Source organism: Caloenas nicobarica, chromosome 29 (genome assembly GCF_036013445.1).
Source record: "Caloenas nicobarica isolate bCalNic1 chromosome 29, bCalNic1.hap1, whole genome shotgun sequence".
Taxonomy (NCBI): domain Eukaryota; kingdom Metazoa; phylum Chordata; class Aves; order Columbiformes; family Columbidae; genus Caloenas; species Caloenas nicobarica.
This window is the reverse complement of record NC_088273.1, coordinates 3,498,413-3,568,956: the sequence shown is the minus strand read 5'-3', so window position 1 is coordinate 3,568,956 and position 70,544 is coordinate 3,498,413. Positions and strand designations below refer to the sequence as shown.

Genomic DNA, 70,544 nt, shown 5'->3' with positions numbered 1-70,544 from the left:
TGCCTACAGTAGTCTCTATGTCCTTAGACTGAGCCAAAGTCGCATGGATGCTGAGCCACATAGCTCTGTTTTTCCTTCACTACATTGGTGCCACCTGCATCAGACAGAAAGTAAAAGGGCAAGCAGAAAGTAAAAGGGCAAACAGAATCTCTGGGCAAAGCAGAAGCTTCTCTGGGTCACCGTCATACTGGCTGGGGGCTAAAAAAGGCAAAGTGACATCACTGTAGGCAGAATGCCAATGTGTGCAGGAGTGATGGGACAGATGGAGACCAGAGACCGGTTTAGCTGTCAAGGCCTCCTCCCTGTAGTACAAGGTGAGGAGGGTCCTCCTCCAAAACTGTGGGGTTTAAAAGCAACAGCATGAGCAAACAATTGACAAGAAGATGCAAAAAGCAAAGAGTTCTTGTTGATTTATCCATGGTGCTTGACTACATTGTAGATGGATTCTGATAAGCTGTCAATTAGAACACACCAGTTCGCTTGCTGTGCAGCAACTCTGAGTGTTTTCCAGACACATCCCAATGATTTTTGCAGCGAGTCCACATACCCTGGACACCAATGCCAGTACTAGTCACGCCGCTCCCTTCAGTTTGGCCTGTTTAACCAGAACTCCCTTTTGCCATGTTACCTCTATTCCTGTGAGTCAAGGGCGCACTCACAGTGTACAAAGGACTCAACTGTTACATATTTTTACTTAACAGGTAGTTAGGCCCAGTTGCCCAAACGTCAGAAGGCCAGAGGCTTTATTTCAGTTTTGGAAGAAACGCACTGCATATTTACAGGATGCGCTGACACAGCGGTATCAGCACAAAGGTTTGACAGGTCAGCAGCCTGTGTGCCAGCACGGGAGGATGACTCCGGAAGATCCGCCTTTTCTCCTGGAAGCAACAACTGTAGCAGTTCATACTCCTGCCGTGTTGTGGTTTGACCCGAGCTGGCAATACAACCACACAGCCACTCACTCACCCCTTCCCCACCCCGAACAGGGGAGAGAATCCAAAGGGAAGGGAGAAACTTGGACTGAGATAAACACAGTTCAATAAAATAACAAAATACTAACACGCTACTAGTAAATACATATATAAAATAGAAATAAAAGATACTCAAGGCAATTCCTCACCAACTCCATCCACAACTGAGCAGCCAGTCCCAGCGAGCTACACCTGGTCCCGCAGCCAATCCCAGAGACAGAAAAGAGAGGAAAAAGGCAGAAAAGCCCAGAGGCCTCTGCAAAACGGCAAAAGGCCGAGGTAAACGTCCCGACTGAAACTTCCCCGGCTGCACCCAGACACAGAGAGAGAGAGATAGCAGAAGAGGAGAGCGAGAAACCGCAAGGCCCCACTCTTAAATCTGGAGCATGATGCTAATGGGACGGAATATTCTCATTGATCATTCTGGATGTCAGTCAAGCTCTGCCCCATCTCTGCCCCCACTTCCTTGACACCTGTTGGCAGAGCTCAGAGTGTCCTTGGCTCTCAGATCAGAGCAATTAAAAATATTAACACTGTGCTGAGCTGTTATCTGCTTGTTCTCAAACTAAGTCCAAATAACGAGTGTGTGAGCCATGGAAAAGAAAGGTTTCTAACTGCCCCAAGAAAATTGACCCATTTTCAGTCAAACCAGCACAACCTCTTTGCAGGAAGCTGGATCAACTCCTCTGCAGACTGAGTATCTGTTAAACGCTGTGGGCTGAGCATCTCTTAGTGTGGGTGGAACACAGCAAACGAAGGCAAGGCCGAGGGCTCTCTTGGGGCAGTGTCCACTCACACATAGAACGCTAAGAGCAGAACTCTCATTCTGTCTACACTGTGACTGTCAACACCCAGTCCGTTTGCCTTGCAGTTTCTGTACCATCCATGCAACCAGTGGATTCCAGGCTGGCTTGACACATCCTGCAGGAAATGCTTTTATTAAGTATGATCGATCATGCCCTAAACCCCTCCGCTGAACCAATGAACTTCCTTAGCCCACAGTGGGAGCCCAGACGCCTTATTCAGGTGTGTGAAACTATTTGTAGCTGCGATGATTTCTACCACGAATGTCAGCAAGGAAGCCCATGTCTGACACTGTACTTGGTAGAGAATAGCAGGAGACTGTCATCCTAAGGGTATGTGTTCTCTCGTTAGAGTGATACCATAAATCGGCTAATTGAAGAAACTTCTAAAACCAAATCAATTTACGATTTTAGAAGCAAGCATCCTTTATTGACGCATCGGCTCCATGTTTTTGCCTAGTGGGGGCCCCCAACAATTCCCAGACACAGGTTATATCCACACAGATCATCCATATTCATTAGACTTCTTGGAAATTCTTTGCATATGCATTCCATTTCTTGGAAATCCTTAGCAAATGTAAATGTGCTTTGCACATGTGCAGTTCAATGTATTGGTCTTTCAAGGGTCCTGGGATGAAGTAAGAAGTCTTTCTCAAACTGTCCACTGCTTGAGCCCGGGTTCTGGGCAGGCACAGTCCCTTTGTTATTTGGCTCGAAACCGCAGAGGTTGTAGTAACCGGTCTCAAGCTGGTCTCAAGCTGGTCTTACCACCTTATCTTCTAGGAGCAAGCGCATTGTCTCCTAACCTTCGCCTGCTTATCTTAACAAATATCATTCTTGTTACTTAATGCTTAACAAGTGCCTAAACACTTAACATCTGTGAACCATATTCTTATTAACTTAGTAAACACCTAAAATCTATGACCCTTATTTGTATAGACTTATTTTATTAGTAATTGCTGATTTTTTAGGCATCAGCGTCAGGATTAGAGTTAGAGCTAGGGGCACATTGGATTAGGGTTAGAATTAGGGTTAGAGACACTAGCGTTAGGGTTATGGGTAAGGGCTGATAGGGTCAGGATTAGGTGTAGGGCTGGATTTGACTTAGTCACTTAGGGTTTGGGGATGAGGTTTTGTATTAGGGGTAGGGTTAGGTTTGGGGATTAGGGGTTTGAATTAGGGTATAGGTTTAGGAATTAGGGTTAAGGTTTAGGCATTAGGAGTTAGTGTTAGGGATAGGGTTGGGGTTAGGGTTGAGGCTGGAGTTTGGGTTGGGGTTGGGCTTAGGTTTAAGGTTAGGTTTAGGGGTTGGGGTTATGATTAGGATTAGGATTAGGGTTAGAGTTGGGGTTAGGGTTGACTTTAGGGTTAGGGTTAGGGTTAGGATTAGGTCAAGGGATCAGGAGCACAAGTAGTGGTCTCCTCTGTCCCCACATTTTCAGGGTATGATGAGGAAAGATGCAGGAAAACCCACCAACACCTGGCTGAGGGACTGGTGTCACTGGCAGAACTTTGGGTTTTTACATCATGGGTCGGCTTACCTGACACCCGGCCTGCTAACGACAACTGTGATGCTCCTGTCTCAAAACGGGAAAAGGATCCTGGGGCAGGAGTTAGCAGGACTCGTTGAGAGGGCTTTAAAACAGATTTGAAGGGGGATGGGGAGGAAACCAGGTGTGGCAGAGGCAAACCCAAGGGTGGCGTGGCAGCATTTGAGGGAAGTGCTGGTGAGGCCCCTGGTTCTGCTGTCCCAGTGGAGGTAGGGGATGGAGAGACATGTGGTAGGAGAAACACAAGGGTTATCGATGTGTTAGAAACCATGGAAGTAGTTAAGGAAGGCCACAAAGGAACTAGGGCTTCTCACCACAGAATCGTAGAACCATAGAATGTCCTAAGCTGGAAGGGACCCACAGGATCGAGTCCAACTCCTGTCCCTGCACAGACAACCCCACAGGTCACACCATGTGTCTGAGGACGTTCTCCAGTCTCTTCTTGAACACTGTCAGGCTTGGGGCCGTGACAACTTCCTTGGAGAGCCTGTTCCAGTGTCCAGCACCCTCTGGGTGAAGAACCTTTTCCTCATGTCCAACCTACACCTCCCTGAAGCTGTATTTGTGTGACCAACAAAGCCCTTCCCTGGAGAGGCCCGATCCCTCCTCTGGCCTCTCTGGGTACAGTTTGTCACTTGGTTACATGGTCAGTTTATCCTCAAGCCACTGAAAGCATCTGGAAGCAGTGAGACAGCAGACACCTTACACAAAGTCCATCCTCTCTGCTGCCCGCCCTGGAAATCCCTAGAAATCTCTACAGACCCACAAAAGGAGCAGCTTTGCTGCTGCTCAGATCAGCCAGCCAGGTGAACACGGGGCTCGGGGACACACCACAGGGCAACAGGGAGGTCCCGAGGGGACATGAGGGCAAAGGGGGGCCTGGGGGCACCCCGAGAGCACCCAGGTGCCCAGAGCTGAGCTGGCCTGTGCCTCCCCAGGCGCAGGGTCACAGCGGGGCCCTTTGTGACCTCACGTGGTGACACCCACCGCCCTGCATGTGCTCAGCGCAGCCGTGGGCCCCAGCCCGCACTGTCCGGCAGGACGGCGACTGGACAGGGCGCGAGCACGGAGCTGGCGAGAGCCCCCGAGCACAGCCCACGTCTGTCAGAGAATCCGAGGATCACTGTGTCTGGAAGAGACGCCTAATTCATTGAGTCCAACCATACACGAACTCTAGCTGCCCTCAGCAGACTCCCCTCTGCCCCAGGCAGACTCTGGCTGAGGAGTCCCTGAGCGCAGCCCACATCTTTCCCCGCTGCCCCGGGCAGACCCGCGGCACCGAGGGATTTTGCCGAAGCTTCCCCATTCCCCACACCTACCACTTCCCCTCATCCAGCAGGATGGCGGAGAGATCCCCCAGGCGCCGCAGGGTGACCTGGCAGGACAGTCCCCCCGACATCCCCAGGGAGGCCTGGGAGGAGAGACCCCCCAGCCCGCCCAGGGTGGCCTTGGAGGAGAGACCCCCCAGGCGCCGCAGGGTGACCTGGCAGGACAGTCCCCCCGACATCCCCAGGGAGGCCTGGGAGGAGAGACCCCCCAGCCCCGCCATGGAGGCCTTGGAGGAGAGACCCCCCAGGCGCCGCAGGGTGACCTGGCAGGACAGTCCCGCCAACCCCGCCATGGAGGCCTGGGAGGAGAGACCCCCCAGCCCCCCCATGGAGGCCTGGGAAGAGACACCCCCCAGCCCCACCAGGGTGGCCTTGGAGGAGAGACCCCCCAGCCGCCCCAGGGTGGCCTGGGAAGAGGTTGGGGCTCCCCAGGAGGTCAGCCCTCCAGCAGAGCCCTCTGAGATGTCCCTGATCCGGCACCTGGAGATCGGTGAGTGAGGGGCCCTGACTGTCTGGGCAGGGTGGGGGCCAGCGAGCTCTCTCTGCTCGACACCAGGATCACGTTTCCCCACACGCTGGCAGGGGTCCCACGGGTGGTGGGCACGATGCTGCCTGAAGTCCAGGGCTGCTCCGAGCTGGGAGCCGGCCCCAGCACAGCCTCTGCGGGCAGAGGGGACCCAGCTCCTGCTCCAGGGCACGGGCAGCGAGAGGCAGCTGGGCGGGCAGGAGGCAGCTGTGGGACCGGGACCTTTCCTGCCCGTCTGAAGCGAGTTCCTCACCTGCTGCACCGGGGGCTTTCCCCGTCCTGCCTGGGGTCTGCCGGGCACCCTCCAGCCCTGACACGCACGGGGAGACTGTGCCAGGGCAGCGGACACGGGGCTGGATGGGGGGCAGAGCTCCTTCCTCTGCTCTGTCCTGCCTGCAAACCCTCTCTGCAGCCCTCCCTGATCTCCTCCTTTATTAGATGCCACGTGGTTACCGGTGTATGAGTTTGAAAAGGGACACGTGGACTTCATCGTGGCCTTTGTCAGAAACCCAGAAAAGGTAACCGCAGCAATTTCACAGGCGGCTGTGCCAGCGTCTGCTGACAGGGGCTGTGCTGCAGGGCTGCTGGAGGGTGCTGGCTGGGCAGAGCTGCTGCTCCCAGGTCTCCACATGGCACTGCACCCCTAGTGCTGTGGTGCCTATTGGTCCTGTGTCCCCATCTCACACTCCCGGTTTGCCTCTCTGCTCCCCGGCTCTAGGAGGAGAACAAGAAGATGCAATTTCTTCAGAGCATCTGCGACCTGTGTGCCACCAGCAGGGGCCCTGGCTTGTCCCTGGGCCTAGATCTCTTCTGCCAGATATACCAGCTGGCAGACAATATCAAGGTGAGGGGATACCTGCCGGCTCTGGGGAAGGGATCGAGGCCCCTGGCATTGACACCCAGTGAGGACATTGTTGGGCAGGGCCGGGGGCTGGTGGCACTGGGTGCTGGCAGCTGCCAGGTCCCATCCCGGCTGTGCTCTGCAGGTGCTGCTGGAAGAGGAGCCCAGGGATCAACTGCACACGGCGCTGCGGCAGATCGGCATGCATGCCATTGCCGAATTGAGGTACCTGCCCGTCTCTCCTGGGGACCTCTGCCCCCGAGCCCCGTGTCCACCTGCACGAGGCCTCCAGGCGCCGCTCCCAGCACCAGTGTCTGACTGGCCCATCTCTCTTTGCAGCTCAGTGGAGATGGTGCTGGAGGGCAAGGAGACAAGCCTCCTCGAAGCCTGCTTCTCCAGCGTCTTCTTGCTTCCTCCAGAAGAAGAAATGCAGGGCCTGGGCTGTGACCTCTACCATGTGGTAAGTGCTGGGGGAGCTACAGGAGCCCCCAGTCCCCCTGGGCTGCTCTCCAGCCACCCTGCTCTGTGATATGACCAGACATCCGAGGCAGGGCAGGGTCTCAGCTCTGCTGTCCCACCCGCATCCCTTCATCCCCTGCCTGTGGGCCTGGTCATGTCCAGTGCCGCAGGTTGCTCTGCCTGCAGCAGATTATTTGCCCCTGGGTCTCTCCCAGGCATGGTGAATCAGCACGGGATTCATCTCTCAGTGCTGGGAGTTCAGATCAGTCTCCTGGGGGTGAGAAAGATGGCAGGAAACAATGCCACAGCTCCTTGTCTTCCTTGCAGACCATGCAAACCATGGACAACATGCTAAATAGGCTGGTGCTCCGGTGTTGTGTCTCCAGAGTCAGCGAGCTGCTGCACAATATCTTCCAGGTCTGGGATGTGCAAAGAGTGGGTTTCACAAGGGCTGTTCCTCACCCTGGGGGACAGGGTGTCCACTCTGGAGTGGACAGTCCCACCCGTGCCGTGCAGAGAGAGCGCACTGCCGGGAGGGCGCCCACCTCCCCGGGGAACCAGGGGCTGCCCACCAGGCTCTTCCGCAGCACAGTGGCCGCAGAGGGTGGCATCTGCCTTCCTGCCTGGCCACAGGGCTGGCCTGGGACATTTGTCCCAAGCCTGCCAGGGGCCCAAGGGCAGGAACCCCACTACAGGCTTTGCTCAAGACCAGGGGAAGCCTTAATGGACTGGGCCAGTCCAGCCCAGGACTTGAGCTTCTGCTGGAGTGGTGGCTGCTCCCAGGGCTCACCAGCACCTTCTCTCTCCCCAGATGCTCATGACCTTCACCAACTCCAGCAGAGCATGTGTGCAGGAGAGGGCTCTGGGCAGGATGGCGATGCTGGGCCATTTACTGTCCAACTTACTGAAGGTAAGGACCAGGCACACCCCTCTCTGCCAGGACCCAGCTCTGCCCAAATCCTGTGTCGGCCAGGACTGCCCAAGGAGCCCGGGGGGGAGCCCAGGTCTGGCAGCTCTGCCCGCGTGGGGCTGTTCTGGGAGATGGGGCCCGCAGGGCCCTGCAGAGCTCTGACCTGCCTGCATCCAGCCCTGAGCACACTCTTGGGTTCAGGGCTTTATCCCCAGGTGCCCTCAGCCCTTCTGTTCTTCCTCCTCCCTTGCCCAGGCTGATCCCAATGAGGACAGACACGCCTCCTACGCATTGATCCAGATCCCAATCCTCGGACAGCTGCTGGGACAGCTCGTCCTGCTCGTGTCATCCAAAGAAGAAGAGATCAGATATTTGGCTTTGGATGCTCTTTGTTCCCTCTTCAAAGTCAAGTATCAGCAACACTGTAAGAGAAGCTGTGGTGGGATGGATCCCCCTGCACACCAACATCACCCAATACCTCTTCTAATCTTCCTGGGCACTGGGATGAGTGGTTCTCCTGCTTGCTGGAGACACCATCATGTCACCAGCCCTGCCCCTGCTCCTGACCCCCGCACTCTGTCCCAGGCTGTTGATGGTCCCGTGTAGCTGAGCTGCTCCTCAGGAGCATCTTCCCATCTCTCCCGAGGGGCCCGTATCCCTGCCGCACAGCACTCCAGCAGTGCGAGCCGTCCCCCACGTCACCATTATTCCAGCCATGGCGGACTGAACTGTGGGACTGCATGCAGAGCTCTAGGGCCTTGGAGTTTCCAGGGCCAGGAGCATTCGCACACGTACACTGGAGGAGGGTCAGCCTTTCCGTGGCACCGCTCTCCACCACCTCCTCCCCTGACTGTGGGTCATAACCTCCCTCCTCAGCCATTCCAAGTTCAAAGCTCTGTCCGGTATTGGGGAAGCTGCTGTGTCTTACCCACTCTTCTGTGTTTGCCCCAATCTTTAGGTGCGACAGTGCCAGAGGAGAACGCACAGCTCCATGGGGATTGGGAAGCCAAGGCCACCTCCTTGCGCTCTTCGCCCAGCACCACTCACGTTACCAAGGTAACGAGCTCCCCCCTTGCTGGCACTCTTGGCTGTGGCATCAGCAGGGGACGTGTGTGAGCAAAGGCCTCCACAATCAGCAGGGCTGGCGTGGCCTCCCTGTCCCTGCTGAGAGGGTTCCTGCTGTCCCCGAGCAGGGACGATGCGAGAGCTGCTCTCCAGTGTCCAGCAGCAGCACCAGTCCTGCTGGCCACCAGCAAGCCCTGGCTGGCGGCAGGGCCAGCACCCTGTGCCCGTGACCCCAACCCTCCTCCCTCACCCCGGGGCCTCTCTTCCCATCCTCCCTGTGGAGTCACTGCCACCCCTGCTGCCAGCTTTGCTGCAGGCACGGCCGCCAGCACTGCCGGGCGTCTCTGCAGGGCTGCTGGCACTGCCCGGCTCATCAGCAGCATCAGGACACTTGGCGTGACATGGCTTCGCTGCCTCCCTTCCTCCCTTAGCTCTTTGAAGATTACCTCCAGCCCTCTGAGAGGACAGACATGGTTCTGCTCTTCATCGAGGCAATGACCGACTCCAGCACCTTTGACAAGGAGATGGCCAGAAACCCGCTGGACGTGGTCACAGGAAACCCTAAACTCTGGTTGGTGGATGTAAGTGGCCTGTGGCTGGATTGCCCTGCCCTTTGGCCCTGTCAAGCCTTGTTCCTCCCTGCATCCCTCTCTTCCTCCCAACCCCTGGTGTCTCAGGCACCTGAAGCCACCTGAAGGCGGCAGAGAGGGATGCAAAGGGCAGCTGAGGAAAAGGCTGCACTCCAGTGGGTGCACCATCCTCACCTGTGTCCCCTCCAGGTGCCAAAGATCACCACCTGCATCCACAAAAACCTGGAGTGCATCAACATGACACCAGCCCGGCAGAAGGTGCAGTCCCTGCTTCTGCTGATGGCCAACAGGAGCCCTGGGGAGGTGGTCTCAACGCTGCTGACAATCGCACCACCAGGAGACAGGTACTGGCCCCAAAAGCCATGAGGGCTTGTTCCCTGTGGGGAGAGGGGCCCGGAGACACTCTGGCTGCCAGAGCCAAGGAATCCTGCAGGACACCCCCGAGGAGCAGGACCCTCCATCCCACCATGCTTTCCAGCCCTGGGGCTCAGCCAGGCCCGCAGCAGCCACAGCTGAGCAAGCCAGCCCAGAGCCCCCCACCACGCTCCTGCCAGCCCCACGGGAGCACCAGCTCAGCCCTCTGCTGCTGCCCAGGGCATCCCAACCGTCCTGCAGCGCTGAGCCCGGCCACGCTGCTGTGGCCGAGGCTGCCCTGCTGACAGAGCGCTCTGGCTTGCAGCACTGCCCTGCCACTGTGGGAGGTGATGCTCTCCATGCCCCAGACTGTGCAGAACGTTTTGAAGGAGCTGCTCATCCAACTCCGCGACCTGAAGGGCAGGCTCTTCTGCACGCACCTGGAGGACGACTGCCTCATTCGCTTGGCTGTGAGTTACCAGAAAAAGCCCCCGGTGCCCTTGGCCTGGGCTGCCCTGGGAACCAGGAGCTGCACGGTGCCAGGAGCCCCAGCAGCTCTGCCACTCGCTCACTGCTGCCTTGCTTTCAGATGCTGGCCAGCAGTGATCTGGCAGATGGGGAGTTCGCTCCGACCTACACAGCCTTTAGGTTCCTGAAGGAAGAAAGGCCGGCCATGCTCTCCCTGGTGCTCAGGGGCATCATGACACTGTCGGAGAGAGACGAGATGGTGAGTAGGGCGGCAGCCGGGGCCAGGGCAGTGGGTTCGGGCTTGGCCTTGGCTGGCAGTCAGGTGCTGGGGTGGCTGCTCCTAAGGTCCTCCCTGCCATGGTGGGGCCTGCTGGCTGCCTGGGGAGCTTTCCAGGCATGGACCTGGTCCCAAAAGGGCAACTCTCTTCTTCATACAGGCAAGAAAAATGAAGGTCATGCTGCCAGACCTGATGCAGGTCCTGCAGTATGGAAATAAGGCCATCAAGATGAAGGCGCTGGTGATCTTCAGAACCGTGATGCCTCGGCTGAAGAGGAAGGAGGCCAGCCCCATCGCTGTGCCACTGGCAAAATTTCTCCTGCCCTTCTTTGATGACGTAAGGCTGATCTATAAGCCTGAGCCCCGTGCATGGGCACTGGACAATGACAGCTGCCCTTCTGCCCAGCCACTCAGAGCAGGGGCTTCTCTCCTTTCTCCCCGGGGCTCTTGTGGGATGGTTTCTGTGTTCTGCAGCCCAGCCCATGTTCTCCCTGCCAGCTGCTCCCACAGCTCTTCCCCACCGTGGCTGCTGAGGCTGGTGGGAGATGCTGGGACGGCACTTTGAGGCACAGGCACTGCCTGAGCAAGTCTCTTGAGTGGCCCTTCACGCACCCAGGGCCGCAGATCTGGCCCACAGCTCCAGTGTGCAGAATGCCGCCCTGTGTATCTCCCCTCACATCAGCCATGCAGGAGCTTCTGCTCACCGTGGGCAGAGCTGCTGGTGCTCCCGTCCTACTGTGCTTCTCCCTCCCAGGAGATGAGCCAGCTGAGAGAGAGCTCCATCGGTCTCTTCAGAGACCTGATGAAGATGGTGGTGCGGAACAACAGGAGAGAGATGAGGAACATTGTGCAACTTGGCCTGCTCTCTCTCTTCTTCCACATGAGTGACCAAATGCAGAGCGTGGCCAAGGTACAGATTTCAAAGCTGAGCAGTGATGCAGGGAAGAGACCCCTGGACGTTTGGGCCAGGGCATGTCCCAGCTCCCTAAGGGCAGAATCACCCCAGGAACAAAGCCCAGAGGAGGGGGACGCCAGGTCTCCTGCCCCAGACCGTGGTGCCATCTCCCAGCTTCTGCTGTTCCGCAGGCTGCCGGGGAAGCCCTCTTTGGCGCAGCAGAGCTGCTCAGGTGGAAACAGCTCAAACACCTGGTGCAGACAGAGCAGACATGGCGGATTGGAGAGAGCTTGGTGAGGACAACCCCCAAGGGGCAGGGCCCAGGCTGGACGAAGGCTGCCGCACATGTCTGGGCTGTGGGCTCTGCAGATGTGCCTCGCCTGCCCTGCTGCAGCCCTGAGCTGCATCCTTGTTCCCTGTCCTCCAGAACAGAGCCCCCAAGGGCTCTTCTCTCTGCCCCACAGCCAGCGGGAGGGAGGGCTCTCAGCAGCCCTGGGACCCCTCGGCCTGTGTCTCTCTCAGCCTCAGCCCCACAGGGCTCCTGGCTGGGACACGGGAATGGCCGCGGAGCGGGGAAGGGGAAGGTGGGTTGCTTGCAGGAGGGACTGGTCCAGCCAGCTGGGGAGGGACAGCGACATGCTCATCCCCTCGTGCTCTCTCCAGCTGGAGCACGACAGGAGCAGGGCTCAAGAATACTTGTATCAGAGCCTGCCGTACCTGAGGGATGCTCAGGCCAGCTTGCGAGAGACGGCCGTGAGGTTCATCGGTGAGTCACAGCCCCCGGGGTCCCTCTTTCGGCAGCCTGGCCCCAGTCCCCGCCGCTGCCCTGGCACAAGGAGCAGCCCTGTGGCTGCCAGAGCCCCGGCTGCCCCGTGCAGGGCCTTGGCCTCCCCTCCCAGCCCTGCCCACGCAGGTGGCCTTGGTGGCCGCCTTGCTCGGTCCCACCACCTCGGCTCCTGGTCTCCCCTGGGGTTGGCTCTGATGAGGGGAGGAACAGGGGTCTGACAGAACTCTGTGCCCAGGGCTGGCTGCGCGGCCCCTGAGGGACCCGAGCAAGGAGGAGCTGGCTGAGATCTGCAGCGGTGAGCAGGGAGTGTGGTCAGGAGGGGATGCCTGGGGGTCTCTGCAGACGTGGGAGGTCATCTGGGCTCTGCTGCTTTCTGTTGCAGCCATTCAGCCCTTGGAGGAGGACAGTGAACCCTCCATCTGCTCCCTGGCAGCTCAGACCATCCTCATCCTGAGCAAAGCAAGGGAGCAGCCAAGATCGCGGTGGACCCTGCGAGCCCTGTGCTGCTGGCCCCACTAAGCCCGGCGGAGGTGCAGCTCTTCTCGGGAGAAGGGCTGGATTTAATAAAGCTGGAGGAGAATGCCTAAGCCCTGGTGTCCTTCAGATGCGCAGCACCCTGAGCGTGCTGAGCAGACGGTGCCGTTCCTGGCCTCTCCCGCTGCCGCAGGACGTCTGTCCCTCAGCACAGCCTGGTTCCAGGCGTAGTTACGGTGCCGGCGGGCGGGCGCTCGCTGGCCCCCAGGCCCTGCCCTGTGGTGCGCAGGCAGGGGAGGCGGATGGCCGTGCGGGTACGGCAGGCACGGGGGCAGCACAGACACGCAGGTTTAGAGTGGGGCTGGTCCCAGCGCCTCAGGAGCTGTTTCCCACCGTTTTGCCCTCAGCTCCCGCCATCCCCCGAGGCTTTCCACAGCGCCGTCTCAGCGAGCGAGACCCCCTGCTCCGGGCTGCCGGGCCTCGTCTCTCACGCTGCCCTCCCCTCATCGCCAGCAGCTGCCGCCCGGCGCTTTCGCCCTTTCCTGGAGACGCTTTCCCTGAGCCAGGGCAGGGGTGGGTTCATAGAATCACAGAACCATTTGGGTTGGAGGGACCTTCCCAGCTCCCCCAGTGCCACCCCTGCCATGAGCAGGGACATCTGCACCAGCTCAGGTTGCTCAGAGCCCCGACCAGCCTGGCCTGGGATGTCTCCAGGGATGGGGCATCCACCACCTCTCTGGGCAACCTGGGCCAGGCTCTCACCACCCTCAGGGGCAGCAATTCCTTCCTCATGTCTGGCCTCAATCTCCTCTCTTTTAATTTAAACCATCACCCCTTGTCCTGTCTCAATGGGCCCAGCTAAAAAGTCTCTCCCCATCTTTCTTATTGGCCCCTTTTAAGTACCGAAAGGCCACAATAAGGTCTCCCCAGAGCTTCTCTTCGCCAGCTGAACACCCCAGCTCTCTCAGCCTGTTCCCCCAGCAGAGCTGTTCCAGCCTCGGGTCATTTCGGTGGCTCCTCTGGCCCCTCTCTGGCAGGTCCATGTCTGTCCTGTTCTTAGGGCTCCAGAGCTTGACATGGGACTCCAGGTGGGGTCTCACCAGAGAGGAGACCTGCTGGCCACGCTCCCTTTGATGCAGCCCAACATACAGTTGGCCTTCTGGACTGCAAGTGTGCATTGCCAGCCCACGGCCCGTCTTTCATCCCCCAGCACCCCCAAGTCCTTCTCCGTGCGGCTGCTCTCAATCCCTCCATCCCCAGCCTGGACTGGTACCCGGGCTTGCCCCGACCCAGGTGCAGGACCTCGCGCTTGGCCTTGTAGAACCTCATGAGGTTTGCATGGAACCACTTCTCGAGCTTGTCCAGGTCCCTCTGGATGGATCCCGGCCCTCAGACGTGTCACCTGCAGCGCTCAGCTTGGTGTCATCCGCAAACTCGCTGCGGGTGCGCTCGATCCCACCGTCTGTGTTGCTGATGAAGGTTTAACCAGTACTGGCCCCCGTACGGACCCCTGAGGGACACCACTTGTCACCGGCTGGTCAATTTGGGATGCCCTGACTCTGTGCCCCCCCAGCCCCAGGGGGTGTGGCTGAAGAACCAGTGGCCATCGGGGAGGACCCCTGGCTCCTGGCCCGGCACAGCCAGGGGGTGCTGACCCCCAGATCCGCAAACCAGGGACGGGGGCACCTACGGCTGCTGGGCAGTCACTGAGCTGGGGGGGCGCTGACCGAGTGCTGGCTGGAGATCCGGGGTGCAGGGGGGTCCCCAATACCTGAGGGAGGTACCTGATGTCTGGGGGGCACCCTGGGCTCTGGGGGAACCCTGGGATCTGGGGGGGCAGTGGCAGTCCCCCAGCATGTGCCTCTCCCTGCACAGTGCCCCAGCAAATGTGATAGTGAAGCAGGACAGGGCAGGGGGGGTGCGATTTCTGGGAACTTTGGGGGCTTTGGGAAGGGTTAATTGGAGGGCTTAATTGGTGGGGTAGTTTGGGGTGTGTTTAATTAGGGGCTGTGCTTTTCGGGGGGTCATATGTCTAGCTTTGGGGTGTGTGTTTAATTTTGGGGGGTGGACTTAATATTGGAGGGAGTTTAATTTGGGGGTTGTTTAATACTGGGGGTGTCTAATTCTGCAGATGTGTGTTTAATTGAAGGGGCTGTGTATAATTGGGGTTGTTTAATTTGGGGGTGTAAGTTTAATTAGGGAGCTGTATTTAATTGGAGGGGCTGTGTTTTATTGGGCGGTGTTAAATAATGGGGTGGTTTATCAGGGGCATTAATGCCGCGGCTCCATTTTGGGGGTGCAGCACTCCCTGAGATGCCCTCCCCGCCCAGGGCCAGAGGTGCACGGGGTCGGGGGGTGACGGTGGCACCGGCCGCGCCAGCAGCAGGAGGTCGGGGAGCGGGAGGCCGGGGCTGGGGGCTGCGGTGGCCACTGTCACCTGGTTGGCGGCCTCCCCGCCCTGGGTCACCTGTGGGGACAGGGACGTGGTGAGGGGGGGATGGCGTGGGGGGCAGGGGGATGTGGTGAAGGGGAGACATGGAGGGGGGGCCGTGGGAGGTCGCGGTTGTGGGGACAGGCTGGGGGGGACAGGGCCAGACATGAGGGGACATGGAGGGAGGGGACAGGGGCAGCGGTGAGGGGACACAGGCAGGGGAGGCAGGGACATGGCTGAGGGGACACAGGTTGGGGGACGGGGCCAGAAATGAGGGGACACGGCCCCGTGGCTGAGGGGACACAGGTTGGGGGACAGGGCCAGAACTGAGGACACACAGTCCCGTTGCTGAGGGGACAAGTGGGGAACACAGCCCCGTGGCTGAGGGGACACAGTTTGGGGAACAGGGCCAGAACTGAGGGGACACAGGTTGAGGGACACGGCCCCGTTGCTGAGGGGACAAGTGGGGGACAGGGCCCCAAGGTTGAGGGGACACAGGTTGGGGGACACAGTCCCGTGGCTGACACAGGTTGAGGGACACATCCCTGTGGCTGAGGGGACACAGGTTGGGGGACAGGGCCAGAAATGAGGGTTCACGGCCCCGTTGCTGAGGGGACAAGTGGGGGACGTGGCCCTGAAGTTGAGGGGACACAGGTTGGAGGACGCGGCCCCGTGGCTGAGAGGACACACGTTGGGGGACACGGCCCCGTGACTGAGGGGACACAGGTTGGAGGACAGGGCCAGAACTGAGGGGACACAGTCCCAAGGCTGAGGGGACAAGTGGGGGACACGGCCCCGTGGCTGAGGGGACACGTTTGGGGACACAGCCCTGTTGCTGAGGGGACACAGGTTGGGGGACACAGCCCCATATCTGAGGGGACAAGTGGGGGACACAGCCCCATATCTGAGGGGACAAGTGGGGGACACAGCCCCGTGGCTGAGGGGACACGTTTGGGGACACAGTCCTGTTGCTGAGGAGACAAGTGGGGGACACAGCCCCATGGCTGAGGGGACAAGTGACGGACACAGCCCCGAGGTTGAGGGGACACAGGTTGGGGGACAGGGCCAGAACTGAGGGGACATCCTCCCGTTTATGTGGGGACAAGTGGGGGACACGGCCCCGGGGCTCAGGGGACCCCGCCGTCCCCCGGGGCCGCCCCTCACGCCCCTCAGCCGCGGGCAGTCGCTCTCCACGAGCGGGCAGGCCCGGCGCTGCCCGGACTCCCCGGGGCAGGGAGCGCGACAGCCGGCCCGGCCGGGGGGCGGCCCGGGAGGACACGGCCCGCCCGGGATGGCGCCCGGGGGCGCCGGGCCCTGTCCGGAGCCCGGGACGGCCCTGCCGGGGACGTTCGCGGATCATGAGGGGCCGGGTCCCTCCCTCAGCGGCCCGGCGGCGCTGCCGTGAGCCCGGGCGGGGACGGGCCTGAGGGGGCGGGTTCTGTGCAATGACGGGCCGGGAACAGCGGCGAGGAGCCGGTTCGGCTGCTGGCGGCTCGTTAATAGTCACGGGGGGCCGTGCCCGGGCATCTCATTAACAGTCCCGAGGCGGGGGCAGTCACAGAATCACAGAATCACAGAATGTCAGGGATTGGAAGGGACCTCAAAAGCTCATCCAGTCCAATCCCCCTGCCAGAGCAGGAACACCAGGTGAGGTTACACAGGAAGGCGTCCAGGCAGGTTGGAATGTCTGCAGAGAAGACGACTCCACAACCTCCCTGGGCAGCCTGGTCCAGTGTTCCGTCACCCTCACTGAGAAGAAGTTTCTTCTCCAATTTAAGTGGAACCTCTTGTGTTCCAGCTTGGACCCATTACCCTTGTCTTACTGTTGGTTGTCACCGAGAAGAGCCTGGCTCCATCCTCGTGACACCCACCCTTTATATATTTATAAACATTAATGAGGTCACCCCTCAGTCTCCTCTTCTCCAAGCTAAAGAGCCCCAGCTCCTCAGCCTTTCCTCATAAGGGAGATGCTCCACTCCCTTCATCATCTTCATTGCCCTGCGCTGGACTCTCTCCAGCAGTTCCCTGTCCTTCTGGAACTGAGGGGCCCAGAACTGGACACAATATTCCAGATGAGGTCTCACCAGGGCAGAGTAGAGGGGAAGGGGGACCTCTCTGACCTACTGACCACCCCCCTTCTAATACACCCCAGGATGCCATTGGCCTTCTTGGCCACAAGGGCCCAGTGCTGGCTCATGGTCACCCTGCTGTCCCCAGGACCCCCAGGTCCCTTTCCCCTACACTGCTCTCCAACAGGTCATTCCCCAACCTATACTGGAACCTGGGGTTGTTCCTGCCCAGATGTGAGACTCTACATTTTCCCTTGTTATATTTCATTAAATTTTTCCCCGCCCAACTCTCTAGCCTGTCCAGATCTCGCTGGATGGCAGCACAGCCCTCTGGCGTGTCAGCCACTCCTCCCAGCTTGGTGTCATCAGCAAACTTGCTGATAGTACACTCAATTCCCTCATCCAAGTCGTTGATGAATGTATTGAATAATACCGGTCCCAGTACTGATCCTTGAGGCACTCCACTAGATACAGGCCTCCAACCAGACTCCGCCCCATTGACCACGACTCTCTGGCTTCTTTCCTTCAGCCAGTTTGCAGTCCACCTCACTACCCGATCATCCAGTCCACACTTCCTCAGTTTTGCTGTGAGGATGCTGTGGGAGACGGTGTCAAATGCTCTACTGAAATCAAGGTAGACCACATCCACTGCTCTGCCATCATCTATCCACCTTGTTACGTCTTCATAAAAGGCTATGAGGCTGGTCAAGCACGACTTCCCCTTGGGGAAGCCATGTTGACTGCCCCTGGTGACCCTCTTATCCTTGATATGTCCTAAGATGGCACCAAGGATAAGGTGTTCTGTCACTTTCCCAGGGATGGAGGTGAGGCTGACCGGTCTAGAGTTGCCCGGGTCCTCCTTCTTGCCCTTTTTGAAGACCGGAGTGACATTTGCTTTCCTCCAGTTGTCAGGCACCTCTCCCGTTTCCCAAGACTTGGCAAAGATGATGGAGAGTGGTCCAGCAATGACTTCAGCCAGCTCCCTCAGCACCCGCGGGTGCATCCCCTCTGGACCCATGGACTTATGGATGTCCAGATTGCTTAACTGGTCCCTAACCCAGTCCTCATCAACCAAGGCAAACTCCTCCATTGCCCTGCCTTCCTCTCGGGCCTCAGGGGTACGGGGCTCCTCAGGACAGCCTCCGTCAGAGTAGACAGAGACAAAGAAGGCACTCAGTAATTCTGCCTTCTCTCTCTTCTGTCACCAGGGCACCCACCCCATTCATCAGTGGGCCTACATTGCCTCTGGTGTTAGTTTTATCTGCCATGCATTTGAAGAAGCTCTTTCTGTTGTCCTTGACCCCTCTCGCCAGGTTTAACTCTAAGGAGGCCTTAGCTTTCCTAGTTGCCTCCCTACATCCTTTAACAACAGCCTTATATTCTTCCCAAGTGGCCAGCCCCTCCTTCCATGATTTGTAAACTCTCCTCTTCCACTTGAGTTTGCCCAGCAGTTCCCTGTTTAACCATGCAGGTCCCCTGGCACCCCTCCTTGACTTCCTACGTGTCGGGATGCACTGATCTTCAGCTTGATAGAAGCAGTCCCTGAATGCTAACCGACTATCTTGGGCCATTGCTCCTCTCTGGAGCAGAGGGCAGAGCTCTGAATGACAAAGGATGTCAGGATGTGCTCCAGAAAGAGATGATGAGCGCCAGTGCCATCACCTGATTCCAGATAAATAATTGTACCTCAAGAAAATGACTAAAAAAGACCCAAAATGAAACCCACAAACAGCATCTGCCACCAAGAGTGTTTCGGTGACTCTGAACTGCTGCAGAACTGCAAGGCTGATGGCCTTACCACAACTGTCACAGGGCCCCAGTTCACAGCAGTTTCAAAGGCCTTTGGAAAGACTCCAATGCACGTTACCTGCTCTGCAGAGGAGCTGCTGCTGACCTGTTGCCAGCGCTGAAAGCAGAGCCCTCTGGCTCTGCAGCCCACCCCTTCCCACCTCGTGTGCGGCAGTGACCGGCTTTCATCCGCTACTCTAACGGCTGCCTTTGCCGAGCTCCTTTTCTGTTTCCCTTCCTACTGCATCAGTCAGGGTGGGCTTGTTGTAATTCTAGGCTGAGCCCAACACCTGAGACTGCACTGCCACCCCTACTTACCTGTGCCAGGATATGGTAAAGAAATAAGATTTAGCAAATAGGAACTCTCCCCATAGCACGTATGTGGGCAGCCTATAATGGTGTAATAGCTCAGAAGGTATAGACCAGGCTCGACTTTTATCCCGGGATCTGGACAAATGGGAGAACTGGGCAATCACCAACCACATGAAGTTCAATAAGAGCAAGTGCCGGATTTTGTGCTTGGGAAAGAGCAACCCTGGCTGTACAGAGAGACTGGGTGACGAGGTGCTGGAGAGCAGCTCTGCAGAGAGACACCTGGGGGTTCTGGTCGATGGCAAGTTGAACATGAACAAACAGCGTCCCTGGAGCCAAGAGGGACCCGTGTCCTGGTGCATCCAGCACAGCACGGCCAGCCGGGCAGGGAGGGGATTGTCCCGCTCTGCTCTGCACTGGGGCGGCCTCACCTGGAGCATTCACTGTGTGCAGGGCTGGGGACACAGGAGAAAAGGAGATAAAGCTACTGGGCAGTGTCCAGAAGAGGCTGCGAAGTTGGTGAGGGGTTTGGAGGGGAAGCCGTATCAGGAGCAGCTGAAGTCCCTGGGTTTGTTCAGCCTGGAGAAGAGGAGACTGAGGGCAGAGCTCATGGTGGCTTAAGTTTCCTCAGCAGGGGAACAGGAGGGGCAGGGCTGAGCTCTTCTCTTTAGTGACCAATGACAGAACCCCAGGAATGCAAGGAAGATGTGCCAGGGGAGGGTCAGGTTGGACATGAGGAAAAGTTCTTTACCCAGATGGTGCTGGAGCACTGGAACAGGCTCCCCAGGGAGGTGGCACGGGCCCAACCTGACAGAGGCTTTGAGAGGATTAAAAGAGCAACGGGAACAGGCAGAGACAGCGGAGCGGGGTGGCTTTCCTGGTCTAGATTTGGAAAAATAAAAAAAAGATGAAAAAAACCCCCACACCACGAAAATGTGCACTGTTCCGAACCCCCTGTTACTAAAGATTCTCCAGCACCGTTCAAGTCCGTGTTATCTGATGAGTCGGGTGAGGATGAGGGTCCGCAGCATTTTCTTGAAAATTTAAAAAGAAAAGAAAAGGAGTATGTGTACGTGTTGCCTCGAGATCAGATAAAAACCATGAAAGACTCAAGCAAAATTAGACCTATGCAATGTAACAGCTATAGATCATTTCGGACAGAACGATGGGGATTCGTTGAAAGGGGCAGGTATCCCCCAACTCTTGGAAGAGACACTAATTGGCACACCACAATTACAGGCACGATTAGTTTCTGAAATCCCGAGGCAGTCAGCAGACCTTGCATATCAAGCTATGATAAAGGTGCCTGAAACCGACAAAGCAGCCAAATCATTTACGACTATTAAACAGGGTCCCAATGAGAACTACATGCAATTTATTGACCATCTTCAAGAGGCCATCAATAAGCAGGTTGAAAACTTAGAAGCTAAGGAAGCACTGATGTTGAAATTAGCAGTAGAGAATGCTAATGTTTACTGTCAACGTGTTATCTGTGAGTTTTACAGTAAGTATTATGTGCTTCTGTGCATTGCCTCTGTGAAAATCAAGCAGCTTGTCAGGAATGTGAGTTAATTGTTTTACTGGTTGTTGTTACAGTTGGTTTTTTGTGGTATTGATTGTGTAAGTGTGCCGTAAATCCTTCTCCCCACTTTTCCCACTCGCGCTGCAAGCAGCCCTGTGCTTTCTCCCCCTTCTCATGGTTTTTTACTTACGAGATGGGGTCAGAAATGACTGTTTTCAGCCATGTTCCTAAGAAATCGGCATTGGGAGGTGTTTTAGAACATAGGAAAGCACTTGGAAATATGAGGAAAGAGGATCTTGTGAAATATTGAAATCAGTGGTGGCTGCTATAGAAGTTAAATGATTGGGAAAACTGGCCGGAGAATAGAACTTCTAAGTACCTTTAAGTATAACACAGCAATCATAGATGTCTTCCTTGTTCGCTTGTTTTCTTTGTGGGTATCTGTTTAAGCATGTTGCAGTTTTAGTAGGTCTTTGTCTGTTGTATGGTATGGTGAGTTCGCAGACTGTTAAATAATGCGAATCCATGGACTCAAAATGTGCGTTTTGTGATAATATAGAAGATCATGAGTAATTTAGTTCTTTACTGCATGAATGTGATCATAAAATTTTGTGTGTAATAGCTGTTACTTTTCTTTCTACCATGCTGGCTTTATACCAGCATTCGGACTTGCACAACTCTGCGATAGGCTGTGTCTCATCACGGTGTACCAAATTTGGCTGTTTTGTATGCACACCAAGTAAAGAATCCTGGGTTTGGGATAACAGTTGTAGCACGCCAGATGAGACACTGATAAAAGCCTTGCCCAGCCCAGCTTGCTAGAGCAGTGTGGGGGCAGGTGCCACCTGGGCTCCAGCGCACTGAGCTGTTTTGTCAGGGAGACCCAGCGGCGCCTCTACCTGGCTGAGCAGTAAGCGGTCCACAGGTGCAATGCTAAAATTGAGATATTGTCTTGAATTAGTGCAACTGTGATCCGTCTGCAAATTGGAACTTGGTATTTGGTTTTCCTATCTGAGCTCAGTATTTTAGTTTATATATTTATATTTGGTACCAAAAGAATTTTCTTAGGGGAGGTAATTACAACGTGGGAACCGGTTCTGCTACTAAAATGTCACTTTTCTCCCCCTTAGGATGCATCCTTACACATTAGAGTAACTTCTGGGGAAATATTCTGATAAAAGAAAACTTGAAACTATATTGTACTTGAATGTGACTTGAATGTGGAATTCTGGGTTTTAGTGCTGTATTGAAATGGATGTTGTTCTGCAGAATTTTGGAAAAAGTGAGATGAAGTACGGTACTGTAAGTCCATTTGCTCTTATTGTTATCTAATAATTTTGAGACCAGAAAAGAATTTAAATTGTTAAACTCTGATTCGCATTGAAAAAAAAAACCCACAAAAAACCAAACCAACCAACCAAACAAAAACAAAAATCCCAACCTAAATGCTATGATGTGAACTTGGTTGTATTTAAAAGTTGCTAGAATATGAACTGATTTGGATCTAGGAAAACGGAATAATAGATTGATGTTTAATATGCTGGTTTTTGACATCTGTAAATTGTAAAAGGTAAATGGAGCTAAGGAATGTAGCTATTGCTGAGCTAACTGGAATTGCATATAAAGTGTATGATGTTTGGAATGAAATGGGAAAACAAAAAAGCAAAATATCCCAGGGCTGTGCTGTACAGCGTGAATATAAATTTCAGGCCTGTGTCAAGCTACAAGATAAACTCAGCTCATTGTAACCCAGCAGTCCGGCAACTCCTCCTTAGCACCAGCGATTCCGCCACCTGCGTGGCCTTGGCTATGTCTAAACTGCAGCAAGAAGAGAAAGAAAAAAAAAAAGGAAAAACCTGTTTGCCCGCTGCTAAGCGGAGAAAGGGGGCTTTATTTCCCTCCCTCTGTCTTTTTTCCCTGGAGTGTTGTCATCCATCCTTGTTGTGGCACTGCGTGGCTTCTCGGCTCTGAATCAGAGGTCGTCAGTGCTGTTTCTTTTTGCTTCCGTCTCGTCTCTTAGGTTCTGGCACATCTGGGGAAAGAGCCCATCACTTTACCTCCTTGCTGAAGTCGGTCTTTTCACACCGCTCAGCTTTGGGGGGTGTATGGGAATGTAGCGGGAGATTTGGTGAGGAGGTTAGTTAAATGTAAATACGCTCAAGTGACTTGCACCTGTCTGTAGAAAAAGCACATACATCACGCTAATTGTTTTACTGACCTTGTGTGCTCGATGAGCAGAACCTCTGTGTTAGATAACACAGGCCTGTGAGAAACTCCAGGCACCTTATCACTATGTCCGAGATTCTTGCTTTGTTGTGAGAAAGAGCGGGAGGCTGCACCAGCCTGAAGCCTTGAAATCCAGGCGAGCTCAGCAGGCGCAGTGATCTTCCAGCAGGGCTGAACTGACCAGCGCCTGCGTCCCCCTTGTGTCACCTCTGCCTGGGAGCTCAGGTGCGACTTTGGAGATCCCCCGGTAGAGAGGTAACTAAAATAAAACTTGCTCTTTGCAATGCATTCGTGGCCTCTGGCTCTTCTTGCGACGTGCCTGCGCATGTGTACACAGGGGGCCAGAGTGCTGAGTGCGTCTCTGGCTCAGACTGGTACTAATTTGGGCGTGGAGTGGAGCCAGGCTGGTCTGATGTGGAGTTTGGGCTGATTTGTTTTCATGCTGGGCTGGAGATCTTGCCATCTCAGATGGCGGCGAGAGGGAGGCTTTCTTCCCCCCTGCCCACCCTCCAGCAATGTTACTGCTGGAGAACTGTAATCCTGCATGAAGGAGTCTGAGGGTGAAATTTAAAGGCATCGCCAGTGGATCCATATTTCTAATGAAGCTGGGAAATTAAACCAAAGAGGGGTTTTTTTAAATGGACTTATTCTGTGGTAACTAGTTGTAAGAGATTTCTTAGTAAATTCACCGTGCTAGTTTTTGAGGTCATGGGAAAGAAAGAAAGGCCATTTTTTGAAACCAATGGAATGCCAAATTTCGAACAAAGTTTTAATAACTGAATTCTCGTATTTGCCAGAAAGGCCTATACCTCTCTCAGGTCAAGATTTGTTAAGTAAATCGTAAGCTCAAATAATGTTTGCTGAGAATTCTGTTTAGTTGCATGTCCTCCAAGAAGCTGCTTGGATGGTGCAGATCTGCTTGCTACAAGTGAGAAATCTCCACGGAAATTTCGAATGCTGTATTTCCATTAGTATTGGCAGCCAATGTTTCAGTAAAGCCAACACTACGTTGATAGAACTGAAACAGGACTTCGATGCGGTAAGGGAAAATGATATCCAGTAAATATGACAGCCAAAATGGAGTTTGAGACTTTGATGAATGAATTGATGACAACCTTACAGGCTGACTGCATTCGATGGGACTTGCAGATTTGTCTATTTATAGCTACAACACAGAAACAACTTGTGGCTATTGTGGGACAGTATGACGAGAATGCTAACAGACTGATATACAGATTGTTACTCTGATCAAGAAATGCAGGGAATGAATTTAAGTCTTAATAGGCCATGATCCTTTTGTCATATATGTGCCATTTGTGAAATCTAATTTTGATTTTTTTTTATTTGCAATCTATGTCCTTGTAAATTGCACTAGCTGATTTTCTTAACAGTATAGCTTTTGGCATGCCTGAATGTAAACTGCTGCAGAACCTGCAAGTCTTTCACATCAGGTCACAGACTATACTTGTGTTTGGTCTGATCCCATATGCTTGCACAGTTTTTGTTGATGGTTCAGGGAAGTCTCATAAAGCTGTAGTGGTCTCACGTGAAGATAACAATTGGCATCATTCTGTAAAAATTATTGAAGGTTCAACACAATTAGTAGAACTTGGCACAGCTTTATGTCACTTAAAGCTTTTTAAGGAGGAACCTCTAAATTTGATTTGTGATTCTGAGTACGTAGTCAAGGTCCAACGCACGCATCTGATTCTGAATTTTTTTTTTTTAAACAAAAAGGGGGAGAAGTAGGGGAAACACCACAAAACTGGTTGTCAAAAGCGTTGTATGTGATGAATCACTTATATCTAAGTGGTGCAGCCCAAATTCCCCCTGTGATGAAACACCTTACAAGTATGACCCAAAAACATGCTAAATCAGAAAGAACCTACATTAGTTACGTTCAAATCACTAGTTAATGGTCAATGGAAAAGGCCACATCAATTGGTAACCTGGGGGAGAGACTATGCTTGTGTCTTTACAGATCAAGGGCTGCAATGGTTGCCAGCGTGAAATGTGAAACCTGTGTTATCTTCCTGACAATGACTGCTGCAGCTGCTGCGTTTTGGATGCCTGCACAGACAAAGACTAACATGTGGATTACTTTAGCCAACACGACTGGCCAGGACTCTATACGCCTAGCTACGGCATCTCTGGAAAGCCCATTCCACACATGCTTGGTTGGCATCCCCCTTGACAACTACAGCAGCATCACACGACTGTTTCAAAATAGTGGTCGGTGCAGAGGCATCGCAACGAACTGTAATAATACCAACATGGCACTTTGGATTAATTGCCTCCCGGAAGCAGATATTGAACCACAGGATTTGGAATTGCTGGGATCTATGCCCAGGGACGCTTGTATCCAGCTGCTTTGTGAGCAGTGTCAGAACAATATATAAGAGCATGAATGGATAAAACTGCAAAATGTTCGTGCTACCCTTGGTGACTATAGAAATGAAACTCAATGGTGTGATGCCTCGCGGAGGAATCCAAGGGGTGCCGTTGATAATATGGGACAGCGACCCCGAAAACTCCCGTATAGTGCATTCTTGATCTGTGGAGACAGAGCCTGGCCAGGAATTCCTTCTAACGCTGTTGGATGACTGTGTAGTTTGAGACAATTAACTCTCTTAACACCCAATGTATCTATAACGATAGATCACAGAAGAGTAAGACAGGAAAAATGCTTTTTGCATATATATGAGTCAAAATGTGATGGTAGTGTAGATTTTTGGGGATCGGGGTTAAGAGTTTTAGGATCTCTTGTACCTGGTGTTGGCACAGCTCAAGCTTTAAATACTTTAGAAAAAAGATGGGAGTAAAGGATTATCCGGAGGTATCAAGGTGTACCCGTGAGAGAGAAGGGAGTAGAAGAGTAACATTGATGATAGCAAAATCAGCCAATGAGATGTTACTGCCGTAACTTGTAACCAATAGTGAAGAGACATATGAATTGGTAAAACTGTATAAAAATACACTTGTGGCAATAAATGGCATCTACTACTTTCATCCTGGAAGAACTTGGTTTATGTCGTTTCTCCGTCTCAACCGCGACACCATTCTGTAATTCCCCCCTTCTGTCTTTAGCCCATTGTGCTGGTTGAAATGGTATGAAATGGCAGAACCCCAACCGCATCCTGGGATGCCCACTCACCGGCCCCGTCTCTCAGGAGCCCCTTGGAATCCTCCAGCAACCCCCAGGAAACACTCTTGCCCATCAGCGAGCTGCCCGACCCCCTGCCCATCCTACACGCTGTTAGAGCTGCCAGGAGCACGGAGTTCCAACCCTGCCCAGCCCTGGAATGCCAGTGCCGAGGGGAGGGCAGAATAACAAGTGGAGAAACACTTCAAAATTCCACGTCGACACTAATCAATCTGACACAAACGAACCTCTGACACGGATTAGCCAGATCAAGAACAGGAACGTTCATGGGGTGAGGAATCGGATTTGCAAATCCTCTACACCGATCTGAACTGACACATCGTTTTTTATTTTTTTGCCTTTGTTTCTTCTCTGGTTTCAACCGAGGCTTTCTGGTTTTGCCATCTTCCCGTGAACCTGCACTCGATAAATGCAGGTGTACATCGGGTTTCCCCAGTTGCTCTTCACAAAAAATTTGACATAGGAAAAGGCTCTGCGAAGTGGCGCGTTCTGTGAAGAGGGAAAAGGAAACAGAGGCGTTAAGAGCAACAGTGCAGTCAATGGATCTGCCCCCGCCAGCCCCGCTTCTGCACAGGAACAAGCTCCCAAAAGCGCTGTGGGCCCCTGTGCCCAGCGAGAAAACGTTCACGCTCTTCCTGCTGCGGACTTGCAGGCAAACCTGCTTTGCTCCCTGGCATCTTTCCCCCGCATGTGGACCGTACCTTCAGAGGGAAGGTCTGGATGGGATCTTTCGCCACGTCATACATGAACGTCCCAAGCAGAGTTTCCTCTTCTCCATCCGCATCCACTCCCTCGGGGGCAAAGCACAAGGAGAGCAGCTCAGACTCATCCCAGCACTGAGGAGACGTACGTGCTGGATCAGCCCCGTCCCATTCCCAGCCTCTGCTGGGACTCCAGCACTCGTCTGGCACTGGTTGGGCTGGAGCTCAGTCTCCGCCTGAAGTTTTGGTGAAGAACCCTGAGGTGCTTTGGCCAGAATAAGTCTTGAGAGAGGAAATCTCTAGAGCCCTTGAAGTGTTGTGCCATGGCACGGCCGGGCTCAGGAGAGAGTGGGGAACAAACCTCAGAGGACGCACAAAGTCGCTGTCACGGCTTTGCCACAGGGCCAAATCCCAGGCAGAAGCGCCCAGCAGAGACTTACAAAGACGGCGACGTCTCTGGGGGCGCTGGTGACGAACCCAGAGGGAGAGGCTTCCTTGGAGATGTGCTGCACAGTGACGGTGCTCAGATGGACTCGTGCTGGCAACCTGATGACCACCTGGCCCTGATGCCCTTGGAAAGGCCAGCAGTTCCCTGGGGAAACATCCGGCTGCAATGGGAACAGCAGAGAAATTAAGCGTGAGAGACCGCTGAGGCCAACACAAGTGCTCCTGGAGTTTGAAGCGCAGGCACCGGGGTGTCTGTGGGGTCTGCTGCAGCTCGGAAGTGCCCTGAGCTCAGTCGCGAACTTCCCAGGAAGGCAAGACGCCAGCACTGAGGATTTCTGATGCCATACCTGCAGAACAGCCTCAGGAGGGTTGGCAGGGTGAAACAGCCGTAAAACCATGCAGCTCCACTTCCCTTGGCAGCTGTAGGTCTGGGAAGTTCTCTGCATGTCAATGGTGGCACCTGGAAGGAAGGGAGGGCAGATGACTGCAAGAGGCCACAGACCAGGAGGACGCGGTGCTCAGACGCAACTCGTGAGGCCGCTGCCAGCTCCTCATTTTTCAGTCCTGTCCTCATTGCCGCTTTGGAGAGCAGCGCCGGGAGCACGGCTGGGCTGCTTGTGTCCATACCAGTGCTCTGCAGCGCCCAGTCAGACATCTCCACGGAGACTTCCGAAGCCACGTTGGATGCTGCCTGGGTTGAGAAACAGCACGGTCAGCCATCCGAGCCCACCAACAAGCCCAAGGAGGCTTTCTCGGCGGTTCCGCCCAGCCAAACCTCCTTCCCCAAGTGCACCCTCACCTTCCTCGCGCTGCGGAGCTCCACCCTCAGCCGAGCCACCTCCTGCAGCAGGAGCCGCATCTTTTGGGTTTGTGCCGCCAACAAAGCCCGATAATTGCTGAAGGACCAGGAAAGCAGATCTCGTCAGAGAGTGGTCCATCCCCTCTGGAGAGCGCTGGAGCTCAGCAAGGAGCACAGACACGTGTGCTCGCCCGGCTTTGCGAGCGCTCCCCTCTTCACCAGGCTGAGCAAAGCGAAGGCCGGAGGGAAGGACAGGAGCCCCAGCTTTAGGAAAATGGGTGCAGGTAGCAGGAGTTGTTGGCTGAGGCTTCTGCACAGACCCAGTTCCAGCTCAGGAAACATCTCTTACCTCCGAGTCTGCCGTTCTGCCGCAGACCCACATGTCTGCTCCTGAAAGGGAAAAATTCCCCGTTAGAGTCTCCACTACCAGAGCTGCCAGGGCTCCCCAGGGGAGGCTTCCCCAGGAGACACGGCACAAGCTGCTCCTTCTTTGGATCACCCTGCACGGAGGCAGGAGAGCCCATGATTTCTCCAGCCACTGTCAGCAGCGCTCCCTTGCAGGAGTCACCCACCTCCATCCATCCCTTTGTCCGTGTTGACCACCCTGGCATCGAGGTCACGCAGTAAATGCCAAGAGCCACCAGGAGCAACAAGAGGATGACTCGGAAGAACCTCATGTCCCTCAAGAAGCGCATCCTCCGCATGTCCATCGCAAACCGCTTCTTTGTTGGGGCCATCTTGTGCCTGAAAAAGAGGGAGTCCAGGGGCTGCCAAGGAGCCAAGTCTCGAGCAAACCCCTTCACAGCTGGATTTGCGTTTTTAGGCTGAAAAGCTGCCGTTTGGGAAGCTTGCTGCTGACTGTGCCCAGGAGGAGCATGATTTCTGTCCACACTGCTCAACACTACTGGCAGCTCCTGCCCAGAGGAAGAGCTGCAGGAGCACCTTCTGAAAGAGAAGGAAAATAATCCATAAAGAGCAAATGAAGACAACACTTGTCAGCAGCCTTGTGGTGTGGACCTCGCTCTCTCTCTTTGGCTGGGAAAGCAGGTGTGTTCTCACATAGAATCACAAAATAGTTTGGCTTGGGAGGGATCTTCAAAGCTCATTGAGTCCAACGTCCATGAGCATGAGCCATGAGCAGGGACATTTTCACCCTGATCAGGTTGCTCAGAGCCCTGTCCAGCCTGGCCTGGGATGTCTCCAGGGATGAGACATCTACCACCTCTCTGGGCAACCTGGGCCAGGCTCTCACCACTCTCGGGGGCAACAATGTCTGGGCTGGGGAACACGCCCTGCTCTGCCCTTTGCTTGCACCGGCCCTGGACATCCCCTTCCCCCTGTCCACAGCAAAACCTGTACTACGTACACGGTGAAGACACACACGCTCAGCAGACGTGTCCACAGGGTGACCAGGGCACCTGCCCCATGGCCAGTGAGGCTGAACACCATCCCTGGGGAAAAAAAAAACACCAGAGAAAAATCAGGCCTGTCTCTTGAGGTCTCCTCTCCAGGAGCTCACGCCCAAGCACTTCACAGCGAGCAGCAGTGGCTGAACTTACATGCAATTTTTGTGGCCTTATTGCACCACTTTGCAGACCCCTGAGTGGCTGAGCCGGGACTTGACTTCCACAACCGTGTCACCAGCTCCAACCTCGTGCCGGGGCTCCTGCGGGAGGACAAAAGGAGATGCCGCTTGCCCACCAGCCCCACGCTGTGTGAGCCGAGGCCCTGGCCAGAGCTCGGCCTCGGGAAGCCTCGCAGGGGATGTCTCAGCTGCGGGGACAGAGGCAGCACAGCTGGGCTGCTGCCAGGGGTCCCCCCTCTCCTCTCCCCATCTCCTCAAGCTGGTCCATCCCACACTTGGCAGGATCTGGCAGGATCTCTCACAGGGTCTCTGGTGCAGAAGAGAAGAACGTGCTCCATCCTGGCCTCCCCACAAGCCCCTGCTGCACCCTGGCTTTTGGCTGGCACAGCGAGCTGGCCGTCCAGCCCAGAGCCCTCCCCACAGACCGGGGGATTCGCAAGCCACGGGGTCTTCTTCATAGAATCACAGAACCATTTTGCTTGGAAGAGACCCTCAAGATCATCGAGTCCAACTGCTACCCCAAACCCGTCACTACCTCATGTCCCTGAGAACCTCATCTCCATCTGTCCAACCCCTCCAGGGATGGTGACTCCAGCACTGCCCTGGGCAGCCGGTTCCAATGCCCGACAGCCCTTTGGGGAAGGAATTGTTCCCCAGATCCAACCTCAACCTCCCCTGGCGCAACTTGAGGCCGTTTTCTCTCGTCCTGGCACTTGTTCCATGGGAGCAGAGCCAAAACCCCCCTGGCTCCAAGCTCCTTTCAGGCAGTTCAGAGATCAGGTCTCCCCTCAGCTCCTGTTCTCCAGGCTGAACCCCCCAGGTCCCTCAGCCGCTCCCATCCCACTTGTACTCCGGCCCCTTCCCCAGCTCCATTTCTCTCTCCAGAAGCCTCTGCCATCTTCCCACGTTGCTCCCCGCCCCACGGGCCGTGTCCGGCCACGTCCCAGCTCCCACCCCAACCCGCTGCCCCGGGCAGGAGCAGCCAACTTCCTACCCGCTCGTCTGGCAGCAGCTCGGTCCTGCTGCCTCCTCTGCCGGCTCTTGGTCGGCCTTGATCCCCGAGGAGCCTCTGGAGGCCCCTTGGCGTCTTTTCTGGGATGCCTTTCTCCTCGCCATGGCTGGCAAAGGTGGGCTCCCCAGTCGGCGCAGCCCTTGGCCCGTCCAGGCACCAACCGCTCCAGCAGCCCCAGAGCACCCACAGCACAAGCTGCCTGCCCAGGGCAACAGCCACACGGCAGCTGGGGGCTCCTTCCCCAGGCGGGAAGGCCACGCTGGCCAACTCTGACCTCACAGCGGCGGCTCTGACGTCACACTGGGGCTCCCCAGGGCTGAGCAGGGTGGGGACTCGCTGGGGCGACACGGCTGCCGCCTGCCCGGGCACAAACGCACCCTCGGCAGAGGAGCCAGATGGAAAACGGGGACGTTCACGGGGGGAGGAACGCGGTTTCCAACAGCCCGCAGGGAAGGAGACGGGACGAGCGCAGGTTCTGAGCTGCAGACGGGCAAACTTGGGCCTCGTCCTGTGGCTTCGAGTGGGGGAGCTGGCGGAGGCATCGACCCCCCAGCCAAACCAGCAGCAGTTTGGTGCAGGCTCCAGAAGAGGGAAAGGCCGGAGCTGCAGCCGGGCCCAGAACTCCCGTTGGGAAACCCCTGAGGATGCAGAACAACACACTGAACCGTGACAAGAAGTGGGTGCACGGAGCCTCCTGCGGACCTTTCCCACCGTCTGCCACTGGGCTACAAAACAGCCACTTGATTCCATCACTATGACAGCCTGGGGAGCTGCTGGGAGCTCTCTGCTGAGCAAGCTGCCCGTGCAGCGATGGTTTTACTGCTCACGGGTCAGTGGATGAGCCCAATTTAAGTTTTACATCAATCACTTAGCTTAATTAAATGCATCCTAGATAGAACGAATCACCCAGTATGATAAGGCTGTGTGATTTTTAATATCCTCTTTGCTTCGTGGTACTTAGTGAGCTGAATATGCCGAAATCTGAAGCTGTAAAATTTGTATTTACCTAAATGGCTCCAGACTGCACTGACCATCTGTGAGATCAGGTCTGGTTCGCACTTTGCTGGGAAGAACGGAATCGACTGGGGAGAAAATAACGACTTCAAGGCTAAAAGGAAGACATGACAGGGCCTGTTCTGCACTTCTCTGGGAAGAAAAGGATTTATTCAGACTAAACCCCTTCAAGGTGATGGACTAGAAACAATATCGGCAGTTTAACAAAACAAAGGCTCATCGGAGATCAGTGAAAAAAGATCCAGCGAGAAGCAAGAAGAGCCCAGACTCAAATATTGGACTGAATCATAGTGATAGGACAGGAAGGGATGGAGATGAGACTCAGGGATGAATCCATAGACAAGCGCATGGGGAATTAATTAACTAAAGATGAGACAGTAGTTACCAGATGCTCCAGTGAGGAAGGGTTTGAACACTAACGTTTCACAGTCACGCAGATCCAGTGGCTTCTCTCTGAGAGAACGGGATGTGCAGATTTATACAAAAAATAGGCACAACTGTAAGAGCCCGTGAGCTCCTCTCCCGTCAGCCGGAGATCGTAGTTGTAGTTTTTCACGTTCGACACTGGGATGGAGACTGCAAGGCCGAAGTCAGTGTAGTTCTGCACTTCTCTGCCATAATCTGGAGACGAGGGGATGGAGCAGAGGAGCTTGACATAGTTCCCGGTTCTATAAACCTGCTGCTGAAGATCCAGGGAAAAAGTTGGGGCCACGGGAGCAGCTGGAAAACAAACGAAAAAAAACCAAAACGAACACAACAAACCAACATAATGCAACATAGAACCCAAACAATTGGCTGTGCATTGACAGTGCACAAATCCAGTGTCATGACTCAGCCTAGAAAATCAGTTTACTCTTTTTCTGATTATTATTGAGGCAAATATGGAGCCTTGAACAACAAAACAGGGGCTGGGGGTCATTTGCGTCTCTCTTTTCTCTGCCCAAGGGCAGAGGAAAAAAGGCCCCTGGATCTCAGAGCTCAGCGCAGCTTCCACTGTTTCTTTCCATTCACTGAAGTGCAGAAAATAACTATTTTCAGATTCCCAAAGTAAGAAGGCAAGTCATACACCCCAAACTCTGCTGGAAGCTTTCCTGGAGCTGACACAGCTGCCAGGCCAACAACTTCCTGCTTTCTGAGAGAAATCCAGGAGCATAAAAGCTTGTGAGAATTCAAAGCAGCTTCATCTGTACACTGGCGACCCAAGGACAAGAACAAGGCCAAGATGACGCTCTCAGGGAGGCTCGTGGCGCCAGCTCTGATGGCAGCCGAGCCGTAAGACAAGACCAACGTACCCTGAACCTGAACAGCGAGAGGAAAGCTCCGCTTGGAAGGGATTTCTTGTCTAGAGTCCTCCATGAAGTACATGTATGAGTACTCACCAGTGGACGCTTTTGTAGCTGTGAGCTGCAGCCAGGCAGTCGGTCGGGGGTATGGTGCTCGCAGGTCGATTTGCTCTCCAGTTTGATTGAAGAACCAAAATCTGCCAATTTTCCACATCATCCTGGTCATGCACAGAAAAGTGAGATGTTCCCCTTCGTAACAGAAATGGTAACTGGGGTCTGTGGAGAGTGTATGGGATAAAAGGGGGTCTGGTGAAGAAAAAAAAGGATTTGGAGGTTGGGAGGGAACTTTGTGTGAGGAAAAGCGAGACATCCCTTTTCCCTCCATTTTAGAAACCCCAACTCAACTAGAGAGCATCTTGGGAGGGGTCGAGCTGCACTTACCCACAGAGGACATGGCCAACGGCAGCAGCTGGAGGAAAGCTGGGAGAGATCAGCGTTGAGACGACGAGAGCAAGGAGGCTGCAAAAGGGAGAGAAAAGAAATCACCGACGCAGCCACTACACAATGGAGTCCTGTCCCTTGTGGCCGCCGTTCCAGGGGGCAGCCCCTCCACAACATCACAGATTCACACAGGTCATGGTTCCTTTTTGTGCCACCGTGGCGTGGAAAGCCAAGATGGATTATGAAGAAAAATTAAAAACAATTTCACAAGCCAGTGAGGCCACACAGGGGAAAAAAAAAATAAATCTACCAACCTGAACTTATCTTTCAGTTACACGTGACACGTGTTGCATGAGATTATTTCTTCTGTCAGAAGTGATTTGCTGATCGCCAAGCCATTGATTGATATCGACAGTGGGAAATGGTATCTTGAAACTTAAAGAAATGGGCCTGCGGGAGAAAGGAAACTTTGGGGTTTCTGGCCAGCTTGAGGTGGGCTGTTGCTGGGACTCGAGATGTGAGGGCCTGGGGAGCTGTGGTGGGGCAGCCTTGGCTGGCAGACCAGCCCCACACACCCCTCAGTAGGACGGGAATAAAGAATATGACAAGCAAAAGTAAGAAAACTCATGGGTTAAGATAAAAAAAAAGTGAGATAAGTAACTGAAAGAGGAAGAGAGAAAAAACCGGAACACGCGATGCAAAGACTCACGGGCTCCCACAAGCACAGGGAGATCCAGCAGACCCCAGGCGATGGCTGTCCCCCCACCCCACTTCCCTCCCTTTTTGCTGATGAGCACGATGTTACGGGGCATGGAATATCTCCTGGGACAGAAGGGGTCCAGTACCAGTACACGTTGGGGTGGACCTGCTGGAAAGCAGCTCTGCGGAGAAGGACTTGGGAGCTCTGGTTGACATGAGGTTGGCCACAAGTCACCCATGTGTCCTTGTGGCCAAGAGGCCAATGGTACCTGGCGGGTATTAAGAAGAGTGTGAGCAGCACGTCGAGGGAGGTGAATCCTCCCCCTCTGCTCTGCCCGGGTGAGGCCGCATCTGGAGTTACTGGTTCCCCAGTTCTGGGCTCCCCAGTTTAAGAAGGACAAGGAATTACTGGAGAGAGTCCAGTGGAAGAACACAAAGATGCATAGGGGTCTGGAGCATCTTTCTGATGAGGAGAGACTGAGAGAGCTGGCGCTGTTTAGCTGGAGAAGCTGAGAGAGATCTGATCAATGGGACCGATATCTCAGGGTGGGTGTCAGAGGATGGACCAGACTCTGTTCAGTGGTGCCCAACACCAGGGTGAGGGACAATGGGTACAGACTGACACAGGAGGGTCCATCTGAACATGAGGAGAAACTTCTTTGCTGTGAGGTGCCAAAGCCTGGACCAGGCTGCCCAGAGCGGGTGTGGAGTCTCCTTCTCTGGAGACATTCAAACCCCCTGGACCGACTCTGTGCGATCTGCTCTGGTGACCCTGCGTTAGCAAGGGGGTTGGACCGGATGATCTCCAGAGGTCCCTTCAACCACAACCAAGCTGGAGTTCTGTGAGAAGAGAAGCCTCTGGGGAGACCTTATTGTGGCCTAAAAGGAACCTGTAAACAAGATGGGGACAGACTTTAGAGCAGGGCCTCTTGCGATAGGACAAGCGTGATGGTTAGAAGTAAAAGAGAGGAGATTAACACGAGATATAAAGAAGAAATTGTTGCCCCTGAGGATGGTGAGAGCCTGGCCCAGGTTGGCCAGAGAGGTGGTGGATGAACCATCCCTGGAGACATCCCAGGCCAGGCTGGACGGGGCTTTGAGCAACCTGAGCTGGTGCAGATGTCCCTGGTCATGGCAGGGGGGGCACTGGGGGAGCTGGGAAGGGCCCTTCAACCCAAACTGTGACTCTATGTGGAAACCCAGGATAAGGTCTCAGCTGGACCCGAGAGGTGACAGATGCCGTTGGGTGATGTGGGTCTTGCTGTTCCACGTGCAAGGCAGCAGATCATATCAGCAGTTTTCTGCTGACAAGTGGCTCCCTCATGTCGAGCATTTGAATGTCGGGTCCTTGGGAACGGGGTGGGATGAACACAGGACAACAACACATGCAGGTGCACGTCCCTTCTTTGCAACCCCCACTGATGATGCTGAAAAGTCAAGAGGCAGGCAGGAGGCGGACCCAAGCGTTTAAAGTCCTGGAGCGCAGTTTTGACCTGAGATGGATCTTCCTTAGATCATCAACTTGTTTCATCCCCTTGTTTGGGATGAACCAGCCCTAGCCTGACTCTCAAGGCAGGAACCAGCGCAAAAAAGAAAGCAGAACAACCAACCAGAGCTGATTTCATAAGAATCTACACTGGAAAGAAAACGGTGGCAGTGATATTTAACAGCCAGAGACATTTGCCATAAGCAAGATCACATGTTGGGCACGTCTCTAGGATCGCTACGGCAACGAGTTTTCAGACCAATTGTTCTTCATGTCCTGAGAATATTGATTTGCAGTTGACAGGAGAGGAGAGGAGAGGAGAGGAGAGGAGAGGAGAGGGGAGGGGAGGGCAGGGCAGGGCAGGGCAGGGCAGGGCAGGGCAGGGCAGAGAAGGGTGATGTGCAGGGAAGGGAAGGGTGATGTGCAGGGGCTGGGGCCAAGACAAGGAAGGTCGTGCCCGGACAGGCCCCCCATACAAGGGGAGAAGCCCAGCTGCCCATCACCAGAGCTCTCGGGGCATGAGAAAAACCACTTTCCTCTGTGAAGGCCAGCTCTAACAAACCCCAGAAATCTAGAGCAAAGGCAAAGAACAGACTCAGCAGCCAGGGCTTATGCAGATGGGTGCTTCCCTTCAGGCCAGCTCTCCTCTTTAGCTGACAAGTTCTCACCCTTCTTCTGCAGGTCAAAGCTCTGGAAAGGGGCAGGACAAGGAAATGCTGAGAAGCATGAGAGCAACAGCAACAGCTACACTCTGCTGTGGTTCTTTCAAATTCGGTTGAGGGCAACGTGGGCTCTTCAGAGAGTCACCAGCTCACCCCTTCCAATGTCGCACACATGTCACCAGCATCAGGCAAATCTTTCCATGCCTGCAAAGTTTCACCCTTTGCCACAGGCTCTGCTTTCCCTGAGGGGAAAAAAAGAGCAGAGCTGCTCGTCACTTAGGAGGAGCACAGGAAGTAGCGCCCTTCTTACCTCCAGTTCTCGCATGACCTTGTCCATGAAATCTCCTGAATTCTGTTTGTAAGCAACTGCCACTTTGACAGCATCACTGAAGAGCTGATGAGAAGGAGAACACTTGTCAAAATAAGGGGTACTGGCTTTCTGTAACATATGGAAACTGTTCCCATGCCCCAAGGAAATAAAAACAAAAAAACCACAAAAAACCCTCACAAACCACAACAGCCTCTGCAACTGCCTGTAGCTCCCAGGACCTCACAAGTAGCCAAACAAATGTCCTTGCCCATTTTCTGCTCTCTGTGCCTACAGTAGTCTCTATGTCCTTAGACTGAGTCAAAGTCGCATGGATGCTGAGCCACATAGCTGTGTTTTTCCTTCACTACATTGGTGCCACCTGCATCAGACAGAAAGTAAAAGGGCAAGCAGAAAGTAAAAGGGCAAACAGAATCTCTGGGCAAAGCAGAAGCTTCTCTGGGTCACCGTCATACTGGCTGGGGGCTAAAAAAGGCAAAGTGGTCAGTAAGACATCACTGTAGGCAGAATGCCAATGTGTGCAGGAGTGATGGAACAGATGGAGACCAGAGACCGGTTTAGCTGTCAAGGCCTCCTCACTGTAGTACAAGGCGAGGAGAGTCCTCCTCCAAAACTGTAGGGGTTTAAAAGCAACAGCATGAGCAAACAATTGACAAGAAGATGCAAAAAGCAAAGAGTTCTTGTTGATTTATCCATGGTGCTTGCCTACATTGTAGATGGATTCTGATAAGCTGTCAATTAGAACACATCAGTTCGCTTGCTGTGCAGCAACTCTGAGTGTTTTCCAGACACATCCCAATGATTTTTGCAGCGAGTCCACATACCCTGGACACCAATGCCAGTACTAGTCACGCCGCTCCCTTCAGTTTGGCCTGTTTAACCAGAACTCCCTTTTGCCATGTTACCTCTATTCCTGTGAGTCAAGGGCACACTCACAGTGTACAAAGGACTCAACTGTTACATATTTTTACTTAACAGGTAGTTAGGCCCAGTTGCCCAAACATCAGAAGGCCAGAGGCTTTATTTCAGTTTTGGAAGAAACGCACCGCATATTTAAAGGACGCGCTGACACAGCAGTATCAGCACAAAGGTTTGACAGGTCAGCAGCCTGTGTGCCAGCACAGGAGGATGACTCTGGATGATCCGCCTTTTCTCCTGGAAGCAACAGCTGTAGCAGTTCATACTCCTGCCGTGTTGTGGTTTGACCCGAGCTGGCAATACAACCACACAGCCACTCACTCACCCCTTCCCCACCCCGAACAGGGGAGAGAATCCAAAGGGAAGGGAGAAACTTGGACTGAGATAAACACAGTTCAATAAAATAACAAAATACGAACACACTACTAGTAAATACATATATAAAATAGAAATAAAAGATACTCAAGGCAATTCCTCACCAACTCCATCCACAACTGAGCAGCCAGTCCCAGCGAGCTACACCTGGTCCCGCAGCCAATCCCAGAGACAGAAAAGAGAGGAAAAAGGCAGAAAAGCCCAGAGGCCTCTACAAAATGGCAAAAGGCCGAGGTAAACGTCCTGACTGAAACTTCCCCAGCTGCACCCAGAGACAGAGAGAGAGAGATAGCAGAAGAGGAGAGCGAGAAACCACAAGGCCCCACTCTTAAATCTGGAGCATGACGCTAATGGGACGGAATATTCTCATTGATCATTCTGGATGTCAGTCAAGCTCTGCCCCATCTCTGCCCCCACTTCCTCGACACCTGTGGGCAGAGCTCAGAGTGTCCTTGGCTCTCAGATCAGAGCAATTAAAAATATTAACACTGTGCTGAGCTGTTATCTGCTTGTTCTCAAACTAAGTCCAAATAACGAGTGTGTGAGCCATGGAAAAGAAAGGTTTCTAACTGCCCCAAGAAAATTGACCCCTTTTCAGTCAAACCAGCACAACCTCTTTGCAGGAAGCTGGATCAACTCCTCTGCAGACTGAGTATGTGTTAAACGCTGTGGGCTGAACATCTCTTAGCGTGGGTGGAACACAGCAAACGAAGGCAAGGCCGAGGGCTCTCTTGGGGCAGTGTCCACTCACACATAGAACGCTAAGAGCAGAACTCTCATTCTGTCTACACTGTGACTGTCAACATCCAGTCCGTTTGCCTTGCAGTTTCTGTACCATCCGTGCAATCAGTGGATTCCAGGCTGGCTTGACACATCCTGCAGGAAATGCTTTTATTAAGTATGATCGATCATGCCCTAAACCCCTCCGCTGAACCAATGAACTTCCATAGCCCACAGTGGGAGCCCAGACGCCTTATTCAGGTGTGTGAAACTATTTGTAGCTGCGATGATTTCTACCACGAATGTCAGCAAGGAAGCCCATGTCTGACACTGTACTTGGCAGAGAATAGCAGGAGACTGTCATCCTAAGGGTATGTGTTCTCTCGTTAGAGTGATACCATAAATCGGCTAATTGAAGAAACTTCTAAAACCAAATCAATTTACGATTTTAGAAGCAAGCACCCTTTATTGACACATCGGCTCCATGTTTTTGCCCAGTGGGGGCCCCCAACAATTCCCAGACACAGGTTATATCCACACAGATCATCCATATTCATTAGACTTCTTGGAAATTCTTTGCATATGCATTCCATTTCTTGGAAATCCTTAGCAAATGTAAATGTGCTTTGCACATGTGCAGTTCAATGTATTGGTCTTTCAAGGGTCCTGGGATGAAGTAAGAAGTCTTTCTCAAACTGTCCACTGCTTGAGCCCGGGTTCTGGGCAGGCACAGTCCCTTTGTTATTTGGCTCAAAACCGCAGAGGTTGTAGTAACCGGTCTCAAGCTGGTCTCAAGCTGGTCTCACCACCTTGTCTTCTAGGAGCAAGCGCATTGTCTCCTAACCTTCGCCTGCTTATCTTAACAAATATCATTCTTGTTACTTAATGCTTAACAAGTGCCTAAACACTTAACATCTGTGAACCATATTCTTATTAACTTAGTAAACACCTAAAATCTATGACCCTTATTTGTATAGACTTATTTTATTAGTAATTGCTGATATTTTAGGCATCAGGGTTAGGATTAGAGTTAGAGCTAGGGGCACGTTGGATTAGGGTTAGAATTAGGGTTAGAGACACTAGCGTTAGGGTTATGGGTAAGGGCTGATAGGGTCAGGATTAGGTGTAGGGCTGGATTTGACTTAGTCACTTAGGGTTTGGGGATGAGGTTTTGTATTAGGGGTAGGGTTAGGTTTGGGGATTAGGGGTTTGAATTAGGGTATAGGTTTAGGAATTAGGGTTAAGGTTTAGGCATTAGGAGTTAGTGTTAGGGATAGGGTTGGGGTTAGGGTTGAGGCTGGAGTTTGGGTTGGGGTTGGGCTTAGGTTTAAGGTTAGGTTTAGGGGTTGGGGTTATGATTAGGATTAGGATTAGGGTTAGTGTTGGGGTTAGGGTTGATGTTAGGGTTAGGGTTAGCGTTAGGATTAGGTGAAGGGATCAGGAGCACAAGTAGTGGTCTCCTCTGTACCCCATTTTCAGGGTATGACGAGGAAAGATGCAGGAAAACCCACCAACACCTGGCTGAGGGACTGGTGTCACTGGCAGAACTTTGGGTTTTTACATCGTGGGTCGGCTTACATGACACCCGGCCTGCTAGCGACAACTATGACGCTCCTGTCTCAAAACGGGAAAAGGATCCTGGGGCAGGAGTTAGCAGGACTCGTTGAGAGGGCTTTAAAACAGATTTGAAGGGGGACGGGGAGGAAACCAGGTATGGTAGAGGCAAACCCAAGGGTGGCGTGGCAGCATTTGAGGGAAGTGCTGGTGAGGCCCCTGGTTCTGCTGTCCCAGTGGAGGTAGGGGATGGAGAGACATGTGGTAGGAGAAACACAAGGGTTATCGATGTGTTAGAAACCATGGAAGTAGTTAAGGAAGGCCACAAAGGAACTAGGGCTTCTCACCACAGAATCGTAGAACCATAGAATGTCCTAAGCTGGAAGGGACCCACAGGATCGAGTCCAACTCCTGTCCCTGCACAGACAACTCCACAGGTCACACCATGTGTCTGAGGACGTTCTCCAGTCTCTTCTTGAACACTGTCAGGCTTGGGGCCGTGACACCTCCCTGGGGAGCCTGTTCCAGTGTCCAGCACCCTCTGGGTGAAGAACCTTTTCCTCATGTCCAACCTACACCCCCCCTGAAGCTGTTATTGTGTGACCAACAAAGCCCTTCCCTGGAGAGGCCCGATCCCTCCTCTGGCCTCTCTGGGTACAGTTTGTCACTTGGTTACATGGTCAGTTTATCCTCAAGCCACTGAAAGCATCTGGAAGCAGTGAGACAGCAGACACCTTACACAAAGTCCATCCTCTCTGCTGCCCGCCCTGGAAATCCCTAGAAATCTCTACAGACCCACAAAAGGAGCAGCTTTGCTGCTGCTCAGATCAGCCAGCCAGGTGAACACGGGGCTCGGGGACACACCACAGGGCAACAGGGAGGTCCCGAGGGGACATGAGGGCAAAGGGGGGCCTGGGGGCACCCCGAGAGCACCCAGGTGCCCAGAGCTGAGCTGGCCTGTGCCTCCCCAGGCGCAGGGTCACAGCGGGGCCCTTTGTGACCTCACGTGGTGACACCCACCACCCTGCATGTGCTCAGCGCAGCCGTGGGCCCCAGCCCGCACTGTCCGGCAGGACGGCGACTGGACAGGGCGCGAGCACGGAGCTGGCGAGAGCCCCCGAGCACAGCCCACGTCTGTCAGAGAATCCGAGGATCACTGTGTCTGGAAGAGACGCCTAATTCATCGAGTCCAACCATACACGAACTCTAGCTGCCCTCAGCAGACTCCCTTCTGCCCCAGGCAGACTCTGGCTGAGGAGTCCCTGAGCGCAGCCCGCATCTTTCCCCGCTGCCCCGGGCAGACCCGCGGCACCGAGGGATTTTGCCGAAGCTTCCCCATTCCCCACACCTACCACTTCCCCTCATCCAGCAGGATGGCGGAGAGACCCCCCAGGCGCCGCAGGGTGACCTGGCAGGACAGTCCCCCCGACACCCCAGGGAGGCCTGGGAGGAGAGACCCCCCAGCCCGCCCAGGGTGGCCTTGGAGGAGAGACCCCCCAGGCGCCGCAGGGTGACCTGGCAGGACAGTCCCGCCAACCCCGCCATGGAGGCCTTGGAGGAGAGACCCCCCAGCCCCCACATGGAGGCCTGGGAAGAGACACCCCCCAGCCCCCCCAGGGTGGCCTTGGAGGAGAGACCCCCCAGCCGCCCCAGGGTGGCCTGGGCGGAGGTTGGGGCTCCCCAGGAGGTCAGCCCTCCACCAGAGCCCTCTGAGATGTCCCTGATCCGGCACCTGGAGATCGGTGAGTGAGGGGCCCTGACTGTCTGGGCAGGGTGGGGGCCAGCGAGCGCTCCCTGCTCGACACCAGGATCACGTTTCCCCGCACGCTGGCAGGGGTCCCACGGGTGGTGGGCACGATGCTGCCTGAAGTCCAGGGCTGCTCCGAGCTGGGAGCCGGCCCCAGCACAGCCTCTGCGGGCAGAGGGGACCCAGCTTCTGCTCCAGGGCACGGGCAGCGAGAGGCAGCTGGGCGGGCAGGAGGCAGCCGTGCTGTGAGACGGGGACCTTTCCTGCCCGTCTGAAGCGAGTTCCTCACCTGCTGCACCAGGGGCTTTCCCCGTCCTGCCTGGGGTCTGCCGGGCACCCTCCAGCCCTGACACGCACGGGGAGACTGTGCCAGGGCAGCGGGCACGGGGCTGGATGGGGGCAGAGCTCCTTCCTCTGCTCTGTCCTGCCTGCAAACCCTCTCTGCAGCCCTCCCTGATCTCCTCCTTTATTAGATGCCACGTGGTTACCGGTGTATGAGTTTGAAAAGGGACACGTGGACTTCATCGTGGCCTTTGTCAGAAACCCAGAAAAGGTAACCGCGGCAATTTCACAGGTGGCTGTGCCAGCGTCTGCTGACAGGGGCTGTGCTGCAGGGCTGCTGGAGGGTGCTGGCTGGGCAGAGCTGCTGCTCCCAGGTCTCCACATGGCACTGCACCCCTAGTGCTGTGGTGCCTATTGGTCCTGTGTCCCCATCTCACACTCCCGGTTTGCCTCTCTGCTCCCTGGCTCTAGGAGGAGAACAAGAAGATGCAATTTCTTCAGAGCATCTGCGACCTGTGTGCCACCAGCAGGGGCCCTGGCTTGTCCCTGGGCCTAGATCTCTTCTGCCAGATATACCAGCTGGCAGACAATATCAAGGTGAGGGGATACCTGCCGGCTCTGGGGAAGGGATCGAGGCCCCCGGCATTGGCACCCAGTGAGGACACTGTTGGGCAGGGCCGGGGGCTGGTGGCACTGGGTGCTGGCAGCTGCCAGGTCCCATCCCGGCTGTGCTCTGCAGGTGCTGCTGGAAGAGGAGCCCAGGGACCAACTGCACACGGCGCTGCGGCAGATCGGCATGCATGCCATTGCCGAATTGAGGTACCTGCCCGTCTCTCCTGGGGACCTCTGCCCCCGAGCCCCGTGTCCACCTGCACGAGGCCTCCAGGCGCCGCTCCCAGCACCAGTGTCTGACTGGCCCATCTCTCTTTGCAGCTCAGTGGAGATGGTGCTGGAGGGCAAGGAGACAAGCCTCCTCGAAGCCTGCTTCTCCAGCGTCTTCTTGCTTCCTCCAGAAGAAGAAATGCAGGGCCTGGGCTGTGACCTCTACCATGTGGTAAGTGCTGGGGGAGCTACAGGAGCCCCCAGTCCCCCTGGGCTGCTCTCCAGCCAGCCTGCTCTGTGATACGACCAGACATCCGAGGCAGGGCAGGGTCTCAGCTCTGCTGTCCCACCCGCAGCCCTTCATCCCCTGCCTGTGGGCCTGCTCATGCCCAGTGCCGCAGGTTGCTCTGCCTGCAGCAGATTATTTGCCCCTGGGTCTCTCCCAGGCATGGTGAATCAGCGCGGGATTCATCTCTCAGTGCTGGGAGTTCAGATCAGTCCCCTGGGGGCGAGAAAGATGGCAGGAAACAATGCCACATCTCCTTGTCTTCCTTGCAGACCATGCAAACCATGGACAACATGCTAAATAGGCTGGTGCTCCGGTGTTGTGTCTCCAGAGTCAGCGAGCTGCTGCACAATATCTTCCAGGTCTGGGATGTGCAAAGAGTGGGTTTCACAAGGGCTGTTCCTCACCCTGGGGGACGGGGTGTCCACTCTGGAGCGGACAGTCCCACCCGTGCCGTACAGAAAGAGCGCACTGCCGGGAGGGCGCCCACCTCCCCGGGGAACCAGGGGCTGCCCACCAGGCTCTTCCGCAGCACAGTGGCCGCAGAGGGTGGCATCTGCCTTCCTGCCTGGCCACAGGGCTGGCCCGGGACATTTGTCCCAAGCCTGCCAGGGGCCCAAGGGCAGGAACCCCACTACAGGCTTTGCTCAAGACCAGGGGAAGCCTTAATGGACTGGGCCAGTCCAGCCCAGGACCTGAGCTTCTGCTGGAGTGGTGGCTGCTCCCAGGGCTCACCAGCAGCTTCTCTCTCCCCAGATGCTCATGACCTTCACCAACTCCAGCAGAGCATGTGTGCAGGAGAGGGCTCTGGGCAGGATGGCGATGCTGGGCCATTTACTGTCCAACTTACTGAAAGTAAGGACCAGGCACACCCCTCTCTGCCAGGACCCAGCTCTGCCCCAATCCTGTGTCGGCCAGGACTGCCCAAGGAGCCCGGGGGGAGCCCAGGTCTGGCAGCTCTGCCCGCGTGGGGCTGTTCTGGGAGATGGGGCCCGCAGGGCCCTGCAGAGCTCTGACCTGCCTGCATCCAGCCCTGAGCACACTCTTGGGTTCAGGGCTTTATCCCCAGGTGCCCTCAGCCCTTCTGTTCTTCCTCCTCCCTTGCCCAGGCTGATCCCAATGAGGACAGACACGCCTCCTACGCATTGATCCAGATCCCAATCCTCGGACAGCTGCTGGGACAGCTCGTCCTGCTCGTGTCATCCAAGGAAGAAGAGATCAGATATTTGGCTTTGGATGCTCTTTGTTCCCTCTTCAAAGTCAAGTATCAGCAACACTGTAAGAGAAGCTGTGGTGGGATGGATCCCCCTGCACACCAACATCACCCAATACCTCTTCTAATCTTCCTGGGCACTGGGATGAGTGGTTCTCCTGCTTGCTGGAGACACCATCATGTCACCAGCCCTGCCCCTGCTCCTGACCCCCGCGCTCTGTCCCAGGCTGTTGATGGTCCCGTGTAGCTGAGCTGCTCCTCAGGAGCATCTTCCCATCTCTCCCGAGGGGCCCGTATCCCTGCCGCACAGCACTCCAGCAGTGCGAGCCGTCCCCCATGTCACCATTCTTCCAGCCATGGCGGACTGAACTGTGGGACTGCATGCAGAGCTCTAGGGCCTTGGAGTTTCCAGGGCCAGGAGCATTCGCACACGTACACTGGAGGAGGGTCAGCCTTTCCGTGGCACCACTCTCCACCACCTCCTCCCCTGACTGTGGGTCATAACCTCCCTCCTCAGCCATTCCAAGTTCAAAGCTCTGTCCGGTATTGGGGAAGCTGCTGTGTCTTACCCACTCTTCTGTGTTTGCCCCAATCTTTAGGTGCGACACTGCCAGAGGAGAACGCACAGCTCCATGGGGATTGGGAAGCCAAGGCCACCTCCTTGCGCTCTTCGCCCAGCACCACTCACGTTACCAAGGTAACGAGCTCCCCCCTTGCTGGCACTCTTGGCTGTGGCATCAGCAGGGGACGTGTGTGAGCAAAGGCCTCCACAATCAGCAGGGCTGGCGTGGCCTCCCTGTCCCTGCTGAGAGGGTTCCTGCTGTCCCCGAGCAGGGACGATGTGAGGGCTGCGCTCCAGTGTCCAGCAGCAGCCCCAGTCCTGCTGGCCACCAGCAAGCCCTGGCTGGCGGCAGGGCCAGCACCCTGTGCCCGTGACCCCAACCCTTCTCCCTCACCCTGGGGCCTCTCTTCCCATCCTCCCTGTGCAGTCACTGCCACCCCTGCTGCCACCTTTGCTGCGGGCACGGCCGCCAGCACTGCCGGGCGTCTCTGCAGGGCTGCTGGCACTGCCCGGCTCATCAGCAGCATCAGGACACTTGGCGTGACATGGCTTCGCTGCCTCCCTTCCTCCCTTAGCTCTTTGAAGATTACCTCCAGCCCTCTGAGAGGACAGACATGGTTCTGCTCTTCATCGAGGCAATGACCGACTCCAGCACCTTTGACAAGGACATGGCCAGAAACCCGCTGGACGTGGTCACGGGAAACCCTAAACTCTGGTTGGTGGATGTAAGTGGCCTGTGGCTGGATTCCCCTGCCCTTTGGCCCTGTCAAGCCTTGTTCCTCCCTGCATCGCTCTCTTCCTCCAACCCCTGGTGTCTCGGGCACCTGAAGCCACCTGAAGGCGGCAGAGAGGGATGCAAATGGCAGCTGAGGAAATGGCTGCACTCCAGTGGGTGCACCATCCTCACCTGTGTCCCCTCCAGGTGCCAAAGATCACCACCTGCATCCACAAAAACCTGGAGTGCATCAACACGACACCAGCCCGGCAGAAGGTGCAGTCCCTGCTTCTGCTGATGGCCAACAGGAGCCCTGGGGAGGTGGTCTCGACGCTGCTGACAATCGCACCACCAGGAGACAGGTACTGCCCCAAAAGCCATGAGGGCTTGTTCCCTGTGGGGAGAGGGGCCCGGAGACGCTCTGGCTGCCAGAGCCAAGGAATCCTGCAGGACACCCCCGAGGAGCAGGACCCTCCATCCCACCATGCTTTCCAGCCCTGGGGCTCAGCCAGGCCCGCAGCAGCCACAGCTGAGCAAGACAGCCCAGAGCCCCCCACCACGCTCCTGCCAGCCCCACGGGAGCAGCAGCTCAGCCCTCTGCTGCTGCCCAGGGCATCCCAACCGTCCTGCAGCGCTGAGCCCGGCCACGCTGCTGTGGCCGAGGCTGCCCTGCTGACAGAGCACTCTGGCTTGCAGCACTGCCCTGCCACTGTGGGAGGTGATGCTCTCCATGCCCCAGACTGTGCAGAACGTTTTGAAGGAGCTGCTCATCCAACTCCGGGACCTGAAGGGCAGGCTCTTCTGCACGCACCTGGAGGACGACTGCCTCATTCGCTTGGCTGTGAGTTACCAGAAAAAGCCCCCGGTGCCCTTGGCCTGGGCTGCCCTGGGAACCAGGAGCTGCACGGTGCCAGGAGCCCCAGCAGCTCTGCCGCTCGCTCACTGCTGCCTTGCTTTCAGATGCTGGCCAGCAGTGATCTGGCAGATGGGGAGTTCGCTCCGACCTACACAGCCTTTAGGTTCCTGAAGGAAGAAAGGCCGGCCATGCTCTCCCTGGTGCTCAGGGGCATCATGACGCTGTCGGAGAGAGACGAGATGGTGAGTACGGTGGCAGCCGGGGCCAGGGCAGTGGGTTCGGGCTTGGCCTTGGCTGGCAGTCAGGTGCTGGGGTGGCTGCTCCTAAGGCCCTCCCTGCCATGGTGGGGCCTGCTGGCTGCCTGGGGAGCTTTCCAGGCATGGACCTGGTCCCAAAAGGGCAACTCTCTTCTTCATACAGGCAAGAAAAATGAAGGTCATGCTGCCAGACCTGATGCAGGTCCTGCAGTATGGCAATAAGGCCATCAAGATGAAGGCGCTGGTGATCTTCAGAACCGTGATGCCTCGGCTGAAGAGGAAGGAGGCCAGCCCCATCGCTGTGCCGCTGGCAAAATTTCTCCTGCCCTTCTTTGATGACGTAAGGCTGATCTATAAGCCTGAGCCCCGTGCATGGGCACTGGACAATGACAGCTGCCCTTCTGCCCAGCCACTCAGAGCAGGGGCTTCTCTCCTTTCTCCCCGGGGCTCTTGTGGGATGGTTTCTGTGTTCTGCAGCCCAGCCCATGTTCTCCCTGCCAGCTGCTCCCACAGCTCTTCCCCACCGTGGCTGCTGAGGCTGGTGGGAGATGCTGGGACGGCACTTTGAGGCACAGGCACTGCCTGAGCAAGTCTCTTGAGTGGCCCTTCACGCACCCAGGGCCGCAGATCTGGCCCACAGCTCCAGTGTGCAGAATGCCGCCCTGTGTATCTCCCCTCACATCAGCCATGCAGGAGCTTCTGCTCACCGTGGGCAGAGCTGCTGGTGCTCCCGTCCTACTGTGCTTCTCCCTCCCAGGAGCTGAGCCAGCTGAGAGAGAGCTCCATCGGTCTCTTCAGAGACCTGATGAAGATGGTGGTGCGGAACAACAGGAGAGAGATGAGGAACATTGTGCAACTTGGCCTGCTCTCTCTCTTCTTCCACATGAGTGACCAAATGCAGAGCGTGGCCAAGGTACAGATTTCAAAGCTGAGCAGTGATGCAGGGAAGAGACCCCTGGACGTTTGGGCCAGGGCATGTCCCAGCTCCCTAAGGGCAGAATCACCCCAGGAACAAAGCCCAGAGGAGGGGGACGCCAGGTCTCCTGCCCCAGACCGTGGTGCCATCTCCCAGCTTCTGCTGTTCCGCAGGCTGCCGGGGAAGCCCTCTTTGGCGCAGCAGAGCTGCTCAGGTGGAAACAGCTCAAACACCTGGTGCAGACAGAGCAGACATGGCGGATTGGAGAGAGCTTGGTGAGGACAACCCCCAAGGGGCAGGGCCCAGGCTGGACGAAGGCTGCCGCACATGTCTGGGCTGTGGGCTCTGCAGATGTGCCTCGCCTGCCCTGCTGCAGCCCCGAGCTGCATCCTTGTTCCCTGTCCTCCAGAACAGAGCCCCCAAGGGCTCTTCTCTCTGCCCCACAGCCAGCGGGAGGGAGGGCTCTCAGTAGCCCTGGGACCCCTCGGCCTGTGTCTCTCTCAGCCTCAGCCCCACAGGGCTCCTGGCTGGGACACGGGAATGGCGGCGGAGGGAGGAAGGGGAAGGCGGGTTGCTTGGAGGAGGGACTGGTCCAGCCAGCTGGGGAGGGACAGCGACATGCTCATCCCCTCGTGCTCTCTCCAGCTGGAGCACGACAGGAGCAGGGCTCAAGAATACTTGTATCAGAGCCTGCCGTACCTGAGGGATGCTCAGGCCAGCTTGCGAGAGACGGCCGTGAGGTTCATCGGTGAGTCACAGCCCCCGGGGTCCCTCTTTCGGCAGCCTGGCCCCAGTCCCCGCCGCTGCCCTGGCACAAGGAGCAGCCCTGTGGCTGCCAGAGCCCCGGCTGCCCCGTGCAGGGCCTTGGCCTCCCCTCCCAGCCCTGCCCACGCAGGTGGCCTTGGTGGCCGCCTTGCTCGGTCCCACCACCTCGGCTCCTGGTCTCCCCTGGGGTCGGCTCTGATGAGGGGAGGAACAGGGGTCTGACAGAACTCTGTGCCCAGGGCTGGCTGCGCGGCCCCTGAGGGACCCAAGCAAGGAGGAGCTGGCTGAGATCTGCAGCGGTGAGCAGGGAGTGTGCTCGGGAGGGGATGCCTGGGGGTCTCTGCAGACGTGGGAGGTCATCTGGGCTCTGCTGCTTTCTGTTGCAGCCATTCAGCCCTTGGAGGAGGACAGTGAACCCTCCATCTGCTCCCTGGCAGCTCAGACCATCCTCATCCTGAGCAACGCAAGGGAGCAGCCAAGATCACGATGGACCCTGCGAGCCCTGTGCTGCTGGCCCCACTAAGCCCGGCAGAGGTGCAGCTCTTCTCGGGAGAAGGGCTGGATTTAATAAAGCTGGAGGAGAATGCCTAAGCCCTGGTGTCCTTCAGATGCGCAGCGCCCTGAGCGTGCTGAGCAGACGGTGCCGTTCCTGGCCTCTCCTGCTGCCACAGGACGTCTGTCCCTCAGCACAGCCTGGTTCCAGGCGTAGTTACGGTGCCGGCGGGCGGGCGCTCGCTGGCCCCCAGGCCCTGCCCTGTGGCGCGCAGGCAGGGGAGGCGGATGGCCGTGCGGGTACGGCAGGCACGGGGGCAGCACAGACACGCAGGTTTAGAGTGGGGCTGGTCCCAGCGCCTCAGGAGCTGTTTCCCACCGTTTTGCCCTCAGCTCCCGCCATCCCCCGAGGCTTTCCACAGCGCCGTCTCAGCGAGCGAGACCCCCTGCTCCGGGCTGCCGGGCCTCGTCTCTCACGCTGCCCTCCCCTCATCGCCAGCAGCTGTCGCCCGGCGCTTTCGCCCTTTCCTGGAGACGCTTTCCCAGCAGCACTGCCAGGCTGAGCCGGGGCAGTGGCGGGTTCATAGAATCACAGAACCGTTTGGGTTGGAGGGACCTTCCCAGCTCCCCCAGTGCCCCCCCTGCCATGAGCAGGGACATCTGCGCCAGCTCAGGTTGCTCAGAGCCCCGACCAGCCTGGCCTGGGATGTCTCCAGGGATGGGGCATTCACCACCTCTCTGGGCAACCTGGGCCAGGCTCTCACCACCCTCAGGGGCAGCAATTCCTTCCTCATGTCTGGCCTCAATCTCCTCTCTTTTAATTTAAACCATCACCCCTTGTCCTGTCTCAATGGGCCCTGCTAAAAAGTCTCTCCCCATCCTTCTTATTGGCCCCTTTTAAGTACCGAAAGGCCACAATAAGGTCTCCCCAGAGCTTCTCTTCGCCAGCTGAACACCCCAGCTCTCTCAGCCTGTTCCCCCAGCAGAGCTGTTCCAGCCTCGGGTCATTTCGGTGGCTCCTCTGGCCCCTCTCTGGCAGGTCCATGTCTGTCCTGTTCTTAGGGCTCCAGAGCTTGACATGGGACTCCAGGTGGGGTCTCACCAGAGAGGAGACCTGCTGGCCACGCTCCCTTTGATGCAGCCCAACATACAGTTGGCCTTCTGGACTGCAAGTGTGCATTGCCAGCTCATGGCCCGTCTTTCATCCCCCAGCACCCCCAAGTCCTTCTCCACGCGGCTGCTCTCAATCCCTCCATCCCCAGCCTGGACTGGTACCCGGGCTTGCCCCGACCCAGGTGCAGGACCTCGCACTTTGCCTTGTAGAACCTCATGAGGTTTGCATGGAACCACTTCTTGAGCTTGTCCAGGTCCCTCTGGATGGATCCCGGCCCTCAGACGTGTCACCTGCAGCGCTCAGCTTGGTGTCATCTGCAAACTCGCTGCGGGTGCGCTCGATCCCACCGTCTGTGTTGTTGATGAAGGTTTAACCAGTACTGGCCCCCGTACGGACCCCTGAGGGACACCACTTGTCACCGGCTGGTCAATTTGGGATGCCCTGACTCTGTGCCCCCCCAGCCCCAGGGGGTGTGGCTGAAGAACCAGTGGCCATCGGGGAGGACCCCTGGCTCCTGGCCCGGCACAGCCAGGGGGTGCTGACCCCCAGATCCGCAAACCAGGGACGGGGGCACCTGCGGCTGCTGGGCAGTCACTGAGCTGGGGGGGCGCTGACCGAGTGCTGGCTGGAGATCCGGGGTGCGGGGGGGTCCCCCATACCTGAGGGAGGTACCTGATGTCTGGGGGGCACCCTGGGCTCTGGGGGAACCCTGGGATCTGGGGGGGCAGTGGCAGTCCCCCAGCATGTGCCTCTCCCTGCACAGTGCCCCAGCAAATGTGATAGTGAAGCAGGACAGGGCAGGGGGGGTGCGATTTCTGGGGACCTCGGTGGCTTTGGGAAGGGTTAATTGGAGGGCTTAATTGGTGGGGTAGTTTGGGGTGTGTTTAATTAGGGGCTGTGCTTTTCGGGGGGTCATATGTCTAGCTTTGGGGTGTGTGTTTAATTTTGGGGGGTGGACTTAATATTGGAGGGAGTTTAATTTGGGGGTTGTTTAATACTGGGGGTGTCTAATTCTGCAGATGTGTGTTTAATTGAAGGGGCTGTGTATAATTGGGGTTGTTTAATTTGGGGGTGTAAGTTTAATTAGGGAGCTGTATTTAATTGGAGGGGCTGTGTTTTATTGGGCGGTGTTAAATAATGGGGTGGTTTATCAGGGGCATTAATGCCGGGGCTCCATTTTGGGGGTGCAGCACTCCCTGAGATGCCCTCCCCGCCCAGGGCCAGAGGTGCACGGGGTCGGGGGGTGACGGTGGCACCGGCCGCGCCAGCAGCAGGAGGTCGGGGAGCGGGAGGCCGGGGCTGGGGGCTGCGGTGGCCACTGTCACCTGGTTGGCGGCCTCCCCGCCCTGGGTCACCTGTGGGGACAGGGACGTGGTGAGGGGGGGATGGCGTGGGGGGCAGGGGGATGTGGTGAAGGGGAGACATGGAGGGGGGGCCGTGGGAGGTCGCGGTTGTGGGGACAGGCTGGGGGGGACAGGGCCAGACATGAGGGGACATGGAGGGAGGGGACAGGGGCAGCGGTGAGGGGACACAGGCAGGGGAGGCAGGGACATGGCTGAGGGGACACAGGTTGGGGGACGGGGCCAGAAATGAGGGGACACGGCCCCGTGGCTGAGGGGACACAGGTTGGGGGACAGGGCCAGAACTGAGGACACACAGTCCCGTTGCTGAGGGGACAAGTGGGGAACACAGCCCCGTGGCTGAGGGGACACAGATTGGGGAACAGGGCCAGAACTGAGGGGACACAGGTTGGGGGACACGGCCCCGTTGCTGAGGGGACAAGTGGGGGACAGGGCCCCAAGGTTGAGGGGACACAGGTTGGGGGACACAGTCCCATGGCTGACACAGGTTGAGGGACACATCCCTGTGGCTGAGGGGACACAGGTTGGGGGACAGGGCCAGAAATGAGGGTTCACGGCCCCGTTGCTGAGGGGACAAGTGGGGGACGTGGCCCTGAAGTTGAGGGGACACAGGTTGGAGGACGCGGCCCCGTGGCTGAGAGGACACACGTTGGGGGACACGGCCCCGTGACTGAGGGGACACAGGTTGGAGGACAGGGCCAGAACTGAGGGGACACAGGTTGGAGGACAGGGCCAGAACTGAGGGGACACAGTCCCAAGGCTGAGGGGACAAGTGGGGGACACGGCCCCGTGGCTGAGGGGACACGTTTGGGGACACAGCCCTGTTGCTGAGGGGACACAGGTTGGGGGACACAGCCCCATATCTGAGGGGACAAGTGGGGGACACAGCCCCGTGGCTGAGGGGACACGTTTGGGGACACAGTCCTGTTGCTGAGGAGACAAGTGGGGGACACAGCCCCATGGCTGAGGGGACAAGTGACGGACACGGCCCCGAGGTTGAGGGGACACAGGTTGGGGGACAGGGCCAGAACTGAGGGGACATCCTCCCGTTTATGTGGGGACAAGTGGGGGACACGGCCCCGGGGCTCAGGGGACCCCGCCGCCCCCCGGGGCCGCCCCTCACGCCCCTCAGCCGCGGGCAGTCGCTCTCCACGAGCGGGCAGGCCCGGCGCTGCCCGGACTCCCCGGGGCAGGGAGCGCGACAGCCGGCCCGGCCGGGGGGCGGCCCCGGGAGGACACGGCCCGGCCAGTGGGCCGCCCGGGAGGACACGGCCCGGCCGGAGGGCGGCCCCGGGAGGACACGGCCCGGCCGAGGGGCGGCCCCGGGAGGACACGGCCCGGCCGAGGGGCGGCCCCGGCGCTGCTGCTGGCGCTGGGCCCTGTCCGGAGGCCGGGACGGCCCTGCCGGGGACGTTCGCGGATCATGAGGGGCCGGGTCCCTCCCTCAGCGGCCCGGCGGCGCTGCCGTGAGCCCGGGCGGGGACGGGCCTGAGGGGGCGGGTTCTGTGCAATGACGGGCCGGGAACAGCGGCGAGGAGCCGGTTCGGCTGCTGGCGGCTCGTTAATAGTCACCGGGGGCCGTGCCCGGGCATCTCATTAACAGTCCCGAGGCGGGGGCAGTCACAGAATCACAGAATCACAGAATCACAGAATGTCAGGGATTGGAAGGGACCTCAAAAGCTCATCCAGTCCAATCCCCCTGCCAGAGCAGGAACACCAGGTGAGGTTACACAGGAAGGCGTCCAGGCAGGTTGGAATGTCTGCAGAGAAGACGACTCCACAACCTCCCTGGGCAGCCTGGTCCAGTGTTCCGTCACCCTCACTGAGAAGAAGTTTCTTCTCCAATTTAAGTGGAACCTCTTGTGTTCCAGCTTGGACCCATTACCCTTGTCTTACTGTTGGTTGTCACCGAGAAGAGCCTGGCTCCATCCTCGTGACACCCACCCTTTATATATTTATAAACATTGATGAGGTCACCCCTCAGTCTCCTCTTCTCCAAGCTAAAGAGCCCCAGCTCCTCAGCCTTTCCTCATAAGGGAGATGCTCCACTCCCTTCATCATCTTCATTGCCCTGCACTGGACTCTCTCCAGCAGTTCCCTGTCCTTCTGGAACTGAGGGGCCCAGAACTGGACACAATATTCCAGATGAGGTCTCACCAGGGCAGAGCAGAGGGGAAGGAGGACCTCTCTGACCTACTAACCACCCCCCTTCTAATACACCCCAGGATGCCATTGGCCTTCTTGGCCACAAGGGCCCAGTGCTGGCTCATGGTCATCCTGCTGTCCCCAGGACCCCCAGGTCCCTTTCCCCTACACTGCTCTCTAATAGGTCATTCCCCAACCTATACTGGAACCTGGGGTTGTTCCTGCCCAGATGTGAGACTCTACATTTTCCCTTGTTATATTTCATTAAATTTTTCCCCGCCCAACTCTCTAGCCTGTCCAGATCTCGCTGGATGGCAGCACAGCCCTCTGGCGTGTCAGCCACTCCTCCCAGCTTGGTGTCATCAGCAAACTTGCTGATAGTACACTCAATTCCCTCATCCAAGTCGTTGATGAATGTATTGAATAATACCGGTCCCAGTACTGATCCTTGAGGCACTCCACTAGATACAGGCCTCCAACCAGACTCCGCCCCATTGACCACGACTCTCTGGCTTCTTTCCTTCAGCCAGTTTGCAGTCCACCTCACTACCCGATCATCCAGTCCACACTTCCTCAGTTTTGCTGTGAGGATGCTGTGGGAGACGGTGTCAAATGCTCTACTGAAATCAAGGTAGACCACATCCACTGCTCTGCCATCATCTATCCACCTTGTTACGTCTTCATAAAAGGCTATGAGGCTGGTCAAGCACGACTTCCCCTTGGTGAAGCCATGTTGACTGCCCCTGGTGACCCTCTTATCCTTGATATGTCTTAAGATGGCACCAAGGATAAGGTGTTCTGTCACTTTCCCAGGGATGGAGGTGAGGCTGACCGGTCTAGAGTTGCCTGGGTCCTCCTTCTTGCCCTTTTTGAAGACCGGAGTGACATTTGCTTTCCTCCAGTTGTCAGGCACCTCTCCCGTTTCCCAAGACTTGGCAAAGATGATGGAGAGTGGTCCAGCAATGACTTCAGCCAGCTCCCTCAGCACCCGCGGGTGCATCCCCTCTGGACCCATGGACTTATGGATGTCCAGATTGCTTAACTGGTCCCTAACCCAGTCCTCATCAACCAAGGCAAACTCCTCCATTGCCCTGCCTTCCTCTGGGGCCTCAGGGGTACGGGGCTCCTCAGGACAGCCTCCGGCAGAGTAGACAGAGACAAAGAAGGCATTCAGTAATTCTGCCTTCTCTGTATCTTCTGTCACCAGGGCACCCACCCCATTCATCAGTGGGCCTACATTGCCTCTGGTGTTAGTTTTATCTGCCATGCATTTGAAGAAGCTCTTTCTGTTGTCCTTGACCCCTCTCGCCAGGTTTAACTCTAAGGAGGCCTTAGCTTTCCTAGTTGCCTCCCTACATCCTTTAACAACAGCCTTATATTCTTCCCAAGTGGCCAGCCCCTCCTTCCATGATTTGTAAACTCTCCTCTTCCACTTGAGTTTGCCCAGCAGTTCCGTGTTTAACCATGCAGGTCCCCTGGCACCCCTCCTTGACTTCCTACGTGTCGGGATGCACTGATCTTCAGCTTGATAGAAGCAGTCCCTGAATGCTAACCGACTATCTTGGGCCATTGCTCCTCTCTGGAGCAGAGGGCAGAGCTCTGAATGACAAAGGATGTCAGGATGTGCTCCAGAAAGAGATGATGAGCGCCAGTGCCATCACCTGATTCCAGATAAATAATTGTACCTCAAGAAAATGACTAAAAAAGACCCAAAATGAAACCCACAAACAGCATGCGCCACCAAGAGTGTTTCGGTGACTCTGAACTGCTGCAGAACTGCAAGGCTGATGGCCTTACCACAACTGTCACAGGGCCCCAGTTCACAGCAGTTTCAAAGGCCTTTGGAAAGACTCCAATGCACGTTACCTGCTCTGCAGAGGAGCTGCTGCTGACCTGTTGCCAGCGCTGACAGCAGAGCCCTCTGGCTCTGCAGCCCACCCCTTCCCACCTCGTGTGCGGCAGTGACCGGCTTTCATCCGCTACTCTAACGGCTGCCTTTGCCGAGCTCCTTTTCTGTTTCCCTTCCTACTGCATCAGTCAGGGTGGGCTTGTTGTAATTCTAGGCTGAGCCCAACACCTGAGACTGCACTGCCACCCCTACTTACCTGTGCCAGGATATGGTAAAGAAATAAGATTTAGCAAATAGGAACTCTCCCCATAGCACGTATGTGGGCAGCCTATAATGGTGTAATAGCTCAGAAGGTATAGACCAGGCTCGACTTTTATCCCGGGATCTGGACAAATGGGAGAACTGGGCAATCACCAACCACATGAAGTTCAATAAGAGCAAGTGCCGGATTTTGTGCTTGGGACAGAGCAACCCTGGCTGTACAGAGAGACTGGGTGACGAGGTGCTGGAGAGCAGCTCTGCAGAGAGACACCTGGGGGTTCTGGTCGATGGCAAGTTGAACATGAACAAACAGCGTCCCTGGAGCCAAGAGGGACCCGTGTCCTGGTGCATCCAGCACAGCACGGCCAGCCGGGCAGGGAGGGGATTGTCCCGCTCTGCTCTGCACTGGGGCGGCCTCACCTGGAGCATTCACTGTGTGCAGGGCTGGGGACACAGGAGAAAAGGAGATAAAGCTACTGGGCAGTGTCCAGAAGAGGCTGCGAAGTTGGTGAAGGGTTTGGAGGGGAAGCCGTATCAGGAGCAGCTGAAGTCCCTGGGTTTGTTCAGCCTGGAGAAGAGGAGACTGAGGGCAGAGCTCATGGTGGCTTAAGTTTCCTCAGCAGGGGAACAGGAGGGGCAGGGCTGAGCTCTTCTCTTTAGTGACCAATGACAGAACCCCAGGAATGCAAGGAAGATGTGCCAGGGGAGGGTCAGGTTGGACATGAGGAAAAGTTCTTTACCCAGATGGTGCTGGAGCACTGGAACAGGCTCCCCAGGGAGGTGGCACGGGCCCAACCTGACAGAGGCTTTGAGAGGATTAAAAGAGCAACGGGAACAGGCAGAGACAGCGGAGCGGGGTGGCTTTCATGGTCTAGATTTGGAAAAATAAAAAAAAGATGAAAAAAACCCCCACACCACGAAAATGTGCACTGTTCCGAACCCCCTGTTACTAAAGATTCTCCAGCACCGTTCAAGTCCGTGTTATCTGATGAGTCGGGTGAGGATGAGGGTCCGCAGCATTTTCTTGAAAATTTAAAAAGAAAAGAAAAGGAGTATGTGTACGTGTTGCCTCGAGATCAGATAAAAACCATGAAAGACTCAAGCAAAATTAGACCTATGCAATGTAACAGCTATAGGTCATTTCGGACAGAACGACGGGGATTCGTTGAAAGGGGCAGGTATCCCCCAACTCTTGGAAGAGACACTAATTGGCACACCACAATTACAGGCACGATTAGTTTCTGAAATCCCGAGGCAGTCAGCAGACCTTGCATATCAAGCTATGATAAAGGTGCCTGAAACCGACAAAGCAGCCAAATCATTTACGACTATTAAACAGGGTCCCAATGAGAACTACATGCAATTTATTGACCATCTTCAAGAGGCCATCAATAAGCAGGTTGAAAACTTAGAAGCTAAGGAAGCACTGATGTTGAAATTAGCAGTAGAGAATGCTAATGTTTACTGTCAAGGTGTTATCTGTGAGTTTTACAGTAAGTATTATGTGCTTCTGTGCATTGCCTCTGTGAAAATCAAGCAGCTTGTCAGGAATGTGAGTTAATTCTTTTACTGGTTGTTGTCACAGTTGGTTTTTTGTGGTATTGATTGTGTAAGTGCGCCGTAAATCCTTCTCCCCACTTTTCCCACTCGCGCTGCAAGCAGCCCTGTGCTTTCTCCCCCTTCTCATGGTTTTTTACTTACGAGATGGGGTCAGAAATGACTGTTTTCAGCCGTGTTCCTAAGAAATCGGCATTGGGAGGTGTTTTAGAACATAGGAAAGCACTTGGAAATATGAGGAAAGAGGATCTTGTGAAATATTGAAATCAGTGGTGGCTGCTATAGAAGTTAAATGATTGGGAAAACTGGCCGGAGAATAGAACTTCTAAGTACCTTTAAGTATAACACAGCAATCATAGATGTCTTCCTGGTTCGCTTGTTTTCTTTGTGGGTATCTGTTTAAGCATGTTGCAGTTTTAGTAGGTCTTTGTCTGTTGTGTGGTATGGTGAGTTCGCAGACTGTTAAATAATGCGAATCCATGGACTCAAAATGTGCGTTTTGTGATAATATAGAAGATCATGAGTAATTTAGTTCTTTACTGCATGAATGTGATCATAAAATTTTGTGTGTAATAGCTGTTACTTTTCTTTCTACCATGCTGGCTTTATACCAGCATTCGGACTTGCACAACTCTGCGATAGGCTGTGTCTCATCACGGTGTACCAAATTTGGCTGTTTTGTATGCACACCAAGTAAAGAATCCTGGGTTTGGGATAACAGTTGTAGCACGCCAGATGAGACACTGATAAAAGCCTTGCCCAGCCCAGCTTGCTAGAGCAGTGCGGGGGCAGGTGCCGACTGGGCTCCAGCGCACTGAGCTGTTTTGTCAGGGAGACCCAGCGGCGCCTCTACCTGGCTGAGCAGTAAGCGGTCCACAGGTGCAATGCTAAAATTGAGATATTGTCTTGAATTAGTGCAACTGTGATCCGTCTGCAAATTGGAACTTGGTATTTGGTTTTCCTATCTGAGCTCAGTATTTTAGTTTATATATTTATATTTGGTACCAAAAGAATTTTCTTAGGGGAGGTAATTACAACATGGGAACCGGTTCTGCTACTAAAATGTCACTTTTCTCCCCCTTAGGATGCATCCTTACACATTAGAGTAACTTCTGGGGAAATATTCTGATAAAAGAAAACTTGAAACTATATTGTACTTGAATGTGACTTGAATGTGGAATTCTGGGTTTTAGTGCTGTATTGAAATGGATGTTGTTCTGCAGAATTTTGGAAAAAGTGAGATGAAGTACGGTACTGTAAGTCCATTTGCTCTTATTGTTATCTAATAATTTTGAGACCAGAAAAGAATTTAAATTGTTAAACTCTGATTCGCATTGAAAAAAAAAACCCACAAAAAACCAAACCAACCAACCAAACAAAAACAAAAATCCCAACCTAAATGCTATGATGTGAACTTGGTTGTATTTAAAAGTTGCTAGAATATGAACTGATTTGGATCTAGGAAAACGGAATAATAGATTGATGTTTAATATGCTGGTTTTTGACATCTGTAAATTGTAAAAGGTAAATGGAGCTAAGGAATGTAGCTATTGCTGAGCTAACTGGAATTGCATATAAAGTGTATGATGTTTGGAATGAAATGGGAAAACAAAAAAGCAAAATATCCCAGGGCTGTGCTGTACAGCGTGAATATAAATTTCAGGCCTGTGTCAAGCTACAAGATAAACTCAGCTCATTGTAACCCAGCAGTCCGGCAACTCCTCCTTAGCACCAGCGATTACACCACCTGCGTGGCCTTGGCTATGTCTAAACTGCAGCAAGAAGAGAAAGAAAGAAAAAAAGGAAAAACCTGTTTGCCCGCTGCTAAGCGGAGAAAGGGGGCTTTATTTCCCTCCCTCTGTCTTTTTTCCCTGGAGTGTTGTCATCCATCCTTGTTGTGGCACTGCGTGGCTTCTCGGCTCTGAATCAGAGGTCGTCAGTGCTGTTTCTTTTTGCTTCCGTCTCGTCTCTTAGGTTCTGGCACATCTGGGGAAAGAGCCCATCACTTTACCTCCTTGCTGAAGTCGGTCTTTTCACACCGCTCAGCTTTGGGGGGTGTATGGGAATGTAGCGGGAGATTTGGTGAGGAGGTTAGTTAAATGTAAATACGCTCAAGTGACTTGCACCTGTCTGTAGAAAAAGCACATACATCACGCTAATTGTTTTACTGACCTTGTGTGCTCGATGAGCAGAACCTCTGTGTTAGATAACATAGGCCTGTGAGAAACTCCAGGCTCCTTATCACTATGTCCGAGATTCTTGCTTTGTTGTGAGAAAGAGCGGGAGGCTGCACCAGCCTGAAGCCTTGAAATCCAGGCGAGCTCAGCAGGCGCAGTGATCTTCCAGCAGGGCTGAACTGACCAGCGCCTGCGTCCCCCTTGTGTCACCTCTGCCTGGGAGCTCAGGTGCGACTTCAGAGATCCCCCGGTAGAGAGGTAACTAAAATAAAACTTGCTCTTTGCAATGCATTCGTGGCCTCTGGCTCTTCTTGCGACGTGCCTGCGCATGTGTACACAGGGGGCCAGAGTGCTGAGTGCGTCTCTGGCTCAGACTGGTACTAATTTGGGCGTGGAGTGGAGCCAGGCTGGTCTGATGTGGAGTTTGGGCTGATTTGTTTTCATGCTGGGCTGGAGATCTTGCCATCTCAGATGGCGGCGAGAGGGAGGCTTTCTTCCCCCCTGCCCACCCTCCAGCAATGTTACTGCTGGAGAACTGTAATCCTGCATGAAGGAGTCTGAGGGTGAAATTTAAAGGCATCGCCAGTGGATCCATATTTCTAATGAAGCTGGGAAATTAAACCAAAAAGGGTTTTTTTTAAAATGGACTTATTCTGTGGTAACTAGTTGTAAGAGATTTCTTAGTAAATTCACCGTGCTAGTTTTTGAGGTCATGGGAAAGAAAGAAAGGCCATTTTTTGAAACCAATGGAATGCCAAATTTCGAACAAAGTTTTAATAACTGAATTCTCGTATTTGCCAGAAAGGCCTATACCTCTCTCAGGTCAAGATTTGTTAAGTAAATCGTAAGCTCAAATAATGTTTGCTGAGAATTCTGTTTAGTTGCATGTCCTCCAAGAAGCTGCTTGGATGGTGCAGATCTGCTTGCTACAAGTGAGAAATCTCCACGGAAATTTCGAATGCTGTATTTCCATTAGTATTGGCAGCCAATGTTTCAGTAAAGCCAACACTACGTTGATAGAACTGAAACAGGACTTCCATGCGGTAAGGGAAAATGATATCCAGTAAATATGACAGCCAAAATGGAGTTTGAGACTTTGATGAATGAATTGATGACAACCTTACAGGCTGACTGCATTCGATGGGACTTGCAGATTTGTCTATTTATAGCTACAACACAGAAACAACCTGTGGCTATTGTGGGACAGTATGACGAGAATGCTAACAGACTGATATACAGATTGTTACTCTGATCAAGAAATGCAGGGAATGAATTCAAGTCTTAATAGGCCATGATCCTTTTGTCATATATGTGCCATTTGTGAAATCTAATTTTGATTTTTTTTTATTTGCAATCTATGTCCTTGTAAATTGCACTAGCTGATTTTCTTAACAGTATAGCTTTTGGCATGCCTGAATGTAAACTGCTGCAGAACCTGCAAGTCTTTCACATCAGGTCACAGACTATACTTGTGTTTGGTCTGATCCCATATGCTTGCACAGTTTTTGTTGATGGTTCAGGGAAGTCTCATAAAGCTGTAGTGGTCTCACGTGAAGATAACAATTGGCATCATTCTGTAAAAATTATTGAAGGTTCAACACAATTAGTAGAACTTGGCACAGCTTTATGTCACTTAAAGCTTTTTAAGGAGGAACCTCTAAATTTGATTTGTGATTCTGAGTACGTAGTCAAGGTCCAATGCACGCATCTGATTCTGAATTTTTTTTTTAAACAAAAAGGGGGAGAAGTAGGGGAAACAACACAAAACTGGTTGTCAAAAGCGTTGTATGTGATGAATCACTTATATCTAAGTGGTGCAGCCCAAATTCCCCCTGTGATGAAACACCTTACAAGTATGACCCAAAAACATGCTAAATCAGAAAGAACCTACATTAGTTACGTTCAAATCACTAGTTAATGGTCAATGGAAAAGGCCACATCAATTGGTAACCTGGGGGAGAGACTATGCTTGTGTCTTTACAGATCAAGGGCTGCAATGGTTGCCAGCGTGAAATGTGAAACCTGTGTTATCTTCCTGACAATGACTGCTGCAGCTGCTGCGTTTTGGATGCCTGCACAGACAAAGACTAACATGTGGATTACTTTAGCCAACACGACTGGCCAGGACTCTATACGCCTAGCTACGGCATCTCTGGAAAGCCAGTTCCACACATGCTTGGTTGGCATCCCCCTTGACAACTACAGCAGCATCACACGACTGTTTCAAAATAGTGGTCGGTGCAGAGGCATCGCAACGAACTGTAATAATACCAACATGGCACTTTGGATTAATTGCCTCCCGGAAGCAGATATTGAACCACAGGATCTGGAATTGCTGGGATCTATGCCCAGGGACGCTTGTATCCAGCTGCTTTGTGAGCAGTGTCAGAACAATATATAAGAGCATGAATGGATAAAACTGCAAAATGTTCGTGCTACCCTTGGTGACTATAGAAATGAAACTCAATGGTGTGATGCCTCGCGGAGGAATCCAAGGGGTGCCGTTGATAATATGGGACAGCGACCCCGAAAACTCCCGTATAGTGCATTCTTGATCTGTGGAGACAGAGCCTGGCCAGGAATTCCTTCTAACACTGTTGGATGACTGTGTAGTTTGAGACAATTAACTCTCTTAACACCCAGTGTATCTATAACGATAGATCACAGAAGAGTAAGACAGGAAAAATGCTTTTTGCATATATATGAGTCAAAATGTGATGGTAGTGTAGATTTTTGGGGATCAGGGTTAAGAGTTTTAGGATCTCTTGTACCTGGTGTTGGCACAGCTCAAGCTTTAAATACTTTAGAAAAAAGATGGGAGTAAAGGAGTATCCGGAGATATCAAGGTGTACCGTGAGAGAGAAGGGAGTAGAAGAGTAACATTGATGAGAGCAAAATCAGCCAATGAGATGTTACTGCCGTAACTTGTAACCAATAGTGAAGAGACATATGAATTGGTAAAACTGTATAAAAATGCACTTGTGGCAATAAATGGCATCTACTACTTTCATCCTGGAAGAACTTGGTTTATGTCGTTTCTCCGTCTCAACCGCGACACCATTCTGTAATTCCCCCCTTCTGTCTTTAGCCCATTGTGCTGGTTGAAATGGTATGAAATGGCAGAACCCCAACCGCATCCTGGGATGCCCACTCACCGGCCCCGTCTCTCAGGAGCCCCTTGGAATCCTCCAGCAACCCCCAGGAAACACTCTTGCCCATCAGCGAGCTGCCCGACCCCCTGCCCATCCTACACGCTGTTAGAGCTGCCAGGAGCACGGAGTTCCAACCCTGCCCAGCCCTGGAATGCCAGTGCCGAGGGGAGGGCAGAATAACAAGTGGAGAAACACTTCAAAATTCCACGTCGACACTAATCAATCTGACACAAACGAACCTCTGACACGGATTAGCCAGATCAAGAACAGGAACGTTCATGGGGTGAGGAATCGGATTTGCAAATCCTCTACACCGATCTGAACTGACACATCATTTTTTATTTTTTTGCCTTTGTTTCTTCTCTGGTTTCAACCGAGGCTTTCTGGTTTTGCCATCTTCCCGTGAACCTGCACTCGATAAATGCAGGTGTACATCGGGTTTCCCCAGTTGCTCTTCACAAAAAATTTGACATAGGAAAAGGCTCTGCGAAGTGGCGCGTTCTGTGAAGAGGGAAAAGGAAACAGAGGCGTTAAGAGCAACAGTGCAGTCAATGGATCTGCCCCCGCCAGCCCCGCTTCTGCACAGGAACAAGCTCCCAAAAGTGCTGTGGGCCCCTGTGCCCAGCGAGAAAACGTTCACGCTCTTCCTGCTGCGGACTTGCAGGCAAACCTGCTTTGCTCCCTGGCATCTTTCCCCCGCATGTGGACCGTACCTTCAGAGGGAAGGTCTGGATGGGATCTTTCGCCACGTCATACATGAACGTCCCAAGCAGAGTTTCCTCTTCTCCATCCGCATCCACTCCCTCGGGGGCAAAGCACAAGGAGAGCAGCTCAGACTCATCCCAGCACTGAGGAGACGTACGTGCTGGATCAGCCCCGTCCCATTCCCAGCCTCTCCTGGGACTCCAGCACTCGTCTGGCACTGGTTGGGCTGGAGCTCAGTCTCCGCCTGAAGTTTTGGTGAAGAACCCTGAGGTGCTTTGGCCAGAATAAGTCTTGAGAGAGGAAATCTCTAGAGCCCTTGAAGTGTTGTGCCATGGCACAGCCGGGCTCAGGAGAGAGTGGGGAACAAACCTCAGAGGACGCACAAAGTCGCTGTCACGGCTTTGCCACAGGGCCAAATCCCAGGCAGAAGCACCCAGCAGAGACTTACAAAGACGGCGACGTCTCTGGGGGCGCTGGTGACAAACCCAGAGGGAGAGGCTTCCTTGGAGATGTGCTGCACAGTGACGGTGCTCAGATGGACTCGTGCTGGCAACCTGATGACCACCTGGCCCTGATGCCCTTGGAAAGGCCAGCAGTTCCCTGGGGAAACATCTGGCTGCAACGGGAACAGCAGAGAAATGAAGCATAAGAGACTGCTGGGGCCAACACAACCGCTCCTGGAGTTTGAAGCGCAGGCACCGGGGTGTCTGTGGGGTCTGCTGCAGCTCGGAAGTGCTCTGAGCTCAGTCATGAACTTCCCAGGAAGGCAAGACGCCAGCACTGAGGATTTCTGATGCCATACCTGCAGAACAGCCTCAGGAGGGTTGGCAGGGTGAAACAGCCATAAAACCATGCAGCTCCACTTCCCTTGGCAGCTGTAGGTCTGGGAAGTTCTCTGCATGTCAATGGTGGCACCTGGAAGGAAGGGAGGGCAGATGACTGCAAGAGGCCACAGACCAGGAGGACGCGGTGCTCAGACGCAACTCGTGAGGCCGCTGCCAGCTCCTCATTTTTCAGTCCTGTCCTCATTGCCGCTTTGGAGAGCAGCGCCGGGAGCACGGCTGGGCTGCTTGTGTCCATACCAGTGCTCTGCAGCGCCCAGTCAGACATCTCCACGGAGACTTCCGAAGCCACGTTGGATGCTGCCTGGGTTGAGAAACAGCACGGTCAGCCGTCCGAGCCCACCAACAAGCCCAAGGAGGCTTTCTCAGCGGTTCCGCCCAGCCAAACCTCCTTCCCCAAGTGCACCCTCACCTTCCTCGCGCTGCGGAGCTCCACCCTCAGCCGAGCCACCTACTGCAGCAGGAGCCGCATCTTTTGGGTTTGTGCCGCCAACAAAGCCCGATAATTGCTGAAGGACCAGGAAAGCAGATCTCGTCAGAGAGTGGTCCATCCCCTCTGGAGAGCGCTGGAGCTCAGCAAGGAGCACAGACACGTGTGCTCGCCCGGCTTTGCGAGCGCTCCCCTCCTCACCAGGCTGAGCAAAGCGAAGGCCGGCGGGAAGGACAGGAGCCCCAGCTTTAGGAAAATGGGTGCAGGTAGCAGGAGTTGTTGGCTGAGGCTTCTGCACAGACCCAGTTCCAGCTCAGGAAACATCTCTTACCTCCGAGTCTGCCGTTCTGCCGCAGACCCACATGTCTGCTCCTGAAAGGGAAAAATTCCCCGTTAGAGTCTCCACTACCAGAGCTGCCAGGGCTCCCCAGGGGAGGCTTCCCCAGGAGACACGGCACAAGCTGCTCCTTCTTTGGATCACCCTGCACGGAGGCAGGAGAGCCCATGATTTCTCCAGCCGCCGTCAGCAGCGCTCCCTTGCAGGAGTCACCCACCTCCATCCATCCCTTTGTCCGTGTTGACCACCCTGGCATCGAGGTCACGCAGTAAATGCCAAGAGCCACCAGGAGCAACAAGAGGATGACTCGGAAGAACCTCATGTCCCTCAAGAAGCGCATCCTCCGCATGTCCATCGCAAACCGCTTCTTTGTTGGGGCCATCTTGTGCCTGAAAAAGAGGGAGTCCAGGGGCTGCCAAGGAGCCAAGTCTCGAGCAAACCCCTTCACAGCTGGATTTGCATTTTTAGGCTGAAAAGCTGCCGTTTGGGAAGCTTGCTGCTGACTGTGCCCAGGAGGAACATGATTTCTGTCCACACTGCTCAACACTACTGGCAGCTCCTGCCCAGAGGAAGAGCTGCAGGAGCACCTTCTGAAAGAGAAGGAAAATAATCCATAAAGAGCAAATGAAGACAACACTTGTCAGCAGCCTTGTGGTGTGGACCTCGCTCTCTCTCTTTGGCTAGGAAAGCAGGTGTGTTCTCACATAGAATCACAAAATAGTTTGGCTTGGGAGGGATCTTCAAAGCTCATTGAGTCCAACGTCCATGAGCATGAGCCATGAGCAGGGACATTTTCACCCTGATCAGGTTGCTCAGAGCCCTGTCCAGCCTGGCCTGGGATGTCTCCAGGGATGAGACATCTACCACCTCTCTGGGCAACCTGGGCCAGGCTCTCACCACTCTCGGGGGCAACAATGTCTGGGCTGGGGAACACGCCCTGCTCTGCCCTTTGCTTGCACCGGCCCTGGACATCCCCTTGCCCCTGTCCACAGCAAAACCTGTACTACGTACACGGTGAAGACACACACGCTCAGCAGACGTGTCCACAGGGTGACCAGGGCACCTGCCCCATGGCCAGTGAGGCTGAACACCATCCCTGGGGAAAAAAAAAACACCAGAGAAAAATCAGGCCTGTCTCTTGAGGTCTCCTCTCCAGGAGCTCACGCCCAAGCACTTCACAGCGAGCAGCAGTGGCTGAACTTACATGCAATTTTTGTGGCCTTATTGCACCACTTTGCAGACCCCTGAGTGGCTGAGCCGGGACTTGACTTCCACAACCGTGTCACCAGCTCCAACCTCGTGCCGGGGCTCCTGCGGGAGGACAAAAGGAGATGCCGCTTGCCCACCAGCCCCACGCTGTGTGAGCCGAGGCCCTGGCCAGAGCTCGGCCTCGGGAAGCCTCGCAGGGGATGTCTCAGCTGCGGGGACAGAGGCAGCACAGCTGGGCTGCTGCCAGGGGTCCCCCCTCTCCTCTCCCCATCTCCTCAAGCTGGTCCATCCCACACTTGGCAGGATCTGGCAGGATCTCTCACAGGGTCTCTGGTGCAGAAGAGAAGAACCTGCTCCATCCTGGCCTCCCCACAAGCCCTTGCTGCACCCTGGCTTTTGGCCGGGACAGCGAGCTGGCCGTCCAGCCCAGAGCCCTCCCCACAGACCGGGAGATTCGCAAGCCACGGGGTCTTCTTCATAGAATCACAGAACCATTTTGCTTGGAAGAGACCCTCAAGATCATCGAGTCCAACTGCTACCCCAACCCCGTCACTACCTCATGTCCCTGAGAACCTCATCTCCATCTGTCCAACCCCTCCAGGGATGGTGACTCCAGCACTGCCCTGGGCAGCCGGTTCCAATGCCCGACAGCCCTTTGGGGAAGGAATTGTTCCCCAGATCCAACCTCAACCTCCCCTGGCGCAACTTGAGGCCGTTTTCTCTCGTCCTGGCACTTGTTCCATGGGAGCAGAGCCAAAACCCCCCTGGCTCCAAGCTCCTTTCAGGCAGTTCAGAGATCAGGTCTCCCCTCAGCTCCTGTTCTCCAGGCTGAACCCCCCAGGTCCCTCAGCCGCTCCCATCCCACTTGTACTCCGGCCCCTTCCCCAGCTCCATTTCTCTCTCCAGAAGCCTCTGCCATCTTCCCACGTTGCTCCCCGCCCCACGGGCCGTGTCCGGCCACGTCCCAGCTCCCACCCCGACCCGCCGCCCCGGGCAGGAGCAGCCAACTTCTTACCCGCTCGTCTGGCAGCAGCTCGGTCCTGCTGCCTCCTCTGCCGGCTCTTGGTCGGCCTTGATCCCCGAGGAGCCTCTGGAGGCCCCTTGGCGTCTTTTCTGGGATGCCTTTCTCCTCGCCATGGCTGGCAAAGGTGGGCTCCCCAGTCGGCGCAGCCCTTGGCCCGTCCAGGCACCAACCGCTCCAGCAGCCCCAGAGCACCCACAGCACCAGCTGCCTGCCCAGGGCAACAGCCACACGGCAGCTGGGGGCTCCTTCCCCAGGCGGGAAGGCCACGCTGGCCAACTCTGACCTCACAGCGGCGGCTCTGACGTCACACTGGGGCTCCCCAGGGCTGAGCAGGGCGGGGACTCGCTGGGGCGACACGGCTGCCACCTGCCCGGGCACAAACGCACCCTCGGCAGAGGAGCCAGATGGAAAACGGGGACGTTCATGGGGGGAGGAACGCGGTTTCCAACAGCCCGCAGGGAAGGAGACGGGACGAGCGCAGGTTCTGAGCTGCAGACGGGCAAACTTGGGCCTCGTCCTGTGGCTTCGAGTGGGGGAGCTGGCGGAGGCATCGACCCCCCAGCCAAACCAGCAGCAGTTTGGTGCAGGCTCCAGAAGAGGGAAAGGCCGGACCTGCAGCCGGGCCCAGAACTCCCGTTGGGAAACCCCTGAGGATGCAGAACAACACACTGAACCGTGACAAGAAGTGGGTGCACGGAGCCTCCTGCGGACCTTTCCCACCGTCTGCCACTGGGCTACAAAACAGCCACTTGATTCCATCACTATGACAGCCTGGGGAGCTGCTGGGAGCTCTCTGCTGAGCAAGCTGCCCGTGCAGCGATGGTTTTACTGCTCACGGGTCAGTGGATGAGCCCAATTTAAGTTTTACATCAATCACTTAGCTTAATTAAATGCATCCTAGATAGAACGAATCACCCAGTATGATAAGGCTGTGTGATTTTTAATATCCTCTTGGCTTCGTGGTACTTAGTGAGCTGAATATGCCGAAATCTGAAGCTGTAAAATTTGTATTTACCTAAATGGCTCCAGACTGCACTGACCATCTGTGAGATCAGGTCTGGTTCGCACTTTGCTGGGAAGAATGGAATCGACTGGGGAGAAAATAACGACTTCAAGGCTAAAAGGAAGACATGACAGGGCCTGTTCTGCATTTCTCTGGGAAGAAAAGGATTTATTCAGACTAAACCCCTTCAAGGTGATGGACTAGAAACAATATCGGCAGTTTAACAAAACAAAGGCTCATCGGAGATCAGTGAAAAAAGATCCAACGAGAAGCAAGAAGAGCCCAGACTCAAATATTGGACTGAATCATAGTGATAGGACAGGAAGGGATGGAGATGAGACTCAGGGATGAATCCATAGACAAGCGCACGGGGAATTAATTAACTAAAGATGAGGCAGTAGTTACCAGATGCTCCAGTGAGGAAGGGTTTGAACACTCACGTTTCACAGTCACGCAGATCCAGTGGCTTCTCTCTGAGAGAACGGGATGTGCAGATTTATACAAAAAATAGGCACAACTGTAAGAGCCCGTGAGCTCCTCTCCCGTCAGCCGGAGATCGTAGTTGTAGTTTTTCACGTTCGACACTGGGATGGAGACTGCAAGGCCGAAGTCAGTGTAGTTCTGCACTTCTCTGCCATAATCTGGAGACGAGGGGATGGAGCAGAGGAGCTTGACATAGTTCCCGGTTCTATAAACCTGCTGCTGAAGATCCAGGGAAAAAGTTGGGGCCACGGGAGCAGCTGGAAAACAAATGAAAAGAAACCAAAACGAACACAACAAACCAACATAATGCAACATAGAACCCAAACAATTGGCTGTGCATTGACAGTGCACAAATCCAGTGTCATGACTCAGCCTAGAAAATCAGTTTACTCTTTTTCTGATTATTATTGAGGCAAATATGGAGCCTTGAACAACAAAACAGGGTCTGGGGGTCATTTGCGTCTCTCTTTTCTCTGCCCAAGGGCAGAGGAAAAAAGGCCCCTGGATCTCAGAGCTCAGCGCAGCTTCCACAGTTTCTTTCCATTCACTGAAGTGCAGAAAATAACTATTTTCAGATTCCCAAAGTAAGAAGGCAAGTAATACACCCCAAACTCTGCTGGAAGCTTTCCTGGAGCTGACACAGCTGCCAGGCCAACAACTTCCTGCTTTCTGAGAGAAATCCAGGAGCATAAAAGCTTGTGAGAAGCCAAAGCAGCTTCATCTGTACACTGGCGACCCAAGGACAAGGACAAGGCCAAGATGACGCTCTCAGGGAGGCTCGTGGCGCCAGCTCTGATGGCAGCCGAGCCGTAAGACAAGACCAACGTACCCTGAACCTGAACAGCGAGAGGAAAGCTCCGCTTGGAAGGGATTTCTTGTCCAGAGTCCTCCATGAAGTACTTGTATGAGTACTCACCAGTGGACGCTTTTGTAGCTGTGAGCTGCAGCCAGGCAGTCGGTCGGGGGTACGGTGCTCGCAGGTCGATTTGCTCTCCAGTTTGATTGAAGAACCAAAATCTGCCAATTTTCCACATCATCCTGGTCATGCACAGAGAAGTGAGATGTTCCCCTTCGTAACAGAAATGGTAACTGGGGTCTGTGGAGAGTGTATGGGATAAAAGGGGGTCTGGTGAAGAAAAAAAAGGATTTGGAGGTTGGGAGGGAACTTTGCGTGAGGAAAAGTGAGACATCCCTTTTCCCTCCATTTTAGAAATCCCAACTCAACTAGAGAGCATCTTGGGAGGGGTCGAGCTGCACTTACCCACAGAGGACATGGCCAACGGCAGCAGCTGGAGGAAAGCTGGGAGAGATCAGCGTTGAGACGACGAGAGCAAGGAGGCTGCAAAAGGGAGAGAAAAGAAATCAGCGACGCAGCCACTACACAATGGAGTCCTGTCCCTTGTGGCCGCCGTTCCAGGGGGCAGCCCCTCCACAACGTCACAGATTCACACAGGTCGTGGTTCCTTTTTGTGCCACCGTGGCGTGGAAAGCCAAGATGGATTATGAAGAAAAATTAAAAACAATTTCACAAGCCAGTGAGGCCACACAGGGGAAAAAAAAAATAAATCTACCAACCTGAACTTATCTTTCAGTTACACGTGACACGTGTTGCATGAGATTATTTCTTCTGTCAGAAGTGATTTGCTGATCGCCAAGCCATTGATTGATATCGACAGTGGGAAATGGTATCTTGAAACTTAAAGAAATGGGCCTGCGGGAGAAAGGAAACTTTGGGGTTTCTGGCCAGCTTGAGGTGGGCTGTTGCTGGGACTCGAGATGTGAGGGCCTGGGGAGCTGTGGTGGGGCAGCCTTGGCTGGCAGACCAGCCCCACACACCCCTCAGTAGGACGGGAATAAAGAATATGACAAGCAAAAGTAAGAAAACTCATGGGTTAAGATAAAAAAAAAGTGAGATAAGTAACTGAAAGAGGAAGAGAGAAAAAACCGGAACACGCGATGCAAAGACTCACGGGCTCCCACAAGCACAGGGAGATCCAGCAGACCCCAAGCGATGGCTGTCCCCCAACCCCACTTCCCTCCCTTTTTGCTGATGAGCACGATGTTACGGGGCATGGAATATCTCCTGGGACAGAAGGGGTCCAGTACCAGTACACGTTGGGGTGGACCTGCTGGAAAGCAGCTCTGCGGA

General features: G+C 54.8%; 2 long non-coding RNA genes across 2 annotated transcripts; both read right to left on the bottom strand.

Annotated features, from left to right (window-relative positions):
• Positions 1-26,150: 26,150 nt before the first annotated feature.
• LOC135999625 (uncharacterized) lies at positions 26,151-27,067 on the bottom strand. The gene is made up of 3 exons (XR_010607700.1): positions 26,951-27,067; positions 26,511-26,600; positions 26,151-26,298 (listed from the first exon to the last, which is right to left on the bottom strand). It is a non-coding gene; the product is annotated as an uncharacterized LOC135999625 (long non-coding RNA).
• Positions 27,068-62,692: 35,625 nt separating this feature from the next.
• On the bottom strand, positions 62,693-63,565 carry LOC135999623 (uncharacterized). The gene is made up of 3 exons (XR_010607698.1): positions 63,516-63,565; positions 63,076-63,165; positions 62,693-62,863 (listed from the first exon to the last, which is right to left on the bottom strand). It is a non-coding gene; the product is annotated as an uncharacterized LOC135999623 (long non-coding RNA).
• Between the last annotated feature and the right edge of the window lie 6,979 nt (positions 63,566-70,544).